The sequence below is a fragment of the Pinus tabuliformis genome, chromosome 7 (genome assembly GCF_031772625.1).
Source record: "Pinus tabuliformis cultivar Carrire ecotype Pingquan chromosome 7, CPIR1, whole genome shotgun sequence".
In the NCBI taxonomy this organism is placed as follows: domain Eukaryota; kingdom Viridiplantae; phylum Streptophyta; class Pinopsida; order Pinales; family Pinaceae; genus Pinus; species Pinus tabuliformis.
In genome coordinates this window covers 927,442,877-927,514,965 of record NC_142293.1, presented here as the reverse complement: position 1 = coordinate 927,514,965, position 72,089 = coordinate 927,442,877, and the positions used below count along the sequence as shown (strand labels likewise).

General features: G+C 40.0%; 1 pseudogene; it reads right to left on the bottom strand.

Annotated features, from left to right (window-relative positions):
- Positions 1–23,136: 23,136 nt before the first annotated feature.
- On the bottom strand, positions 23,137–52,370 carry LOC149250687 (polygalacturonase pseudogene; annotated as a pseudogene).
- Between the last annotated feature and the right edge of the window lie 19,719 nt (positions 52,371–72,089).

Here is a 72,089-nt window from a genome sequence, read left to right as displayed (position 1 = left end):
TGTGACTTTCCAAAAATTAAAGAGAACGTTGCAACTCATATTCAAAACTGGAGATGTTCCACTAATACTATTGTACGAAAATTCATTCACTTCCACTGTTGATGTATGGTTTTCACATGTGGTTGGAGGATCAAAGTAATACTGGTGTTGGAGGATCACAATAATACTGGGCTACAACTATAAGATATAAAACATTTTCCATATACACATTTTGGTGTCTGATCCCTTGACAATAGCCAGAGCCACCCTGCCAAGTCTTAAACCAAAGACCATTTGTGGTGTCATGAAGAAAAACCTCATCTACCAAGAAATCAACAACGTGAGCTTCAGAGTTTCCCTTACCCAAGCCTCCAATGTTGATTTCATGGCCCGGTCCACAGTTGACATTCCGAATTACAATGTCAAAGGAATCATTGATTATGGAGATGTAATCATCCCTGGCTCCAACGAGGTTGTTGGTAACCACAACATATGTGGAAGATGCAATGTGAATTCCTTTAGTGTTATGACTATGTTTAGGTGTTGTCACCTGCAGATTGCTTGCTTCTACCACAACACAGTTCTTGAAATTAATGTGTGCTTGTTGGCTGTTCTTCACAATCAAGTTCCTCACCACTAGGTAGTTGTTTGAATCTAATGTAATTGTTGTTGGAGCCGATCGACGTGGATTTGTTGTGTTGATATTGTAGGATGCTTCCCTCCATTTCTCCCGGCTTCCATAAATCAACCCTTCGCCCCCAATTGTAAGTTTTTTTATTCCATGGAAGAGTAGTCAGTGATTAGATTTCAAGTCTGCCCAAACGCTTGGATCCTCAGAGGTGATGATTGTTCCAGAAATCTTGACTATGAGTAGATACTAACAGGGACAAGAGAAGTTGAGGGGATTGAGAGGTAAGAATTTCTTCTTGGAACTAACAAGATTGAAGGGCCGGATGAACATGTTTCATTTCACACTGTCATGAAAGCCTGGGTATCATCGGTGTATCCATCTCCTACAACACCAAACTCATCCACATTCACTACTAGATGATTAGCAGTGAATATGTCTGAACCAGTTTCCTTCCTGGATCCTCGAGTCCAAGCCTGTAAATTCCATTGTGACTGCTCCTTCTTCATTAAATATGTACCCAATGTAGCTCTATTTGAATCACTGCACAAAAAATGGGATAAATTATTCAAACCATGAAAATAATTTCGTCTGGAGGTGATAGTAAAATTGCGACTAAAGTAAAGAAAGCACTACTCGGATTCGAAAATTAGAACAATATTTAGGCATTTGAATGGACTTATGAATTTCAAGCAATTTATGTGATGCCAAAAGCAATGGTGCAGTTAACAATTTAAGGGTGCAGAGTAACATGGCAATTTGAGGAATCTTAATGCACTCGAGGGGACAAGGGCCAAGACAAAGTAGGGTTATTATCATGATGTGTTATCACAAACCATTATGCATATGTTTGATCATGCTTAAAGGTGAGTGAAGAAGAGCTTAACACAACATGAGTACTTTGATCACATATGTCTAGAGTTACATGGATGAAAGGGTTGTACATAATCTTTGCAAGCCCTAATGCTCATGTGGAGGTGTAGGGCCAACCAAAAACCTAGGGGAATATGACATGCAACCATCTCTCCTATGATGCTCGACAATGTCGATGGAAACACACTCTTAGCGAGACGTGAGTTAGGTCAAAACACGAGAGGGATCACCTTTTCCTATTTAGGGTTTTGCCCAAAACTCAATACTTCCAACCGTAAGGAAAGCCAAATTGCATGTACGCCTTCTCAAATATAAGACATCTACTGATCATGATGTGGATAATGTGAAGATGAGTTTTAAAAACATGAGAGACTCTTAACGCATTAATGAAGCCATTGACCTTCGAAACACTAATGCGATTTTGAGGCCTACATCTGAGATAAAACATGATGCATGAAAACTATGCATGAAACACGACTGGGTGCACCAAAGGGGGTGGATAGGCAAGGTTGCTAAGAGAGAAACCAGTTGGGGTCCTCTAAAAAAAACCATAGAAGCTCGAGGTGAATGGTGGGGTACCCAAAATTTTGAATATGCCCAAAAATTTGGGTGGTGTTGTAGCGGCTACAACAATTGGCGAACCACTGGTAGAATCCAATTTTTCTGTCAACACCCCTGTAGTAGTCCGAATGTGAATAATGATGCAAGGGAATATTGAATTGATGCTATGGGAACCTCTTGCGTTGCCACGACCTTTGTGGATATGCCTTCCCTCGTGCCTCGACTAGGTATTTCTAGTTAGTAAACACCTAGTTAACAGTTCACACATGTCGATAGTTGATGATGATTCAAAAAATAGGGCAAAGGGCTTATTATATTCAGAATTTTAGAAGTAAATTTCTAGTGTTGCTCCACTGTCAGTGGCCCTGGAGAGTACCCTGGTGGAGTGACTTCAATAAATCACAAATGTTGCTCTGCTGCCAATGAGCCTGGTGAGTACCCCGGCAGAGTCATTGCATTACCTCTCTACATAAGAAGCCTTTCTCGATCCTTTACCCTTTATTTGGTTTCATTTTCATTTAAGTGTGCATTTGCACTTATTTCTGGGTGTTCATTGCGCTAGGGTGGATGAGGGATCCCAACTTATTTTACGAGCAAGAGAGGTTGTTTCTTGTTTGACAGAAACTAAGAGATATCCTGATTTAGGTTTTCCCTCATGCTAAGCTTCCACATCTCATTTCCAGATAGAAAGTTAACAAGAACACAAGTCATTGAAACAATCAAGACCACGTTGAGCACTAGGTTCATGTTATGTGTACAGGTCATTGAAATAGATTAGGGTTCCCCATGAACAATTTTTTCGTATCTTCCTTGTTAATAAATTAGACTCATAGGAGAGATCTTGAGGATGTGACTTTGATGACTGGTTCCAAGAGAGGCTACTCATCGGCGTAACCGTCACAACTTCACACTATCATTAAGGCTAGGGCTTCGGTCCTAGGGCTAGGTGACCAGGAAACTCTCCTAGGGTTTACAAACAGGTGTGAATAGGTCGAAGAAATGCACTTTGAGGCTGAAGCAAGAGAAAAAGGTGTGAGAAGGTTATTCATGGCACCACAAGTCTGAAAACTTCAGGTTCATGAAGGATCATGTAGCGGCATGCAACATAGCTGAAATTTCTAGGCTAGGTCAAAGGTGAGTGTGTGCCAAGCAAGAAAGGAAAGTGTATGATGCAATGCAGCTGACATGTTTAATGTCACAACGTAATGCTATGTACTAATTGCAATTAAAGGACCAATGCAATGCATATGCATAGATTTCATGAATGCCATTCAACAACAAAAAAATGCAAGGACATGAGTGCACAAAGAAACAAGTAGGGAACTAACTACCTACAGTAAAGAAAATGACAAATTTAAATCATAAAGCAAACTCTAATTAGCGAACTAATAAGAAAAAATAAAACCTAACTAATCTAAAACCCTAAATCCTAATTTAACCAAAGCATAGGTTGGGTTATGTGAAATCAAACTTCCAATGTAGCCACTACAACAGTTTCCAACCTGAAAAAATAAAAATGATAACAATTAGAATTTGTCGAAAGGGTTGTGCAAAACATAACATGTTTACATGTAAAGCATGCATAAAAACAAGCACATCTCGTCCACCTACAAGGAAATGTGTCAGAGAAGACCTTTCAAGGCGAACTGCAACCAAATCCTGGTAAACCAAACCACAAGCATGAAATTTATAATCATCCAGGCATAACGTATGTTCGTTTATGCTTAACCCTAAATCTAATGCACGTAAGGCAAGATGTTGCTAGCAAGTAAAGGAATATGCCATATTAATCCAATAAGCAACCCTATCATGATGTAGAGGATGATCAACTTGATAACCCTAAAAAGAGGGGCCCCTGTCAGGTGTAACTGAGATCCTTGAGGATTAAAACAAAAAAACCCTAATTTCAATAAACCTAGTTTGAAATTGTTCATGGATTTCGTCAAGGACGTGAGGACTTGACATAACCATTAGTGGATCATGAAGTGCCTCATTGTCTTGGCCAACCTCTAAGCCTTCAACCGACATGCCATTCAATATTGGTAGCTTCGCAAGATTTGTAGATGGTTGTATATAGTTACTGTTGGTTGTGACCGGACAACTATCAGTGAAAATATTATGGATTGGATTCATCGTCTGAATATTGATAGATCGGCAGCTTAACAGATCAGATTCTATAGATTCCCAAAAATGAACTGAATCAACCGAAAGAGTCTCAGGTAGAGGGCAGGTCAGGAGATTTTCCCCTTCCCCTATAGGAGATTGTAATACATCATTTGATTGTGTATGTTGACAAATTGTATTTGTTGGGAGACAATAAAAAGTTTCGAGACAATGGCCATGACACTCCCTTCAACGGACAAATTAGGGTATAGAGGTTGATGTGCATCAATCGAAAGGTGATGGAAGTATTTTCTTAGAGAGACATTGCTTGAATCAGATGGTTTCCAAGATGAGCTTGCATCCGGTGAGATGATGTTGAGAGGCGCGTGATGTGCAGAAAACCTAATTTGACTTGGTTCAGGGGTCTCATCAGGAATGTGAGAACTTGGCATAACCATCATCGAAAGCTGAAATGCCTCAACTTCTTGATGAGTCCCTAAACATTCGAAAGGTGGGTAAGAAAATTTTGGTGGCTTCGTAGGACCAACAGATCGATACGCAGGATAATCACTAGAGGCATGAGCGAATATATTTCGGGTAAAATGAGAATCACTTAAACCACCAATTTGATCAAGTTAGGTATCTGATACATAAGGCTCCTCTTGGCTTAGGGGTGAAGAGGGATTAATGAGTGAACCAACTTGAGCTGGACGAGACACATGGCCCTCTTCTTCACCTGTTAAAGACTATGAGTGGCAAATATTAGGCATAAGGGATTTAGACTCTACATCCCGTGATTGTGAAACCTCACGCCCATGCACATGATTGCAATAAATGCGAGCAAGATAAAGATATGAATGATCTGAAGGAATTGTCGGTGTAGTAGAACCATGGAATAATTACGGTAGAATGGATGCATAGGGTCAGATGAAGGAGCATCAATCGAACCCATACTCACATCCTTCCCATTTATGTTCGCCAAAGGGAAGGACGGACTTACAGGCCTGATGTGTTCTATGGATTTGATAAGGCAGTCAATTTTACCTGAGTCAAGACTGTAGTCATCATGCACAGGTGAATGAGATACCGGAACATAGTGAGACGTATGTTGAAAAGACTCAATTGGGATTCCATTAGTAGGAAGAGATGTTATGTCATTTTCAGATTCAAGAACAAAAGAATGAATGGGGGATTTAGAGGTGAGACCATCAGATAAGTTTCCCAGAAAGCATTTTTCATTGTTTGAACCATTTACAACCATAAACTTATTATGTAACAATTCAAGAGGAGGATGAGAAATCCCACAAATAGTAATCTCTTCCTCAAGGGGTTGAGGTTGTTCCAGATTCAAAGAGATAGGAAAAACAAAATTACGGGTAGAATCTGGACACTTTGTAATCTGCAAATTATGATGATACTCATGCGAAACAGGGCTTGTTTCTAATTGAAAATGTTGTAAAGAAACGAGAACCAATCGTTGAAAATTTATATTCAAATACACCCAGTTGACATCACTTTCAAGAAATTCAAAACAAAGATGCACATATCTAAAATAAAAATCCTCTAAAGATTCCTCAGGTTTCATCCCAAGCTCATTTATCCTCTTTAACACATCTTGAAAATTGTACCTCTCATATGCTTGTTGGAGCTTACTGACAAGTTACTCGAAGGAATGGACGCCGCCGGCAACATGTGGAACCATTGCTTGGCGTGACCTTCAAGGGTGAGGAAGAAAAACACACAAGCAAACTCTTCATTGTCGATCTCAAAAGATTCAGAAAACTCAAGGAAATAAAAAATCTGCTCGATTAAAGGTGTTCCATCCTCACCATCAAACTTTAACTGAGACAAGTGATGGAGTTGTGCCTGGGGGAGGGAAAATAAAAAAATAGACAAACAAAATAAACACCCCGGGAGTAAGATTCTGGTCAGAGCCATTAGCAGATATGAGACTAAACTGCAGGCTCCAAGGTTCAGCTTGTCTTCTGGCAGTCCTTCTAGTGCCAATTTGTTGACGGCCAAAATGTACCGCCAACGACTAAGGGGTCTCCCCGGTGTATAGTCCCAATCAGGCCTTGTTGTACATGTTTCCCATAGGTAGTCCTTGGCTACAAAAGCTATGCCAGTAAACCAACTCAACCAGCCTTTAGTTTCAAGTTTTCCCTTGAACTAGAGGGGGCTCCCTCAGTGGTTACGAGGCTTTGTTTAACGTTGTTCACCTATCACTGAACAACAGCCTTTGAAGCACAATGGCTAGATTTATGGTTTTAATTGGGTATGGTTGGCGATCAATGATAATCCCTATTCATGATTAAATGCCTCTCTCACAAGGTCCCTTCTGAAAGTGTCATCTTCCAGCCTGATAGAACAACTTAGTTTTTTCACGAATTATGGTAGAAGAATGTAAGGGGATTCCTAATAATTGAGCTATCAAACTGACTACTTAATAACTAGAGAAATTTGGATGTGTGTAGAAGATTTCTACATCCCAACAAAAAATATTCAGAGTATTCAAGAAGGACAAACTGAAACTAATTGTAAGAGGAGCTATTTCAGACAGATAGTTTAATAAGTTAATCTCTTTTAATGGCTATTAGAAGGCATAAAGCAAAAACCAATCAAAGAGGAGTTATCTTGGACAAACAGTCCAATAAACTAATCTATTTCTAAAGGTTATGATTTTATAGGGGATTTAAGAATAAATTGATACTCAATCTACACTTACCCAGACCTTCCTATAAATGCTTTGAACGTGTGTAGAAATAAGATATTAAACACAAGAAAGACATACTAGAAAACACAAAATTCTATGAAACTGGAGCCAAAAGGCTTTCATTAGAAATCCTATAATAGAAGCTATTACAAATTGAAGAGCATTGGCATAATAATCCCACACATATTACTTCAATTGATGAAGTATTTATACAATTTCCTCACAAAATATCTTGATCAAGAGCTATTACAGATATCTGAAAACTGTATGACAAAAATAGAACACAAATAAAGGTAACTAAAACTATTTGAAGAGTTCTTGTACTATCCTTGAGGATTTCTATTGATAAACAATAGAAATTCGAATTTGATTGCAACTCATATTTGATGGGGTGGCCTCCAAGTCAATAACTGTCTTTGAGCTTTTTCCTCTCAAATTTTTGAAAAAGAGGGTCCTATAATACCTTTATTTCTTCCAAACCATAATAGATGTTAGAAAACGAAGAGATATTTTTGTAAGTGATGATGTTGGAAACAAAAACCTCTTTTATGTTTTGAAAATTCATTTCCACCTGCTCGGAAACTGCATTTTAAAATACTGACTAAAAACAGGAAAATCCGTGAAAACATGCCTGCAAAGAGTCATCCGAACCTCCAAAATCATAACCTCTGTTACAAAACTGAGAGAGGTTTTTGTATATTAGAATATGAGGAAGAAAAATCTCCTCCTATTTACCATAATTCATTTTTTATTATCCACAATATGCTCTGCAAAAAGGTCGCTGAAACAGGAAATTTATGGAAAATATGCCTTTAAAGAGGCATTTGTATCTCCCAAACCATAACAACTGTTAGAAAAAGGGGAGAGGTTTTTGTACATGAGGATGTTAGCAACAAAAACCTCTTTCCGGTTTGGAAAATTAGTTCTCCTCTGTTTGTAAACCATGTTTGCATTTACTTTATTACATCATTTAATCATGTTTAAATGCATCATTAACTAAATCAACCAACTAATGAAACTTAAATGTACATTTTGAGGGTGAATTTACTCTTGCAATCTCATTTATTATTTCTAAACTATTAAAACATATTATATCAGAAAATTTAAATTATCAAAACTAATCATGTTACAACATCAGCTCCAATGGGGACTACTTCCCCCTGTGGGATGCAGAGAACTAGTAGACCAGTTTTCTTTAGTGTTGGGCATGGAGTCATACCATAAAACCATCAATAAGTGATCTTCCATCATGTAATTTATAAATAATTCCCATCATCCAGCTACTGCATATTAAACCTGCAACTATGAATGGAAACCATATGCCTGCACTAATTCGGATACTCTTTCATATTGAAATCTGAAAACTGAAAATTTCTAAAGACTAAAAATATAAGTTGATCTATCATACACTCTTCAAATATCACCACTCATAAACAACGAACAAACTGATCTATTGCATACTAAAACTTAGAATATCTATTCCATCCCCACACCTCTATCTAACTGAACTGAAAAACTTTACACTATTAAGTGTAATCTTCTTTCCAATGTAACCAAGTGCAGAGTGGATTTATTGACAAACCATGTTGCCAGCAGCTGAAAATATGAAGAATATATACAATATGAACATAAAATCCCATGGAAAACTTATATTCACAAGTGTACTTTAAAAGTTGCTTCCTCTGTAGACATCTTAGATTTCTAACCATGGCTGAGAGGGAGAGGCATATACTGTTGATTGCAAGTATCAATGAACCTTGCATAGTAGTAAAGGCAGTTGAAATTTCGAAACAGTGGGATCGGTTACCTAGTGGAATTGCCATATGACAAAGTGGAGTCGTCAGGTGAAAGAAATGCAACCAATAATAAATGCCTACTCCTTGTTCACCAGCAAGGAATATATCTAATCTTTATCGTTCCCCAAAGAAAGATATCATTGTTACTTCACTCCCCGACAACGACGCCAGATGTGTCGTTTTGTCGCTTCCGCCAATACAACAAAAGTATATGATATGACTTATTTTATAAGGTCATCAAGATTTATTACAATAATTAAATCATAATTAAAGAACTTAAGTATGATTAATCAAAAGAAAAGTTTCAAAGGTGCATTTTGAGCTAGCAACCTTAATTTTATTTTCTAAAGAAAATAATTTTCTTCTATTGCTTATCTAACATTTTCATTTGCCTTCCTTTTTTAGAGCAACTATCCTATCATTTTATTTGATATGGACCTGTAATAATAATAATTCCTAACATTTTTATTTGCCAAGTTGTTTTTTGTCCATATCCTAACTTATCATTTTTTGTATGGGATTTTGGTTTTTTCATCTAATAGCTAACTTATCAAAAACAAGAATGTTACAACATCGGCTCCAATTGGGGACTACTTTCTATTGTAGAATGCAGAGAACTTGCAGATCCATGTGCCTTCTCCTCGGGCTCTAGAGTCTTTGCTTTAAAAGATCAAACTGACAGTTGAAAAAGTAAAATAACAACAAACTTTTTACAATGATGGTGTAAAATCTACTCCAACTTCTCAGTATTGAATGTAATGCTTTAGAAATCTTCCATTAACAGGATATGTGGAATATTGTCCCTCTAGATTTTGCAACACAAAAGTGTTGTTTCCTTTTACTTCAGCAATAGCTAGAGTTCCAAACCAAAGCTTGTCAAACTTTCCATGTTTTCCTTTGTCTTATCTTCTGGAATCCCATCGTAGAAATAGATCACCCTCCTTGAAGTCCCTTTCCCGGGCTAAGTTGGTAGGGCTTTCCCATAAACTAATTGGAAAGGAGACTTTCCAGTAGATCTCTTTGGAGTAATCCTGTTTGCCTAGACTGCATAAATTAGATGAGTGTCCCCTTTTTATGAAATGCTAAAGTTTTTTTGATAACCTTTACCAGAATTTTATTAGATGATTCTGCAAGACCATTACCTTTAGGATAATATGGAGTTGAATGGTGTAATAGAATTTGATATTTCTAGAAAAATTCAATCATTTTAAAACTGGAAAATGTTGTGGCATTGTCAGTAACAATCTGGGTTGGGCAACCAAACCTAGATAAAATGTTTTCTTCAATGAACTTGATCACTACTGAATCAATAACATTTTTTACTGGAATTGCTTCCACCCATTTAGTAAAGTAATCTGTTGCAGTGAGGATCCATCTATGCTGATTGCTTGAAGTAGGATGAATCTCTTCAATAAAATCTAATCCCCATTGGAGAAAAGGTGCTGAGACTATTGTTGGGATCAGTGGAAGAGCTACTAGGTTTTTCTTTCCAATAAACATCTGACAAGGGACACAACTTATGACTTTTGCTCCTACTTATAAGAACAATGTTGGCTAATAAAATCCTACCCTTAATATCTTATATGATGTTGCTCTCCAAGAAAATGTCCTCCACAAAATCCTGTATGAAACTGATCAATGATCCCTTCAGTATTTGATTTTGTTAAACATAATAACAAGATATTAAGTGGGTCCTTCTAGTATAGATTTTCATTTATGATACTGTACTTGACTTCTTTCAATTTGAGAGTTTTACATTGAATTTTGGAGAGTGATGCAGGACACTCAAAATGAATCAAGAAATTTACAATATCTTGATACCAATTTGATAAAAGATATTTCTCATCAATATGTACATAAATAGTCTGATCTGAAGGTAAAGGTTCTTGTGGATTATTTTCTTTAGGATGCTGGGAAGGTTCTTGTGGATTCTCCTCATTCAAAGTTTGGGAAGGTTCTTGTGGATTCTCACCTTCTACATAGATAGAAGGTTCTTGTGGATTCTTATTATTTGAATTTTGGGAAGGTTCTTGTCTATTCTCCCATTTTGAATTTTGGGAGGGTTCTTGTGGATTCTCCCCTTTTGCATTTTGGGAAGGTTCTTGTGGATTCTCCCCTAATATTTACAAAATAGAGTTGATGCCTAGCACTTTACAGTTGGATTCAGCTAGAATCTTAGCTAATCCTTGACCCTTTACCAGCTTTGTGGTTTTGATAGTTAGATCATACTCCAAAATTTGGGTGATCCATCTACCTCTCCTCCCATCAGTATCCGACTGAGTGAGAACAATTTTAATAGCACTGTTGGGGACATATAATATAATGGTTGAATGTATAACATACATCCTAAAAGATTTCAAGGATTGAACTAGGGCATAAACCTGCTTCTCAATTATGTCATATTTGAGCTCAACATCTCTCATGACTTTGCTAAAAAAGGCTATAGTTTGGTCATGGGAATCTTCATTATTTTGTAGTAAATCAACAACAAGGGTTGTTTCAAAGGCAAAGGAAAATATACTAAATGGTTTGGTATAATTAGGATTGGCCAAAGGTTGGAGCTTCAGAGATAACTTTCTTGATTTGATCAAACGCATGTCTGGAAGAGACAATCCATTTAACTTCATGACCCTTCTTAAGCATATCAGTTATATCTTTGAAAATTTCAACATAATTAGGTATGAATCTTCTTAAAAAGTTGATTTTACCAAGAAGATCCTGAACTTCCTTTTTATATCTTGGTAGTGATAATTTCTGAATGGTTGATAATCTATTTGGATCAATAACTACTCCATATTTAGAAATTATATGGCTAAGAAATTTCCCTTCAGTGATAGCAAATAGATACTTCTTTGGATTCAATGATATTCCAAATTTCATGCATCTTTCAAAAACCTTCATCAAGTGCTTTAAATGTTTTTGGTCATAATTAGAAAAGCCTCTAAGTTCATCAAGATAAATAACAAAAAATTTGTTTACTTGGCCTACAAGAGCTATATCCATAACTCTCTGGAATGTATCTCCTGCATTTGTCAAACCGAAACGCATCCTTGCATACATGAAAGTACCCCAAGGTGTTGTGAAGACCATCTTTTCCCTATCCTCTTTGTCAACCATAATCTGATTATAACCAGAAAAACCATCTAACATAGAAATCTTGTTAGCCCCAGAAACTTGTTGAAGTAACTTATCCATCTTAGGTAATGGGTAGTGTTCCTATAGTGATTCTTTATTTAAGTTTCTAAAATCAACACAGAGCCTGATTTCACAATTATTTTTCCTGATAGGTACTAGGTTGGCAATCCAATTAGAATGTCTTAGTGGAAGAATAATCTGTGCATCTAACATTTTCTTAAGCTCTTTCTCAATAGTTGGTAGAAGAACTGGATTGATTCTTTTGAGTTTTTGTTGGTAGGGTTTAGCTTCATTTTTCAGTGGGATCTTATGTTCAATGAGGGATGTGTCATAAGTTTTAAGATCAGCATAAGACCAAGCAAAAACATATTTGTATTTTTTAAGTAACTTAAGATATTCATCTTTAACTTCTGGGGCTAAAGATGTAGAAATTTTTATATTTTGCACTTGTTCTTGGGTTCCAATATTGATTTCTTCAATGTCATCTTCAGGAGAAATGGATAGAGGGTTTCGAGGGACATCATTATAATCGAATAATTTTTCTAAAGGAATTATCCCTTTAGGAATGAAGTTGTTTGATAATTGTATGATGTCATGATCTGCAATCTTGGAGTTAAATTATGGATCATCAACACCTTTGAGGATTGACAATATCAAGATTGTCTTCATCAATTTGTAGAAGAGAGAATTTACCTACAAGTTAAAGGAAAGATTTTAGTTGTTCATCATCCTCAAACACCTGCCAATGATTTTGGTTATCTGGTATAGATGGCCTGTATTTGACCTAGATTTGGTATAACACTTGTGTTTGATCAGGAATCTTAAATGAGGTTGCAGAGACAGCTAAAGAGTCTGCATGTATGTTTTCATTTCTAGGGACCTAACATATGGTGAAGGAATAAAATAAATTTTCAATGGAATCCTAAACCTCATTTCGATAAGATCTAAGCCTAGGTTGTTTTTTTTGGAAAATATTTATAACTTGTTTTACAATGAGCTCTGAGTCAGTGAAAACACTTAGGTTGTGTACCTGTAAACTCTTGGCTAACTATAGTCCTAGAAGGAAAGCCTCATATTATGCTACATTATTTGTAACTTCAAAGTACTACCTCAGCCCCTGCTCCATCCTTTGTACAAGAACCATCAAAGAACAAATTCCATACATTAGTTCGATTTGATATAGGGTTTTCAATTACATCTTTAGTTTTTACTTGAGATTCATGTATTTGATTTGAATAGAGTTGAAAACAAACAAAATCTCGATCAATAGCATAGACGAGGTGGTTCTTTGGTTGATCTGTTTTGCATACAGTGTGCACAAATCTAACCTCTCTATACAACCTAAGTTGTTCCCCCCCATAAACTGGAATAGTGGCATAAGACATGTGCATCTGAAGAGTTCCCCCCAATTTGGCATAGAAAGACCTTGAAAGGAGTATTCCAAATTTGGGAGGGATATAAGTGACAACTATATCTAACACTATGCTTTTTACTAAGATTTGGACAAGAGTGACTACTAAATCCTTAATCAGTCCTAGACAAGGCACTCTTTTGGAATCAAAGGTGTATAAATCATGATAGGATCTAGTTATGTCAAGATTTAAATGATCCATGATGGTTTTTGGCATGAGATTTTGTGATGCTCCATAATCAAGCATACAGTTGTATAGCATGGAGTCATTTGTCTTTGGTGTCACATAGAAAGGGAGTACTATTTCATCTATCATATTTGAGCTAGGACCAAAGACAACAACTAGTTTTTCATATTGAAGGCAATAACATCACTTTCAGCATCAACATAGGTGTTTTGTATCCATTTGGAAACTTGATTTTTATATCCAGAGTTTTTTGAAAGTTCTGAAAGTGGTATAGGGATCTTAACTCTTTCTAACTCCTTTTCAACATTAAATGCAGTTAAGACAATTTTTTCAATTTGAGCTATATATGTTGACTGATTTAATGGTCGAATAGTAGTTGTCTGAGTTTCAACAGTTTTGGTATAAGTTCAATTGTTGGAGGTTCCTTAGGAGGTCTTCCAGCGCCAGGTCTATGTCTAAGATCATATCTTTTGTTCAACTCTGCAATTAGGAGTTCAGAGAAGGCATGGTATTTGGAAACCTATGAGGATTCTTGATCTTCTTGAACTTGCTTATGTTATGAAAGAGGAATAATAATGGTCTGACCAGAAGAGGTATCCATATTGTTAATGTATTCAGTGATAGTCATGGTATTGTCATCAGGTTGTTCATCATCTATCAATAAAGGAGTTGCAACCTACTGATCATTACTAGGTCTTTGAAGAATTTGTAATTGTAGAGTTCTTTTGTATTGACCTTGATTTTGATTTTGAGGTCGAGTGACCATCTATTGAAATTTTCTGGGTTGAGTCTTAATCTTGGAAATTCTATTGGATAGATTTCTAAGAAGTGAAGTGATCTAATTTATTTTTATAATCTTCAGTTTTATTCTTTGAAGAAGTAGGGGCCTATTGACTAGATTTAAACTTTCTTTGGGCCTTTTCCTCTTTAGCTTTTAAAGTGGTTAAGGCAACCCTATTTGCTTCCACCTCTATAGCATTAGTTTGCATGTCTTCAAGAGTCCTAGAAGTTCTTTCTCTTACCATTACAACAAAATCATCTTCAAAGGCTTTTGAAAACCTAGATTTCGCTGCTGCTACAAGGGGTTTGCAATCAGGGGGCATCTTATGATAAAGTTTGTTGAATATTTTAATAAAATCAGATACAAGTTCACCAAGTTTCTTTTAAGTTCTTCAAACTCGGTCAAAAAGTAAAGAAGATATTTCTTCACAACCCATTGGTTTTTGAATATATTTGTTAACTCTTCCCAAGACCTAATGGAATTTGCAGGTAACTGCCTAAACCAGGTTCTCAAATTTCCCTCAAGACATTGAAAAAACAACCTCATATAAACATTTTCTTGCTCAATGTTCATATTATCTGTAAAATATAGAAATGCTTGAAGATGGTCCTCAACTAAGGAACTAGTTTCTCCATTATACCTAGGAAGATGTTTTAAATATCTTAGAGGGAATGCCTCGGGGTTTTGAGGTAAAAATAAAGCTGCATATCTAGCCTGTATAATAGGTTGGAATGCCATAGTAGAAGATGGTGTATGAGATGTTTGTGTAGATGTTGAAGAAGAAGAAGAGGAGGAAGGTGGTATAGAAGGTGTATATCTATGTGGAGGTGAGGAAGGAGGAGATGAAGGAGGAGATATCTTATATGACTTTAAGGGAGTCTTAATAAATAACTTCTAGACCTGTGACTGAGTACCCTCTTTAGTTTCAAAGAGTGGATTTGAGTATATGGAAAAGGTCCCTTCAGGTTGTTTAGAAGTAGAAGGGAATGAATAAGTGGTAAGGGATATGAAGTTTGTAGGTTTGTATTCAGGTAAATGAACACCCAAGTCAGACTTAAATTTAGGTGATCCTAATGGTAGTGGGGGTTTTAGACATGTTTCAAGTGAGTGAATGAGGAAAGCTGATTTGAAATCAACTCCCCTATCTAAAAGTTCAAAAACCCTAGTTGATAATTATGTCCAATCTGGATTGGATGGAATGTTGCTATAGGGATCAAATGGTAATGTATATTGAGACTGCAAGGCTAAAGAAGAAGAAGATGGTTGAAGTCTTCTTTTCGAATTATCCCTTCTCACAAGTTTTTCTGGATCTGATAGAGGACTAACTGTGTCAGGTTCAGAATGAGATCTAGTGTGCTTAAAAGGTGCCAGTTTGGCACAGTGGAGTTGCCAGGTGAAGAATTTTGACCTATCTAGACCTTTAGTCACCTTTAAAGGAATAATATTTATATCATTGTCCCAGGAGAACTAATCAAATTCGAATCCACGAAAATGACGCCAGATGTTGTTCCTGTTTCTTGTAGGCAGTCCTTGGCTACAAAAACTACCCCAAGAAACCAAATCAACCAACCTTTAGGTTCAAGTTGGCCCTTGAACCAGAGGGGGATCCCTTTGTGGTTACGAGGCTTTATTTAACGTTGTTCACCTGTCACTGAACAATAGCCTTTGAAGCATAATAGCTAGATTTATGGTTTTAATTTGAGATGGTTGGCAATCAATGATAATACCTAATCATGATTAAAGGCCTCTCTCACAGGGTCCCTTCTGAAAGTGTCAGCTTCCAGCCTGACAGAATGACTTAGCTTTTTCAAGAATTATGGTAGAAGAATGTAAGGGGATTCCTAATAATTGAGCAGTTAGACGGACTACTTAACAAGTAGAGAAATTTGGATGCATGTAGAATATTTCTATAGCCCAACAAAGCATATTCAGAGTATCCAAGAAGGCCAAACTGAAACCAATTCTAAGAGGAGTTATTTTGGACAGATAGTCCAATAAGCTAATCTCTATTAATGGCTATCAGAAGGCATAAAGCAAAAACCAGTCAAAGAGGAGTTATCTTAGACAAACAATCCAATAAGCTAATCTATTTCTAACGGTTATGATTTTGTATGGGATTTAAGAATAAATTGATACTCAAACTACACTTACCCAGACCTTCCTATAAATGCTTTGAACATGTGTAGAAATAAGATATGAAACACTAGAAAGACATACTAGAAAACACAATATTACGTCAAATTGGAGCTGGAAGGCTTTCATTGGAAATCCTATAATAGAAGCTATTACAAATTGAAGAGCCTTGGCATCAAAATCCCACACATATTACTTCAATTGATGAAGTATTTATACAATTTCCTCACAAATATCTTGATCAAGAGCTATTACAAATATCTTAAAGTTGTATTACAAAAATAGAACACAAATAAAGGTGACTAAAACTATTTGAAGAGTTCTTGTACTATCCTTGAGTATTTCTGTTGATAAATAAGAGAAATTTGAATTTGATTGCAACTCATATTTGATGAGGTGGCCTCCAAGTCATTAACTGTCTTTGAGCTTTTTCCTCCTGAATTTCTGAAAAATACGATCTTGTAATTCCTTTATTTCTTTCAAACCATAATAACTGTTAGAAAAATAAGAGAGGTTTTTGTAAGTGATGATGTTGGAAAAAAACAACTCTTTTAGGTTTTGAAAATTCATTTCCACCTACTCGGAAACCGCATTTTAAAATACTGACTAAAAATAGGAAAATACAGGAAAACATGCCTGCAAAGAGTCATCCTAATCTCCCACATCATAACCTTTGTTACAAAACGGAGAGAGGTTTTTATATAATAGATTCGGAGGAACAAAAACCTCCTCTAGTTTACTATAATTCATTTTTGATTATCCACAATAGCCTCTGAAAAAGGTGGCTGAAACACGAAATTTCTAGAAAAGATGCATTTGTATCTCCCAAACCATAACAACTATTAGAAATTGGAGAGAGGTGTTTGTACATGAATAGGTTATCAACAAAAACCTCTTTCATTTTTTGAAAATTCCTTTTCAGCCGTTTGTAAACCATGTTTTAATTTACTTTAGTACATCATTTAATCATGTTTAAATGCATGATTAAGTAAATCAACCAGCTAATGAGACTTAAATTTACATTTTTAGGGCGCATTTACTCTTGTAGACCCATTTATTGTTTCTAAACTACTAAAACATATTGTATCAGCAAATTTAAATTATCAAAACTAACCATGTTACAACATACCTCACATCGTTTGGGATAGCAGCCCCATCCACTATGTGGGCTCGGCTGCCGCCATGAATGTTTTCTGCTCTTAGTTATCAAATGAGAAGGTGCCAGAGTGGGGCAAGAATGAAGTGCTCAGGTAACGAAACAAAATTAGCCCAAGATTGACAAATTTAATAAAGAGGTTTAAACAAGTCACAACAACGATAAGAAGAGATAAATAATGAGGGTGATTAGTGAGCTAAAACTCCATTGGACATAATAAATAGGAACATGCCATAGGTCAATTGCGAAGTAGTTCATAATAGGTCACCGACATGGCAAGGAACAAGTAAACATAGATTCTAAAGTGAAACATACATGCAAACATTATGTATCAGAACATAACATCTTGCGTATATGAAAGCACACATATAAATATGGTGAGGTACTAGACAACTAATACAATGACCATGAGTGAGCATGGGAATCAGTGCCAAAGATAAAAGAAAACATCTTATTAATATGCTGCAACTTCAAATACATATCATGCAATTGGTCAATACCCAATAGTGGAACATGGGCTGTTCATACCATTGCTCAATGTCAAAACCCTAGCCCTACTACAAACCCACTCTCCTATCTACCAAGAGTTGAGTGGCCTTAGCTCTCAAGCATCAATCAAATATCTATATTGGCCTCAAATCAAGTGCTAAAGTCCTATGGTATGAGGCATGAGAATACATTTATAAAGGTCAGGTGACTGTTCACCTACCATGACTCTTGACGTTTCCCCATGCCCTTTCGATTACCCTCCTGACTCGAGCTTCCCCACTTATTTCTCAAGGCGGGAATGCTTGATACGTGCTCACATCAGTCCGGACATAATGGATGATATAACGGTGGGTGAAATTTACATTATGATTAAAGAGAGAGAGGGGAGGGACATACAAGGTTATTGGAAACCCTATAATGCTTGTTTCCCATATCTCACAATGATGTAGATGCTTGGTCCTGAAACCGACTTGTTTTCCTGCCACTATGCCTCACTTACATTGATTAATCCTCTCATGACACACCTTCAAGTTTACTAAAAGGTTCTTGGAACTTGGAAGGGCCCATCTGGCTTGCTGAAGGAAAGCCTAGTTATGCGAGGTCCGCAAGAAACCCTAATCCCTTTGTGTAGACCAACGTTTGTTCCGTTCCCTCTACCCACAAGTAAATAAAATTAGTCAGACATAATTTCAAACAAAACATGACAATGGAATTACAATAAACTAATTTGAAAGAATGACATTAATAAACAATTAATCCAGACCCCTATGTGGTCAATTGTTATGCCCCAACACTGTCAATGCATGTGGCCTTGGGGTGTCCTCTTGGGATTCCTCAGATGTAGTCTCATTTACTCTCATTATCGTTTCACTGCACATACTATCTTGGTATCACTGTCTAATAAATTTCACTACTGTACACCAAGGTTAGATACTGTCACGTTGGTCAGTTGTGCAAATTCTCATTTGACAAGCAAACTTTGTCCAAGCCCTTAACTCACAATGTTGTTCCTTTTGAATAGGTATTGGTTTTCTGCCTAGTATATCTCAGTTCTTAGAGGCTTGATGCTATTGAAAACTCTTCAATTGAAATAGAGATGGGCCACCCTTTGAATCTATTCCTCCAATACTGCATCAAAACTCAACACCGCAATATGCAACAGATGAGTTTCCTTAGTTACTAATGACCAGGAATCAATATCTGCTTAGAGAACACAACACTACCTTTTGTCAACATTCCTTCAAATTGTCAACCTAAAAATTATGTCATGGTTAATTCTAAGGAAGTTCCAAGAGTCTGCTATTGACAATAGGCCACTATCTACTTGAAACGTCATCCTCCACTACAGAACAATCCTTCTCTTTGATTAATTCTCTAGATTCTAATGCACAAGTCTTTGTTGTTGTAGATGAGGGCTCTTAGTTGGGTTCTGAACCTGATCAGTGCTCTCGTAGCCCAACACTTTTAATTCTGAAATATAACTCCAATGCATCGAGCCTTACTTCTGCTACTTCACAACTTAATTTAACAATGTATTAAGGGGGGCATAGTAACTTTCAGAACAGGCTCTTCTTGACACCATATTAGTTTTATGTCCTCACATCACAAAGAGATACCTTCGATGAGTGAAGAGCTAAATAAATGTTATCCTTAGGTCGCAGTTCTGGTTGAGAATTCGCATAGTCACATTTTATTGGAAGTCGCGATTCTGATGACCTATCACGCCTACGATTCTGCGACTTATTGTAAGGGACATTTAAAATTGATCTCATATTCGTAGCATAAGAGGATTCGCATCAACCTTTATTTTCTTCAAGAGTGATTTTGTGACCTGACAACTTGGGTGATCCAAATGGAAAATGGCATCAACCCATGGCATTCATCCACCCGTGGTATCCATCCAACCATGGTATTCATCCACCCATGTTATTCATCCACCCATGGAATTTAACCATGGTATTGTAAGTGGCATCCACCCATGGTATTGTAAGTGACATCCACCCATGGTATTTTCCCATGGTATTGTGACATTCACCCATGGTATTCATTCACCCATGGAATTGAACCATGGTATTGTGACATCCACCCATGGTATTCATTCACCCATGGAATTGTAACTGAAAAATACTATAAGTAATAAGTCACATTTTGTAAAAGGACAGTTTGTCCACCACAATGTAGCTTTTATAGTTATTCTCAATTTTAATAAAAATTTTCTTTGTGGTTTAATTTACAGTTTGTTCTCTCATTTTCTTTTTGGCATTGCAATTTTTCAGATCTTAGGCACCTCCCCCCAAGGTCCATTTCAATTTTTTAGATCTTGGGGGCCTCCCCACAAGATCCGGATCAATGGTATCAGAGCAGGTTACAATTCCATGGGAATGAGGGTTTCATGCATACTTCAATTTCAAATGTTTGCAAAAATATTCAACAAAATTTAGGCATGCACTGCGACCTCCACATAGCACTTTCTTGGGCCAAGCAGGAAGAATTTTTCTTTTTTCATTTTTTTGCAGGAATTCCTTTTGGGCGGTGAGTTTTTAGATCAGATATGAAACATTTGGTGCAATATTTACAAAAACAAATAATATATCTGGATTTCTTGCGAAAAATAACAAAATAAAAAAAAAAATAAATAAATAAATAAATAAATAAAAAATCGGTCGAATCAAAGTCTGGATGAGTGAGATATCGTTGATTTAAAATCAGCTATGATGTAGTTTTTTTTTTTTTTTGACGACAACTAGTGGACGGAGAATATCCTATCATTTTTGAAGTTTTTGTATAGAATTTAAGAAAAAGGATTGTAAATCTAAGCTCCTCTTGAAAAATAACCCAATTTCAAAAAAAAAAAAATGGATCGAATCAGTGTTAGGATGTCGGAGATATCACTGATTTAAAATCAACTACTTTTTTCAGAGCTTTTGTGACAGCGGAAAAATTGTTGTGCGAAAATGAGATTCTAGAGTGTCCAAATAAGGATTTCCAACACATGGGAAGATGAAAAATGGTCCTTATGCTTCCAAAAACAGGTTATAATAAATATTCTGAGTTATATTGACTGAGTTATGTCCATTTTAATTCTGGAGTGGCATTTAGAGTGGGTTCCCATTGGATACGTGCTCTCCCACCCCACTTTAGTAGGCACCTGCTTCACATTCATCAGTTTCAGCATAGCAACATTCAACTTGGGTTATTTCGAGATGTTCCCTCCCACCTCAGGCTATGTAGGCACATGCTACTTCATCAACAACCAACATCACAGTTATGGGTCAATCGCACAAAATCCTTGTCATCGAAGTCCATTTGCTAGGCCACACACTGTTAGTATCACAGATGGTCACAAGAATTACAGGGTATCTCTATCCTCGGATCTTCATTTGTCATGGTTATGGGTCATCCACAAACCCACACTTCATCGAAGTCCATTTGCTAGGCCGCACACTATCAGTATCACAGTTGGTCACAAGCATTGCAAGTATATCTATCCTCAGATATTCATTCATCATGGTTATGGATCATCCACAAACCCACACTTCATCAAAGTCCATTTGCTAGGCCGCACACTGTCAGTATCACAGTTGGTCACAAACATTACAGGGTATCTCTATCTTCAGATCTTCGTTCATCATGGTTATGGGTTAACCACATAAAACCCTTCTCTTTAGTGGCTCTTCATATTCAACAAAGGCTTTGCAGGAGGGAACTTCACGCAATGGGGACCGTTGCTTCTTAAGGAGGGAGGAATGATCCAAATGGAAAATGGCATCAACCCATGGCATTCATCCACCCATGGTATTCATCCACCCATGGAATTTACCCATGTTATTGTAAGTGGCATCCACCCATGGTATTGTAAGTGACATCCACCCATGGTATTTGCCCATGGTATTGTGACATCCACCCATGGTATTCATTCACCCATGGAATTGACCCGTGGTATTGTGACATACATCCATGGTATTCATTCACCCATGGAATTGACCCATGGTATTGTAAATGAAAAATACTATAAGTAACAAGTCACATTTTGTAAAGGGACAGTTTGTCCACCACAATGTAGCTTTTACAGTTGTTCTCCATTTTAATAAAAAGTTTCTTTGTGGTTTTATTTACGATGTGTTCTCTCAATTTTTTTCTGGCATTTCAATTTTTTAAACCTTGGGGGCCTCCCCCCAAGGTCCATTTAAATTTTTTAGATCTTGGGAGCCTCCCCCCAAGATCCAGATCATTGGGAGAGGTCGCAGAGTCGCTTTTGAGGGGAATCACATTTTATAGCTGCTTTCACTGAGGCCTAAAATGCGACTTCGTGACTTGTGCAGGAGTGCAACTTACTGGAGGTTGCATAGTTGGATGGCAGGGTTGGTATCATTCTCAACAATCTGGCCTCCGTGCAACAAAATAGTGGTATTCGCCTCTCAATTTCCACTTCTATGAGAGAGCACCAAAACTGCCTAGCATCTGTAGTTTCATGTCATTGGTCGATTCTATAAATGGATGAAGCATGACTTTTTAATTCCTCAAGGAACCATGAAGAAGGCTTCCTTTCATATTGGCATCGTGTAATTCACTTCTAAGATCATTTCCTATATACATATCTTTAACGGTTGCATGGTCATGAAAGAGGACAAGTCACATGAATTGTTGGATGCTCCAAGTGCAATTTTGCAACTTGTTAGTTGACAGAGCGATCTAGTCGAAAATCAGGTGAGGAGTGATGATGTGACTCTGTCCAAGTCACAAATGGAAGGTCATGGTGCTACCCAGCTGAATTTTAACTGTGGATTGTCTCACGCGAGTGGATTTCCAAGGTATCCCAAGCTGGCTCCCTCAGTAAAGCGGTTTCGTCTATAGAGTAATTTTGAATGATACCTGGAAAACATTTGTATTCTGGAAAGATGTAAAGGAGTTCAAACTTGTAGATTCTGGAATGTGTGTACGAAACTCCAGAAAGGTGAGACCTCCATGTAAGTAGCAATTTAGAAGGTTTGATCTCGATTTTTCATTCACAAATGAGCATATGACTGTGACTTTCCAAAAATGAAAGCGAACACCATGACTCATATTCAAACCTGGAGATGTTCCACTAATACTATTGTACCAAACTTCACTCACTTCCACTGTTGATGTCTACTTTGCACATGTCGTTGGAGGATCACAATAATAATGGCATTGGAGGATCACAGTAATACTAGTCTATAATTATAGGATATAAAACATTTTCCATATACACATTTTGGTATCTGATCCCTTGACAATAGCCAGAGCCACCTTGCTAGGTCTTGACCCGGAGCCCATTTATGGTTTCATGAAGAAAAACCTCATCTACCAAGACATCAGCAATGTGAGCTTCAGAGTTTCCCTTACCCAATACTACAATGTTGATTGCATGGCCTGGTCCACAGTTGACATTATGAATTACAATGTCAAAGGAATCACTGACTATGGAGATGCAATCATCCCCGACTCCAATGAGGCTGTTGGTAACCACAACATATGTGGAAGCTGCAATGTGAATGCCTTCAATGTTAGGACTATGTTTAGGTGTTGTCACCTCCAGATTGCTTGCTTCTACCACAACACAGTTCTTGAAATTAATGTGTGCTTGTTATCACCCCAAGAAACTCTCCTAGGTTGTATCCCATAGATGCTCGGGAACATTACAAACTCAACTAAAATGTTGGAAATAGGTGGATGAATGGAAGGAACGATGCATATTCAAGCCAGATAACCACTTCTACTATGCTTAACCCCAGACATGGATGAACACCCCCAGACTACAAGGCTTTAGACCACCAATTACTCACAGTTTGAGGATTAACTGGACATGGAGAATACTGACCACACTAGTAGATACACAAGACCATGTGATGGCCGGCTACAACCAGTAAAAAGGTCTGCAAATCTATTTCCTAATGAACAGACAGGATGACAGCTCTCTGGCACTAAGTAAACAGAAACCTGTATAGCACATTCAATGATACATACTAGATTCTAACACAGAGGTGGGATGACAGCCCCTCTAATGCTAAACATCAAGAGCACATGAAAAATTCATAACAGACACAACCTGGAACAAAGAAGAAGTGGAAAGTGAGCAATTAACAGCAAAAGAAGCTTGTATTAGCTGAAAATGAAGACTAGACGCTGCAAGTATCACAGTAGTTACAGTCTCCAAAAGTTGAACCTTACATCAAAATAACATTCATCAACCTTATTACATTTTGTGTTCTAGATATATATAGAGTTTGTTTACAAAAATATTCTGTTGTTCTATGCGTGGAGGGGTCATAATGGACCACCAACCACCTTAACTCTCTGATGGAGCCTCTGCTACAATCTGAATGTGTTCTGCAAATGAATTTAACCTTCTTGAATGCTCTGCTGTCCTTCTCGACAGGTGGAGCGTTTACTGAAAGAAACTCCATAACTGGTAAGTGCTGTGATCTGCTCGAGGCTGTCCTTTTTCCTTCTTGGCCATGCTTTCTTGTTAAATGCAGTTGTTGAGGATTTAATGCGCCAGGTAGTGGATTCTGGCCTCCTTCCTCCTTCGGGTACACTGGACAGGCTATGGACATGGGCATCATAGCGGAGGCATGGCTATGATGGGGACAAAGCTCAGTCGTTGGATCACGTGGATCGACGGTGGGGATCACTTTGCAATGGCTATCGGGAGACGTGAGATCGGGACAAACAAGGGCTGTCAGATCGTGGTCAGGTAGATCCGACGATGATCGAGAGGCGAAATCACGTGGGAGATAATGCATGGGGACGGGCGGGACAGCGGTAAGCGATATTCCCTGCACTGCCTATGGAGCTATGGCGGTTTCCGTATAAACCCACGCAATCCCACTCAACGCACGACACGTGGCAGAGGAAAACCGCTTTCCCCGCGGGTTAAATAGTGGACAACTCACGCGATCGGGAGGAGCGACTACCGTCCAATCGCTCGACAAACGGTCGGATAGTGGGGAATGCGCACGAGGTTTAACATGTGGGAAAAAGGGTTGTGGTGGCAGGGACCGTTGGATCAAGACAATCAACGGTCAGGATTAAGGCGAAGGGTTATATGGGCGCGGGTTTGTGTGTTAAGCACTCGGGGCTAAAGAAATATGGGTTATGGGGAGTTTAGAAGAATAAAACAGAGGCAGCGGGGTAAAAGGAATTAAGAGGGGAAATAGGGAAAGGTGAGGAATGAAGAGGTTTTAGGAGAAAAAATAGAGATAGGAAGGGCTAAGAAAGTATGAGGAAGTTGAAGAAGAAGATGGCAAATGACTGCTGCAAGCTCCCTTTTCTACATAAACACATGGCCAAGCTGATATTCGGTCCTCAAAATGTTGAAGTTTGTAGAAAAGCTAACACTAGCTCCTTCTGGGGATGAGATCCTCCCTGTGAGGTCTCAAGAACTGCAGACCAATGCCTTCATACAAAACAAGCTTAAAAACAATGCCTAGTATCCATTGGGCATGGAGTCAAACTAAGTCTACACTAAAACTTGTAAAAAAAAAAATGCTTACAATGATTAAGGCCTAAGGACCTTAAACAACATAAATATTCAAAAACTGGCCAACTGATGGGCCATCAAAATTGTTTCTCCTCCTCTCGGCCGGTTCATCATAGAGCTGCAAAACTGGATTTATTTGATCATCTACCTCAAAAAGTTTAGGACATTTGAGCTTAATAGGTAGATATGGATCAAATTTCATCTCCCTTCTGTGTGCTCTCCTCCTTGGATGTTCTTCATGGGAGCTTTTGTACACCTGCTGAATAACCACGGTTGCTGTGTACTTGTCTTTGTCATCTGTGGCCTGCACAACTAATATAAATGGTGTACCAATATGTTCATGTGTAGGGGACACAAAGACATCATCTGCTCCTTCATTTTTCTCAGAACAGTCCACATCCAAGGAGGAGCCCCAAGACTGTGCACCCTCTTCCTCTGTCATCTGATAAGCTGCCTTTTCAGTCTGTGTGGAGGCTACCTGAGCAAGTTTCAGAATATCAAAATTGAGGTGATCAGTCTCAGCCTTGAGCATTGAGATATGGCATGCCTCAGTGCCTAATGGGCAACTGTGAGGGATTGTCACTTGGACAGATAGACAAGCAAAAGATGATGGGGAGCTTTCCTCTCCCTTTTCGATCACTAGACTGGGGACAAAAACAGGTTGGATAATTTGCAGATCTACATAGCCATTAGAAGATGGGCTGGCTTCGGGCTCAGATTCTTGGAGGATGGGAGGACCTACTGCTGACTGCCTCTACTGATCAGCTTGTTGTTCTGTAGCTACAACAAACTGGTGAGCAGTGCCTCTGGATAATGCTTCTTCATAGGTAGCTCTGGTTAGGAAAGGGGCACTGCCCATATCTTCCAAACCATGGACCTCCTCCTCTTCTTCATATTTCTCCTCTTCCATGACTATACTATGAAAAGGGTCTTCACCCTTTGGTCTTCATTTGAATCTTTGTTTCTCTGCAAAAACTGCACTTGCTCCTATGCTCCTCTATATGGATTTGGCTTTGAAAGATTAAAGGAACAAGGTGCTCCTGCTTCCTCAGAATACTGCTCAGATTTTAGTTTGGAAACTTCAGAGGCTAATAACTCTATCATCCTGGCTAATTTATCGATCTTAGGATGATGAGGACTCACCCCCCTGTCTTCTCCTCTTAGCATCACCTTCGAGTCTTTCTGCAGCCAAAATGTTCGATTATACTTCAAGGCTTCATCTTGCATATCAGCCAAAGAAGCACATCTTCTTTCTTTTAACAGCAGGCAGAATTGAGAATAGAAAGCACTGGCATAAGTAAACATAGCAGAAGTAGGGGTGGGTTTGACTTCAGCTGGTATTCTGCTATAAATATGGTTAAATCTGATGTTGAAATTAGATAGCAGCTCACCATTCTCCCTCTGCAAGTTCCCAAATTCAGTATAATAAAAGAGCAGATCTTTCTTATCCCCCCAATGCTTTAAAAACACATCATCTAAGGCATCAATGTCCGCAATAGACCTAAGGGGTAATTCTCTGAACCATTTTCTAGCTTCCCCATTTAGGCTTTGGACAAAAACCCTCATCCACACATCCTCTTCATTGATATCCAGGTTATCAGCATAGCTATAAAAGGCTTCAAGGTGCTCTTCAGCTGTTACTCCTTCTATACCAGTAAAATTAGGCATATATTCTTGATAATCTCCTGCAAGCATGGCATTCAAAGGGACAGGCAAGACCAAGGGTCCATACCTAGCAGCAACGATTCTTTCTATCTTTGTGAGAGCTTGCTGACCTGCCATGACTGGGGTATATGAAATGATACTGGTAGACTGAGTGCTAAGGATCAATGAAAAGGATGACAGAGACAGAGGAATATGATGGAAAGCATGGATGCTTCTTTAGACTGAGATCCGAAAGGGAAATGAATGAATAGGAGCTTTGTGAATCTCTGAAAGTGACTTCCTCACTAGCAGAAATACATGGGAATTTTAAGGCTCACCTGATCCTGATGCTCCTTTCTGCAAAATTTTCTTCTGCTTAACGATCTTCTCAGGGTTAGGCACTAGTTCAGCTGGTGGTTTCTGAGGATTTCTCCGATCATGCCTCACCAACTGTGCCAAAACTGCAACGTGGAGTCGCCAAAGGTTGGTCTTCCTCTAGTGGAGTCGCCAGATAGAAGATTACAACCAGAAATGTGCCCAGACCTTGTCTATCATCAAAATCTAGAACTGTGTCATTCTCCCAGGGAAGCTGAGCTTCAATCTCCTCTCCCCAGCAACGACGCCAATTAATGTTATTGATGAGCCCCAAAAATGGATAATTATATGGTCTCATTCAGCCTCCTAATTCTACTTAATCCACCATTCTCATTAGTTTATTGTCATGTTTTTTATTATATTTATGCTAATAGAGTGAATTGGGTTAGTCATTATGCCAACAAGTCTAATGTGTGCTTTATGCAGTCTTTTTGGTCAATTTGGAGACAAAATCAAAGGTTTAAATGAGCACTTGGCAGCCAAATTCATGGAGAGGATTTTTAGGAAGGTGTCCCCTTCATTTATGGGCCCTTACCTCGAATTCTCCACCATCAGTTCGGAGTTCAAGGGCCACCAAATCGATTATCACAAAGGCAGCCGAGCAAATGCTAGTAAAAGTGTTGTTAACTACAAGTTTTGGCAGCCGAGTTCCTAAAGTTTAGGAGGGCTGTTGGGGTCCTCAATTTGTATAAATAAGAAGGCTTAGGAACTCATTTCAGTTAGTCACTTTGTAGGCAGAAGTTAGCTAGTTTGTAGTTCGATTTTAGTCATTCTTTTAGTCATTTTTTAGGCAGTAGATTAGCTCTGCATTTCAACACACTTTCAAGCTTTTCCTTGTGGACAGTTTTTGATGTAACTATTATTTCTTGAGCAATAAAGATGAATCCAGCTTTGCACCAGCTCTAATCTCTCTTAGGAGGCTGTAGCTCTTGGGGTTGGGCCCAACCCAAGTGCCCAGTACCTCCTTTGTTTACCTTTATGTGTTTTTGTTGCATTCTTAGAATAAAATCTGTTATTTAGATTTAAATCTTATTTTGTTATTTAGGTTGATTTTTATGATTAAAAAGGATTTTCATGTTCAGATTGATTTGATAGGTTAATAATAGAGAAGATCTTTAGAAAAATGCCATCAAGCACCTCTGATTTCACCTCTCCCTCAGTGGGATTAGGAGCTGGGATCAAGGTGACCTTGCTGCCACCAAAAACACTATCTTTGCTTCGCCATGCAATCATTAGTGTTCGACTTTTATTTGCAGAAGTTGGTTACATGTTCAGATTCTTGATTGCTTCGTTGCATAGTTATTATACATGGTTTCCTTGCAAATAAACTTTTGTTCATTCTCTTTACTGTTAGCTAGATCAGATTAGGTTAACGTAACTAGGACTCTGATTTTCCAAGTCTTCGTTGGTTCAGTTGGAGAAACAACTTGCAGAGCACCCGTACCGCTTCTCTATCTACCCATACTCCATCAATCCCATCTGCTCCATCCCTTAACGCAGATTCTTACCTCACGTTTGCCACATTTTCTCACATAACCCTAATTTTTGTGCAACATTACTTCACTCTTCCTTGAACAAATACAACCATCTTCATCTCTCCTCAACTCCATCCACCAAGTCTTGGACCTCCTCACACCCTTATCCTACCTCCATACTTACTTCTCCACCTTTCTCTCTCCATCCACCCTCCAAAATCCCATCTCTGAACATCCTGTAGAACCCCTGCAGACTTCCTATAGAAGCTCACAAACGCAGTTTCTTGATAACCAAACTTTGTGAAACTCTCTGGAAGGGTGCTAGGGACCCCTTAGGCCCTCTTTGAACCTTCCCAACCATCTACAAGAATTTCCTCTCACCAATCCACCTCTGCACAGTCAAAAACAGTTAAAGCACATGCACAATAATTCTGCCAACTTACTCAAAAATACAAAAAGATGTTTCTTTTTAGATTTCACTTCAGAAGTAGCTTAGGCACATGCATTTTACCTTCCTAGAAGTCAATGGCATCTCTTTCAGTAGCTTGCATCCTCTTTCTTGCATCAGTAGGGCTAGCTGGTAAAATTAGGGTTTGCCAGGGTTTGCGTTTCCTTTCAGCTTTCCAGTTTCTTTTTGCAAGTAGATTAGCCTCCTTTGAGTTAGCTTTCATCCATCAATTAAAAAGCTTCTTCTAAGAGCTCATAGAAGTTGGCTTAAGATCCTAGCGGACTTGTGCCAGTTGATCAAGTGACAGTCGCGGCAAGAGCTAGTACTTCTGCATACAGCACCGTCGCTTCCAAGTTTGTTACAAACTACCGGGTTGATAAAAGTAAATAAGGGAGTCCCAGGAGTTGCAGCATTATTGCTGCAATACTGGGGCCCACTAGTTATCACCCCAAGAAACTCTCCTAGGTTGTATCTCATAGATGCTCAGGAACATTACAAACTCAACTAAAATGTTGGAAATAGGTGGATGAATGGAAGGAATGATGCATATTCAAGCCAGATAACCACTTCTATTATGCTTAAACCCAGACATGGGTGAACACCCCCAGACTACAAGGCTTTAGACCACCAATTACTCACAGTTTGAGGATTAACTAGACATGGAGAACACTGACCACACCAGCAGATACACAAGACCATGTGATGGCCGGCTGCAACCAGTAAAAAGTTCTGCAAATCTATTTCCTAATGCACAGACAGGATGACAGCTCTCTGGCACTAAGTAAATAGAAACCTGCATAGCACATTCAATGATACATACTAGATTCTAACACAGAGGTGGGATGGCAGCCCCTCTAATGCTAAACATCAAGAGCACATGAAAAATTCATAACAGACACAGCCTGGAACAAAGAAGAAGTGGAAAGTGAGCAATTAACAGCAAAAGAAGCTTGTATTAGCTGAAAATGAAGACCAGACGCTGCAGGTATCACAGTAGTTACAGTCTCCAGAAGTTGATTCTTACATCAAAATAACATTCATCAACCTTATTACATTCTGTGTTCTGGATATATATAGATTTTGTTTACAAAGATATTCTACGGTTCTATGCATGGAGGGGTCATAATGGACCACCAACCACCCTAACTCTCTGATGGAGTCTCTGCTACAATCTGACTATGCTCTACAAATGAATTTAACCTTCTTGAATGCTCTGTTGTCCTTCTCGAGAAGGTGGAGTGTTGACTAAAAGAAACTCCATAACTGGTAAGTGCTGTGATCTGCTCAAGGTTGTCCTTTTTCCTTCTCAGCCATGCTTTCTTGTTAAATGCAATTGCTAAGGATTTAATGCACCAAGTACTGGATTCTGGCCTCCTTCCTCCTTTGGGTACACTGGACAAGCTATGGACATGGGCATCATGACAGAAGCATGGCTTTGACGGGGACAAAGCTCAGCCATTGGATCACGTGGATCGATGGCGGGTATCACTTTACGGTGGCTATCGGGAGACGTGAGATTGGGACAAACAAGGGTCGTCGGATCGTGGTCAGGAAAATCCGATGGTGATCGAGAGGCAAAAGCACGCAAGAGATAACGTGCGGGGACTGGCAAGATGGCGGTAAGCGGTATTCCCCACACCACCTTTGGAGCTATGGTGGTTTCCGTATAAACCCGCACGATCCCACTCAACGCGCGACACGTGGCAGAGGAAAACCGCTTTCCCCGTGGGTTAAAGAGTGGAGAACTCACATGATCGGGAGGAGTGACTATCGTCTGATTGCAAGACGGACGGTCGGATGGCGGGGAATGCACACGAGGTTTAACATGTGGGAAAAATGGCTGTGGTGGCGGGGACCGTTGGATCAAGACAATCAGCGGTGGGGATTAAGGCGAAGGGTTATATGGGCACGGGTTCGTGTGTTAAGCACCCGGGGCTAAATAAATATGGGTTATGCAGAGTTTAGAAGAATAAAACAGAGGTAGCGGGTAAAAGGAATTAAGCAGGGAAATAGGGAAAGGTGAGGAATGAAGAGGTTTTAGGAGAAAAACAGAGATACAGAGGGCTAAGAGAGTATGAGGAAGTTGAAGAAGAAGATGGCAAATGACTGCTGCGAGCTCCTTTTTCTGCATAAACACATGGCCGAGCTGATATTTGGTCCTCCAAATGCTGAAGTTAGTAGTAGAGCTAATAGTGCTTGTTGGCTGTTCTTCACAATCAAGTTCCTCACCACCAGGTAGTTGTTTGAATCTAATGTAACTATTGTTGGAGCTGATCGATGTGGATTTGTTTTGTTTATCTTGCAGGATGATGCCCACTATTTCTCCCTGCTTCCATAAATAAACCCTTCACCCCAAATTGTTAGATTGTTTATTCCATGGAAGAGTAGCCAGTGATTAGATTTCAAGTCTGCCCAAACACTTTGATCCTCAGAGACGATGATTGTTCCAAAAATCTTGACTGTGAGTGGATACTGACAGGGACTAGAGAAGTTGGGGGGCTTGACCAGGTAAGCATTTCCTCTTGGAACTAACAAGATTGAAGGGCCAGATGAACATGCTTCATTTCACACTGTCATGAAAGCCTGGGTATCATCGGTGTATCCATCTCCTACAGCACAAAACTCATCCACATTCACTACTAGATGATTAGCAGTGAATATGTCTGAACCAATTTCCATCCCTAGCTCCTCGAGACCAGGCCTATAAATGCCATTTTGACTGCTCCTTCTTCATTAAATATGTGCGCAATGCAAGTCTATTTAAATCCATGCACAGAAAATGGGATAAATGATTCAAACCACAAAAATAATTTCGTCTGGAGGTGATAGTAAAATTGCAACTAAAGTAAAAAAAGAGCAACTCGGATTTGAAAATTAGCACAACATTTAGGCACCTGAATGGACTTATGAATTGAAAGCAATTTATGTGATGCCAAAACCAATGGTGCAGTTAAAAATTTAAGGGCACAGAGTAACATGGCCATTTTATGAATCTTAATGCACTCGAGGGGATGAGGGCCAAGACAAAGTAGGGTTACTGTCATGATGTGTTATCACAAACCCTTATGCATATGTGTGATCATGCTTCAAGGTGAGTCAAGAAGAGCTTAAAATGACATGAGTACTTCGATCACATATGTCTAGAGCTACAAGGATGCAAAGGTAGTATATAATCTTTGCAAGCCCTAATGCTCATGTGGAGGTGTAGGGCCTGTTAGCCTTGTTGGAAAATGGCCCAAAAATGGATCCAAATATGCTCTTTAACACTCTCGAAGTCTTCAAAATTTTCCTAAGGATCATTTAAAAATCACAACAATCGCATGCTAAGAGCCCTTGGAAGGGAAAAAAAGCACTATCGAGAGGCTAAAACACATAAAAACCATGAAAAAATAGAGTATTGGAGGCATACATAGTCCAACGCGTAGCAGCCGTCAGATCTGGCCGATCAACGACACAGATCTAAGTAACAAATCGCAATCGGCCAACACAGAAGACTTAAGGTTGGGTGGAAGACACCCCCAATCAATGATCTTCGATGATCGGATCAGCGGGTCGCAATCGATGGAGACAAGCCGGCGGAGTAAGCGCGGACCGAGTGGAACTTGCGATTGCGATCAGCGATGCAATGTGGACCGTCGATCAAGTGCGTAGATCAACGGCCCACATCACGTCCTAGGATCGCTATCAGGAAAAACAAAGCGCATTAGCAATGGCCCTGGGCATGAACGATATGCAATTTTGATCAGATTGTATCGCTATATCGCAGTGGAGCAGCACCATAGGGCGGGGCCTATGCACAGGTTTGTGTGCGACCTGATGAACCAGACCTGACGTTTATATATATGATATTTCATAAGGTTTCAAGTCCACCGAAAGGCATTTTCATATGTATTTTGTGTATTTTCATTATTTAGTGAAATACAAAGGGGCAACGATGATGCGATAAAACCCGAACCCAAAAGGGTTCGAGAATGAAAATATATAATATTTTCAGGTCCGCCAAAGCCAATTTTACATGTATTTTTAGTGTTTTTCAACATATTCCAAAAATACAAAGGGAAGATTGTAACAGGCCATAGAAACTTGCGATAGCGACCCAAAGGGTGAACCCAATAGAGGAATAACCCATATTTAAGGACTTTTGAAGTCTGGAAGAACAGAGATGGGCGGGATTTTACAGTGTGCAACATTTTATGTGTAAAAACAGGAAAACAGTCATTATAAACATTTAAAAGGAAAACAGAGGCCCAAAGACCCATTCCATCACAAAACAGAGGTTGGGAAACAATTACCGGGAGACAGAGGCCGAGAAGCGATCATGGGGCATCGACAACGCAGCATGATGCAACCCGAAACAAAATTGGTCATGGAGCATCAATAACACAGCTCAGCCAAAAACAACAGAATCGATTGTGGGCATCTCTGGCACGAGAGAGCTCCCTACCATTGCAAAAAAATACCATAATGCGGTTACTCTTCCGTTGGAAGAAGAAACCTCCAAGCCCATGCTTGCATAGTCAGGGCATCAAATAGTTAAAAACGACAGAGAGGATAGATTAAGACACTCCGAGCCTTTGAGAGCTCAGGACCATTGTAAAAGGCCTATAAATGGCTAAAAGCTAAATGTATCAAGGGTTCAAATTTTGGAGACTGTGGAGACTCTACTCCTCTAGCTTCTCATCTTCATTCCAACAATATAAGCTTCTTTTGTTGTTACATGTTCAATTCCTATTTTCTCTGTTGTTCTATGCTTGCACTTGAATAGTTTATTCATGTTTTCTATTGTGTCTAATGCCAGATAATTGTCATCTTATCTCTGCATTGATAATTTAGATTTGCAAGCTTCATTTTCTTCCTGTAGCTAGCCATTCATATGTGTTTATGTATGCATTTGCTGGTACAGTCAGTATTCTCCATCTACTCATTGAATCTATAAACTATTGAGCATTAGTGGTCTAAAGCCTTGTATTGTTGAGGGTGTTCATGCATGTCTTGAGTGAGAATAGAGTTGAAATGGTTATCTGACTTGATCCCAACCATCATCCATTCCAATAGTTTAGAGAACAATATTGAAGTTTATATGTTACCAGGAATCTCCAAGCTACAACCTAGGAGAGCTTCCTGGAGTGATAACATAATTGGCGTCGTTTCCGGGGAAAGGAGGCTGAAGCTCAGCTTCCCTGGGGACGACACAGATCCAACTTTGGTGATAGACAAAGTCTGGGCACTTTTTTGGTTGTAATCATCTATCTGGCAACTCTACTGAAGGACGAACCTCTTGGCGACTCCACTTCATAGTTCTAGCTTAGTTTGTGAGGTATACTCGGAGAAATCCTTAGAAGCCACAAGCTGACCCAGTCTCTGATCCTGAAAAAATCATCAAAGAAAGAAAGGTATTGTAGAAAGGAGCATCATTTTCAAGTAAACCTAAACAATATTCAATATTTTTTTAACAAAATCCTGTAACAGAACAAATACATGTTGAGAGTATCGCATCTAATACTAGCAGTGAAGAAAAACTCTTAGAGATTCATAAAGCTTCTTATTATTTAGGTTCTTCTTTTGTTGTAAGCCCAAAGGAAACATCACCTCCTATCCATCAGACTCCTCTAGTCCTATCAGTCACCCCTCAACCCTCTGTCATTTAGACTTCCAGTACCCTTATAGCCACCACAGCTATGGCAGGTCCACAAGCACCTACCAAAATGGAAAGAATCATAGCTGCTAGGTATGGACCTCTAGTACTGCCCACTCCTTTGAATGCCATGCCTACTGGCGAATATCAGAAATGTGGGCCTAAGTTCACTGGGATTGAAGTGTTACAGTTGAGGAACATCTTGAGTCATTCTATAGCTATGCTGATAACCTGGACATTAGTGAAGATGATGTTTGGATGAGAGTCTTTGTCCAAAGCCTAGATGGAGAGGCTAGAAAATGGTTCAGAGAACTGACCCCAAGATCTATAGCAGATATTGAGGCTTTAGATGATGCATTCCTAAAGCATTGGGGGATAAGAAGGATCTCCTCTACTACCACACTGAGTTTGGGAAATTAAAGAGGGAAAATGGTGAGTTGCTGTCTGATTTTAATAAGAGGTTTAACCGCATGTATAGAAAGATACCAGCTAAAGTAAAACCCACCACTACCTTTGCTAAACTCACCTATGCTAGTGCTTTTGATTCTAACTTCTGCCTACTGTTGAGGGAGAGGTGATGTGCTACTTTGGCTGATATATAGGATGCAGCCTTGGAAGTAGAATCAAACATCATGGTTGCAGAGAAGCTCAAGGGAAATGTTGATAGAAGAAGACAGAGGGGTGAGTCTTCATCATCTTCAGATCCCAGATAAATAAAATGACCAAAATGATAGAGTCATTAGCCTCTGAAGTCTCCAAATTAAAGGTTGAGCAGCACCCTAGGAAAGGAAGAGTCCCTGATACCTTTTCTCCTAGAAATCCAAATCCAAATCCATATAGAAGAGCTAATGAGAAGTTGTAGATTTTGCAAAGAAGCAAAGATGCCAATGAAGACCGAAGGGTGAAGACCCCTTTCCAGAATGTAGTCATGGAAGAAGAACAGTTTGAAGAAGATGATGAGATCCATTGTCTGGAAGACAAAGGAAATGCCTCCTTTTTTACCTCAGCTGCCTATGAAAATTCATTATTCAATGACCAGATTAACCGAGAATGGGATGGCGAAGCTGCTCTGCAAACTGAAGATCAACATAGATATAATCTGAGGTTGAAGAAGAATAATGCCAAGGAAACTCCTGTTCAAAAAGTTGATGTCCCTGCAGTACAACAAGTTAATAAGAAAAATCAACCGACAGTTGATCCCATCATCCTCAAAGCTCCAGCTCGCGAGGTTAGAGACCTTGACATGTCTCCTTCTCCTTTCAGTTTTCAATCAGAAATTCAGAAGCTAAGAATACCTATGCCTCTGATTGAACTAGTGAAGAATGAGTCCTTCAAAAGATCCATCCTCGAGGCCCTTGAGCCTAAAGCTATCCAAGCCTCCACTGACTATGTAAATCTGCAAGATGACAAACCAACTATCATTCTCAACCCAATGATTGAAAATTGTGAAGATAGCTCCCCATCATTCTATGTCTCTCTGACTATTCATGATAAAATCGTTCACAACTGCCTTCTGGACACTGGAGCCAGCCATAACCTAATGCCCAAGGCTATCATGGATGAGCTGGTCTTGACATTACCAAGCCTTATCATGACCCGTTTTCTTTTGACTATAGAAAAATGAAATGCCTAGGATTAATCAAGGGCCTAACCATCACTTTGTCTCAGTTGCCCATGAAGAGCATGATGATGGATATTGTGGTAGCAGATGTACCCCCCAAGTTTGGCATGTTACTTTCCAAAGGTTGGATCAAAAGAATAGGTGGATCATTACAAAATGATCTGTCCTATGCCACTGTCCCAGTTTTTGGAGGTGGGAGCAGGAGATTATACAGAGAATCTCAATTGTCTTATATCATCAGCGATGAAAGGAATCCCACTAATCATCCCATCTATGCTATTGACACTGATTTTGGAGCCTGTATTCTTCATATTGAAGAATCCCAATTGGCCTCCACGCAGCTTAAGAAACTAGTTTGCCAGATAACAGTGGAAGAAGGCCCACAAATTTGGGACATGTTCTTTGATGGAGCTTGCTCTAAGGAAGTTGCAAGGGCAGGTGTAGTCCTTGTGTCCCCCATATAGAAATGCATTCATTTATCTTTCAAATTAACTTTTCAGGTCACAAATAGCATAGCAGAGTATGAAGCCTTGATATTGGGCTTAAACGCTGCTAAAGAAATGGACATCAAAGGCATGGAAGTGTTTGGAGACGCAGATCTCATCATTCAATAGGTAAATAAAACTTTCCAAGCAAAGAATCCAAGGCTGAAAGCATATAGAGATGAGGTATGGAAGCTCAAGGATTCTTTTAATAATTTCAACATTTCTTACATCCTGAGAATGAAGAGCCAACTTGTTGATTCCCTTGCTGTGTCTGCTAGCACGTTTATTCCTCCTTTGCCTCCTAAATTGACGTATGAAGTTCAGGTGAAATATAGACCATCTCTGCCTAACAATGTCAAATACTAGAAATTTTTTGAAGATGATGATGAAATTAATAGGTTTTTACAAGTTGTTGAGGAATTTTCTGAAACACACATCGACCAAGAAAATGAAACCATGGAAGAATGCGGCTAGTCCAAGCTAAAGGACGAGATTGGCCAAGGAAGCATTGTCCAACTGCCTAGTAACCATATACCCAAGGGATTGGTGCCTCTAGAGAAGCTGTTCGATCATAACTATGTGCCTTATAAGTTTGCCAAAAAAGAAAATGAGTCTGTTGTTCGTAAACACAATATAGGGAGCCCAGCCCATCCGAAATACATAAATCTGTCCACTCATTTGTCTTCTTCCCAGAATTCTGAGTATTGCACCCTCATGAAGCAATTTGCTGATATTTTTTCCTGGGAATACAATGATCTTAAAACCTATGACACAAACATCATTCAGCATAAGATTCCACTGGAAAAGAACACCATCCCTTTTAAGCAAAAATTAAGACCTATTATCCCTCTCTTATTGCCTTTGATTGAGAAAGAAATCAAGAAGCTGTTCGATGCCAAAATCATAGTTCCCCTAAGGTATTCAAAGTGGATAGCTAACTTTGTGGTAGTAAGAAAGAAAAATGGGGAAATCAGGCTTTGTGTTGACTTCAGAAATCTGAACAAATTCTCCAAAAAAAGATAAATACCCCCTGCCCAAGATGGAGCACTTGCTACAAAAAGTTTCAAGGGATAGAGTCATGTCTTTCATAGATGGATTTTTAGGTTACAATCAGATTGTTGTACATCCAGAAGATCAGGAAAAGACTTCTTTCACTACTCCTTGGGGCACTTTCATGTACTCCAAGATGCCTTTCGGACTGATGAATGCTGGGGCTACTTTTCAGAGGGCCATGGACATAGCCTTTGTGGAAGAGAAGAAAAAGTTTGACCTTATTTACCTTGATGACATAACAGTCTTCTCCAGCAGTCACAAGGACCATTTGTAGCATTTGAAGAAGGTCTTTCTAAAGTGCACACAGTTTGGAATTTCAGTGAACCCAAAGAAGTCACAGTTTGCTATAGAAGCAGGCAAACTTCTACAACATATCGTTTCTGTTGAAGGTGTGAAGATTGATCTAGAAAAAGTTCAAGTAATTCAGACATTGTCCATCCCAAGGTCAAAAAAGTACATCCAATCCTTCCTGGGTAGATTAACTTTGTAAGGAGGTTCATTCCAAACTTTGCAGAGCTAGTGAAGCACATCACTTCCATGCTGAAGAAAGGATCAAAAATAAAATGGACAGATGCTGCAAGAAGCTCTTTTGAAGACATCAAGAAAGCTATCATGGAAGCTCCCACTCTAATCAGCCAAGATTACACTAAGGAGTTTTGTATCTTCTTTTTTGCCTCTTATGATACACTTGCAGCAATTCTGTTGCAGAAAAATGATGAAGGCATAGAGCACCCCATGGCATTTTTTAGCAAAACTCTAAGGGATGTTGAACTAAGGTATGACCTTATTGAAAAACAAGCTTATGCTCTCATAAAATCTTTAAAGGCATTCAGAATTTATATTCTACATTCCAAAGTGGTTGCATATGTACCTTTAGCCTCAGTAAAATATGTCTTAACTCAACCAGATATTGATGGAAAGAAAGCTAAATGGATTGAAAAGTTCATAGAGTTTAACATAGAGGTGAAGCCCACTAAGCTTGTCAAAGGCTAGGGCTTGGCTAAACTTATGGCTGAGGAAAATTGCAGTTTGTTAGACATAAATTGCATGGGTCCAAATTCAGATGATGAGCAGACAGAGGAAGCAGTAGAAGAGCAAAAGCAGAATCAGTCTTTGGCTGAAAATCTATCCACCTGTGGGTGGTATTCCAGCATAGTTCAATTTTTGCAGAAGCTAGAAGTGCCTCCAGGGCTTAGCTCAAGTCAAGCACGGGCCATTAAACTCACATCAGCCAAATTCTGCATTAATAAAAATATGCTTTATTGGAAAGACCCATCAGGAATCCTCTTGAGATGTCTAGATAAAGGACAATATGTGGAAGTCATGCACCAGTTCCATTCTAGCATCTGTGGAGGGCATCATTATTGGAAAACCCCATCCACAAAATCCTGAGGGTTGGGTATTATTGGCCCACTCTATTCTCTGATGTGTTTTCTTTTGTGAAATCTTGTGAAAAATGTTAGAGGTTTACATGAAGACAACAACTAAAATCTCTGCCCTTGAAGCATGTACATGTCAATGGTCCCTTCCAGTAGTGGGGCTTGGAATTTATAGGTGAGATCAACCCACATTCCAGTGGCCAACACAAATGGACCTTGGTAGTCGCTGATTATTTCACCAAGTGGATTGAGGCTATACCCACTAACAATGCCAATCATCAAGTTTTCATAAAGTTCTTGAATGAGAATGTTTTCACTAGATTTGGTTGCCCAACCAAACTAGTCACTGATAATGCAATAGCTTTCAAGGTAAAATAATTGGTGGACATGACTGAATCCATGGGCATTTGATTGGTGCATTCTACCTCCTATTATCCTCAAGGCAATGGCCTGGCAGAATCATCTAACAAGAGTCTGATAAGGGTAATCAAAAAACTGTCAGAGAACAACAAAAAGAGCTGGGATTCCAAGTTGAAGTTTGCACTGTGGGATGATAGGATTACCATCAAAAAGTCTATAGGAAATTCTCCATTTAAGCTGGTTTATGGCACTGATGTTGTTTTCCCTATCCAATTGATTCTCCCTGTGGCCAAATTTTTGCAAGAAGAACAAGATGAAGAGAATGACATGGTAAGGAGAATGAATAACCTGGTTGAACTACAGCAGATCATAGAGCAGCTGGTTGAGAACTCAAAAGCTCATTAGAGGAAGATCAAAGAAACCTTTGAAAAGAAGGCAAAAGTGGACAATTTCCAAGTTGATGACTGGGTTCTCAAATGGGATGCAGTTAAGGAAAAGAAAAGTAATTATGGTAAGTTTGACTCCTTATGGACAGGTCTGTTTGTCATCGCTCAAATTCAACAGAAAAATAACTTTATTCTACACAGTCTGGAAGGAAGAGATGTTTTTGGTAGCCCAATCAATGGGCAATTCTTGAAACTTTATTTCATTTAAGGCTTTAAAGCCTTGGTATGGTAAATATGTTTTTTCCAGTTTTTATTTCATTGAAAAATAGACTCCATGCCCAATGAAACACTAGGAGGAAGATTTGATTTTGTTTTTACAGGAAAGGAATTGTTCTGCAGTTCTTGAAACCTCACAGGGAGGCTTTCATCCCAAAAAGGAGCCAGTGTTAGCCTTGTTGGAAAATCGCCCAAAAATGGATCCAAATATGCTCTTTAACACTCCCGAAGTCTTCAAAATTTTCCTAAGGATCATTTAAAAATCACAACAATCGCATGCTAAGAGCCCTTGGAAGGGCAGAAAAGCACTATCGAGAGGCTAAACACATAAAAACCATGAAAAAAGCAGAGTATTGGAGGCATACACAGTCCAATGGACAGCAGCAGTTAGATCTAGCCAATCAACAGCCCAGATCTAAGCGGCAAATCGCAATCGTCCAACACAGAGGACTTAAGGTTGGGCGGAAGACACTCCCGATCAGCAATCTCTGATTACCAGATCAGCGGGTCGCAATCAGTGGAGGCAAGTCGGCGGAGTAAGCACGAACCAAGTGGAACTTGTGATTGCGATCAGCGATGAAATGTGGACCATCGATCAAATGCGCAGATCAATGGCCCACATCGCATCGTAGGATTGCTATCGGGAAAAAAAATCACACTAGTAATGGCCCTGGGCATGAGTGATATACGATTGCAATTAGATCACATCGCTATATCACAGAGGAGCAGCACCATGGGGTGAGGCCTATGCACAGGTATATGTGTGACCCAATGAACCGGACCCAATGGTTATATATATAATATTTCATAAGGTTTCAAATCCACCAATAGGAATTTTCATATATATTTTGTGTATCTTTGTTATTTAATGAAATACAAAGGGGCAACAATGATGTGATAAAACCCGGACCTGAAAGGGTTCGGGAATGAAAATATATAATATTTTCAAGTCCGCCAAAGCCAATTTTTCATGTATTTTTAGTGTTTTTCAACATATTCCAAAAATACAAAGGGAAGATTGTAACAGACTATAACAACTTGTGATAGCGACCCAGAGGTTGGACCCGATAGAGGAATAAACCATATTTAAGGACATCTGAAGTCTGGAAGAATAGAGATGGGTATAATTTTACAGTGTGCAACATTTTCTGTGTAAAAATAGGAAAAAAACCATTATAAACATTTAAAAGGAAAACGGAGGCACGAAGACCCATTCCATCACAAAACAGAGGCCGGGAAACAATTGCCAGGAGACAGAGGCTGAGAAGCGATCATGGGACATCGACAGCGTAGCAAGATGCAACCCGAAATAGAATCGGTCATGGAGCATCAACAAAATAACTCAGCCAAAAACAACAGAATCAATTGTGGGGAATCTCTAGCACAAGAGAGCTCCTTGCCAGTGTAGCAAAATACCAAAATGCGGTTACTCTTTCGTTGGAGAAGAAACCTCCAAGCCCATGCTTACCTAGTCAGGGCATCAAACAGTTAAAAAAGGCAGAGAGGATAGATTAAGACACTTCGAGCCTTTGAGAGCTCAGGAGCACTGTAAAAGGCCTATAAATGGTTGAAAGCTAAATGTATCGAGGGTTCAACTTTTGGATACTTTGGAGACTCTACTACTCTAGCTTCTCATCTTCATTCCAGCAATATAAGCTTATTTTGTTGTTACATGTTCAATTCCCATTTTCTCTGTTGTTCTATGCTTGCATTTGAATAGTTTATTCATGTTTTCTGTTGTGTCTAATGCCAGATAACTGTCATCTTATCTCTGCATTAACAAATTAGATTTGCAAGCTTCATTTGCTTCCTATAGCTAGCCATTCATATGTGTTTATGTATGCATCTGCTGGTAGAGTAAGTATTCTCCATCTACCCATTGAATCTATAAACTATTGAGCATTAGTGGTCTAAAGCCTTGTATTGTTGAGGGTTTTCATGGATGTCTTGAGTGAGAATAGAGCTGAAATGGTTATTTGACTTGATCCAAACCATCATCCATTCCAATAGTTCAGAGAACAATATTGAAGATTATATGTTACTAGCATCTCCAAGCTGCAACCTAAGAGAGCTTCCTGGAGTGATAACATAATACCAAGAACCTAGGGGAATATGACATGCAACCATCTCTCCCATGATGCCTGACAATGTCGATGGAAACACACTCTTAGCGAGAGGCGAGTTAGGTCAAAACAGGAGAGGTGTCACCTTTTACTATTTAGGGTTTTTCCCAAACCTCAATACTTCCAACCGTAAGGAAAGCCAAATTGCATGTATGCCTACTCAAATATAGGACATCTACTGATCGTGATGCGAATCATGTGAAGATGAGTTTTAAAAACATGAGAGACTCTTAACTCATTAATGAAGCCATTTACCTTCGAAAACCTAATGAAATTTTGAGGCCTACATATGAGATAAAACATGATGCATGAATGCTATGTATGAAACGCGAGTGGGCGCACCAAAGGGGGTGGATAGGAAAGGTTGCTAGGAGAGCAATTGGTTGGGGTCCTATAAAAAAACCATAGAAGCTCAAGGTGAGTGGTGGGGTACCCAAAATTTTGAATATGCCCAAAAATTTGGGTGGTGTTGTAGCGGCTACAACAGAGCTCTGACATCCCACAACACATCCGGCTAAGCTATTCACGGGTAAGTGGTCTCAACTTGTGTTTTTCAACATTTCTATCACTTTTTAGTTTTCTCTTGTGTGAGTGTTGTTTGCTTGATTTATTTGAATGATTGTTGTCATTTACATGCATATTAGCTTGTCCTAGCACCATTTCAGTTTTCGTTTCTATCTCACTGCTGTCGCACGCATGAAACTATTTTGCACGAACGGTCCCCGATTCGGCGACTTGCTTCACCCACATGCATGTTGATATTTTTACTAAATCTTTCATTCAATATTTGCATGCACGATCAATCACTTATGCTTTCACTTAGTGTCGTCATGCATTCACTTTCAAATTTGCTTTCAGTTTCCCATCGGCGGGTCTGGGCAACCTTGGCCCGGACTCTCCCTCACTTAGACAACATTGCACAATCTGGAGAAGGAAGGCTCTATCTTCCTCTCTAAAAATGTGCATTTTTTCCTAGACACTGTCCTCCAAGACTATTTTGCGCATTTATGAGGGACATTGACTGCTGGCCTAGAAAATTGCGCAATGCAGTCCCTGAGCATGCAGTCATTGCCAATTGGAATTGTGCATTGAGCAATCCCAATAGTCAGTAGTCAGCCCGGATTGCGCATTGCGCAAATCCAGCAACCAGTCTTGCCTGCCAGACAATCCAGACTGCCTCTTTCATAGTTTTGGTAGCCAATCACCCAGCCTCCCAAAGAAAATTGCGTAATCTTTGCCTATCGTTCCCTAGGTATGTGTTAAGTCATTCCCCAAATTTGCTTTGGTTTTCACTGACAGATTTCTTGCCATGCATGTTGCTTTGTCTTGAGATCTTTCAGGTGTTCATCTACCTCTTAGAGCATAGAATCAATGGCCTCCAAGAAAGCAAGATCAAAGGACACTGACATAAGTGCAATTGGAGCAGCAGTTGAGCAAGTGTTCTGCATGTCTACCGATCTATGAAGATACCAAGTTGTTTCTAGACAAGAACATCAAGATGAAATGGAAAGAGGTAAATGAAGCATTTGCAGGCACTTTTGTAGAAGACCTTGAAGACAGTCAGATGTATGTGAACATTCACAAGTCCATCTTGTACCGTATTTCATGCAGATACCCAACGTTCCCATGTGCGGACATGATACATAGGATCATCTCACATACTAATCCCAAGACGATGACTTTGAGCAGTGTCAGTGGGATGAAGCTTGTCACCTTTTGGGCACAGGATTCTGATGAGATGTATTAGATGTCGAAGCTTGTTACTATCATGGAGACTCCTTTCAGCTTACCTAGTAGTAGTGCCAACTCTAGAGACATTCTGAAGAACTGGGTAAAGGAGCCAGCTAGATTCAGGATGACACCCAACCAGATCTATAAGACAAAGATACTATGAAAGGTGTATAAATACTTCTTCATATTTTCATGTCAGTTATGTGGCCAGGAAAGCATGGAAACCTTCCCACAGAGTTGGGTGATCACGTTGGACCAACTAGCCAAAGAGGGTAAAGCATGTAATTGGTCCAGCATGTTGGCTTATCAGCTGAAGGAACATGTAACGAAGGCTCGAAAGTCACCCGAAGGTATGCAAGCAGAGATCTACATGTCCACCTACATCTTAGATGCAATCTGTGACTGACAGGAGGCCCTAGGCTTAGAGTGGGCATGGTCACCAACGGAGACAATTGTGAATGCATATTGCAAGTTGTTGTTCGAATGCAACTTTAGAGGAGTAATCACATGGCTATCCAATCATTTTGTCACCCCAGTCTACAAGATGATATTCGAACATGATCCACACTACATGTGAAAGGAAGCAATGGAGGCACTGATAGACATTACTGATTGGTATGCCTCACTGTCCAGCACCTTCATAGAAATGTTCAACGTAGAGAAGCCTCTGCATGTTCTAACGAAGTTTTCCTTGGACATACTCATCATGCAGGAAGTAGCATATCACATCTCGACATGATTGATAGCTAGACTGCACCAGAAGAAGAAGGCACCTTGGCTCGCTCTTCCATTGCGGATTGGGTTATATGAGATTCGGAGTTTCAAGAAAGCAGATGTCGAGGCAGAATTGATGAAGAAGTATCCATTCGACCTCCGAGGTTACAATCTGTATGACCAACATTGAATTTTAAAAGATCACTGCACAAGATTATAGTTCAACTAGATCCACGGGGCATGTCATTGGGTGGAGGAGGACCCATGGATATACTATTACAACTCCTCTAGACTCTATGAACCAGTCGACTTCGATGTGGAGTGGTTAGCGAAGCAACGAGAAGTAGCATCCCAAAGGCACCAGCACCAGCACCAGTAGCAGTAGAGGCAAGCATACCAGTGCGCGACAAGGGCAAGAGGAAAATTTTCAATCACATGGAGGAAGAGAAAAGTTGCAAGTTCCGAGCAGATCCATTGGTAGAGAAAGCAGATATAGCTATAGAGAAAAAGAGACAACATCGCGACAAGAAAATCACGCAAAGGCAGAGGGAGAAGAGAAGAATGGAGGAAGCAGAGCAGGAGTTGCATGAGATGAAGGAGCAACTCTAGAAGGAAAAAGAGTTGCGCAAACAGGAGAGGGAAGTGCAACAGCTACAGGTACAGCAGGGGGCACAACATGTGAAAATAGATGAAACAATGCCAGTGCAAGTAGTGGATTCATCAGAACAGCTGGCATCAGGAAAACAACGTGGACAATTGCAGGAGCAGGACATCGCTCAGGAGATAGAAGAAGCACTTCCATAGTTGGACATAGATATTGACCAATGGGAATTGGAACAGAACATCGACCTTATGCCTCACCACCAAGAGGTCGACTTGCTTCACCACATCAAGATGATGAGAAAGTCTCAAGTGACCGAGGAGGCACTGAGATCCTCGGAGATCAGCCGGAAGAAGAGATGCACAACATCTCATTTGACGAGTCTTAACATAGAGTTGTGCAGTCTCGTAGAGTGTTGAATCCAGATGATCATACATCTCCTACGCAAGTTGAGGAACGAATGATCATGTCTGACGTGCACAAACATCTAGTAGTCTTGGTCGATGCAACTACAGTGTATTTCGAAGCCACTAGCTCAAGTGTTTGCTTTCTGATAGCTGAGAATGAGCAAATGGCTAAGGAACTACAGACAGCCAAGCAAGGAGGAGATTTGGTGGCAGCGTCTGCCTGAGCTGAACTAAAGAAGGCAATACTAGATGAAGTATTGTCCCTTGACACAGTCATGCAAGTGTTGTACTCCAAGTTGGCACCATGCATAAGGCAGTCGTCAATCTAAATGGATGGCAGGAGCGATGTGCTAGAAGAGCACGTATCTTAATGAACTTACATGCTATTGTTGATTACATTCAAGCATGGACGATGAGATACAAGGGAGCCCCACTTCACTTGCCTAAGATGATGAAGGCCAGTGCGGTCGAGCTGAAGGCATGTATCCGAAGTCAGATCCAGAACTATGAAGAGCTCCCGCAACTCATCACTAGTATACAAGCTTCCCATGCACGTGTGTTCAAGAGTATGGATGTTTTGGTGCGCGCACATGCGATCCCATCTATTGGGACTCTCACCCAAGCAAAGACAAAGGCACAATGCTGATTAGAGCTTGACTCGTACTTTGACGAGTTGATGCGCATTGCTACCAGCCCAGACTTTCCCATCAGTGCAGACATCATGCACAAGTATGTTGTTGGTCCAGCCGCATTGAAGACAATGATGCACATGTTGTTGGGCCAGATTACAAGCTGTGTCCTCTCATCTTGTTTTGAACCTTTTCATATCTATCATGAATTTTTGCACTCTTCTCCCTCGACGTTGTTTTTTGAATCATGAAGATGTCACCATCACAAGGGAGTTCTTTGATCTCTTGTCCACTTACACGTATTATGGTGAAGGCGAAGTTGCCTAGCTTGAGTTCCTACATGAGTTTATTTCCATGTTGCATGAGGAAGATGGATGTTCTCATGAACAGGCCAGTTTGTTGCTTGCATACACACTTCGCGAATCTCCACTTCGATGGCTGTACAGCCTACTGGTTGATAGTGTGCATTCACTTGAGCACTTTTGTTATCTCATTGAAGACACTTTCCATCATTTTGATCTAGACCATCTTGACCAAAAAATGTTACAACAAAGGAAGGCTCCGCCTGAATCGATTATGGATTTTTGGTAGCACTTCCGTGATTTGCAGTTTCAAGCTCCGAAGAGCCAGATGAAATTTTTCTATATTTGGGGTCGGTTCAGGTATTGTGTTAAGAAATCTGCTCGTCCCAAGAAGAAGTTTGAAATCAAGCCTCACTCAACATTCTTCAGTGATGGAGCTGCACAATCCCAGATGGATGCGGTCACTGTCACAAGTGACTATCCGCCATCCCCTCATCAAACAGCTCCACCACTGCAGAGTGATGTTAAGGATCATGTTCACACACATGTTCAGCTGTCACATCCTCCCAACATCACTTCGCTTAATTTTCACGCAGATTTGGTTGTGAGTCCATCGAGTTGTCATATGCATTTTGTTCCACAACCTCCATCTTCGCACTCGGTTGTTCCTCCGGATGATACTGTCTTGTGTTCTTCCATTACAGACTCTACACTTGTTGTGAACGAGGAATAAGCCACTAACAGAGTTGGTGTTGCACAACCAACATGCACTGTCATTCATGAAAAGTATGAGTGGGAGCTTGAGCATCAACACTCAATGAAGGATGACTTCCTTCCGTCCGAGCCCCCTCTATTCCTTCCTGACATCTTTGGTGAACCTGCCACCCATGATTTCGTATGTGTATCTTCATCCACGGATGCACCCATTTTTGATCATTTGCAGGAACATGGGATGTTAGTCCATCATCTGACAATGGAGAGGATAAGTTATTCATTGAAAATCCACTTGATATTTCATCTGCCTTTTCTGGAAACGCAGAGGATGAACTTGTTCACTTCTCATCTACCCCTCTGTTTGATTCATCTAATCATGAGGATGCTGATGAAATCAATGATTTTTCTGATCATGGCTATCGTGATCTATTTACTCCCATATTCAATCACGATCACGTTTCTATTGGAGTTGATTTTTCAAAGCCATTGGTTTATGATGATCTATCTGACGATGAAGTTGAAACACCCAAGACTGTCGAGGAACTTCAGCCCGAGATGATGGTTATATCAGGCCTTCGTTCTCCAGATGTTAGTCTCACTTCCAATCAGGAAATTGTTCAATTACCCAAGGCTCCTCATCGCTCATCTGTATGTATTGAAGATCAATCTCACACACAGACCATGCTTCCTCCACTCGAACTGCATGATCCTATCGCTCATGCATTGGAGGAGTCTTACGTTGAAAGAACATGTGCATGACGCAATTTGTCTTTGTTTCTTTTGTTTTCTTGCATGTCATAGAAGAGTGTGCATATGCTTCAAAGCTTCACGCAATGTCGCACAACATTGTGGTAAGTCCACGAATTGCTCTTCATAGACTTTCACTCACTTATGTCCCACAGGCATCTTGGAGCATGAAGTGTGGTTGTCTTCATTGTTATATTTTTCTTGCTTGCTGAATCATGTAACTGGGCTGCTCACGGACCAAGCCTTCACCAACATGGGTTAACTAATGCGTCGGTGGCTGCATTGGAAATATCACTTCACGTGATGAGGCCCATGCACTGTTAGTTTAGGAGTAGGTGTAGTGTTTGATTTCAATTGGTTTTCTTGCATGCTTGTTTGCTTACTTGCTTTGTTTGTTTGTTTGTTTGCTTGCTTGTTTGCTTACTAGCTTTGCTTTCACTTTGTCTTCTGCTCTTTCTTTGCTTTGTTGTTCATTTGTTTGCTTGTTTTGTACGTAGGTTAGTTTCGCATGAAACCACATATGACTCTTAAAACAGCCTGGGTAAAGTACAAGAGGCCTTGTGCAGCCATCACTACTTGGTTATCTGTCATCTTACCTCTGTATGAAGGTCTTGTTACTATTAGTCCATGATACGTTGAAGGAAAATAGTATTCTTCGAAGTGAACCTTGGTGAAAACATGACGCTTGCATGCTAACTAGTGTCACCTACTCCAGTCAGTTGTTTTTGGCTTAACCCTTGTCAGCTCAGTCAAGTAGAGTAAGGTGAGGCGGAAAACCTTAACAGGCACGTTAGAGGTATAATAAACTACTTATCAGCTAGAACAACCTCTTCTACTCTTAATAAGGCGGGATCCCTCCTTCGCCTATGAAATGAATAAGTGCTATGCATAGTTATGAAAAAATGAAAATCAAAAAATTCAAAATGAAAATGAATAAGGTGAAAGATCCTACGCAAAAAGGTGATGCAAGTAACTCCGCCAGGGTACTGACCAGGCTCGCTGGCAGCAGAGCCATGCTTTTGTTCCTATGTGACTCCGTCGGGGTACTGTCCAGGCCTGCTGGTAGTGGAGCAACACTAGAGATGAAACTAAGACTCTTACGACTATACTGCTTGTGGACCAATATACCCCTCAAGCCCAATCGAAACAATTGTGTTGCCTTGGCTTGGAATGTGTGTCAACTGACTAGGAGCTTGGCAGATGCTACATCTTACAATCAAGCTAGTGTTAAACCAAGATTATCGGAGAACTGAACAATACTTCTGAAGGTGTTAGACTTTCTTTTCAAGAACAAGGTCCATTCAGAGAGCTAGAGTTCTACCAGTGTGTCGCCAAGTGTTGTAGTGGCTACAACCACCCTCCAAAATTTTGCCTTAGCTTCATTTTGGAGCCTCCCTACCAACCTTTCATAGAACCTTGTCTTGCTTCATCAAGTACACAGGCTGTTCACTCAGACTCAATCCCGCTGCAAGCTGAGCAACTGCCCCAAGAAATTGCACAATTATGGAGGGTAACCAGCCTTCCCTCTAGAAATTGCGCAATTCTGTCTAGCAGCCTGCTGGGCTCCAGAATTGCACAATCCAAATCAGACTTCACCCAGAAGATTGCGCAATCCTTCCCAGTAGGCTTGCTCAGCATAGGAATTGCGCAATCCTAGGCAACAGTCAGTTGCTCTGCCAAAAAATTGTGCAAATCTCCTGGGAAACCATCCCAGCACCCATCCAGAAATGCGCATTCCCTCTCAACAGTTGAGCAGCCTCATGCATGAGCAGTTGGGTTAACCAGTTCCACCTGAGACCAAAGGAACTTGACTTGCATGCATGGCTTTCTTTTTCCTGAAATAGAAAAAGGCAACATGAAAAAGCATCCCATGATTCAAGGATCTATTTTTAGCAACCGGATTTTACATGAAAAGTTTGTTTTAGAAACTTTCCTCCAAGTGTCACTTTTTCCTAGATTTGTGGCATGCACATCATGAGCTCAAACTTATTTATTTGACACATCAGAGCTCATTCTTTCACATGGATCTTGGAGCTCTGACATCCCACAACACATCTAGGACTCTTCAACACATCTGACTCAACTATTCACGAGTAATTGGTCTTAACTTGTCTTTTTTGGCATTTCTGTCGCTTTTTGTGTTTTCACTTATGCGAGTGTTGTTTGCTTGATTTCTTTGAACGTTTGCTGCCGTTTACATGCATACTAGCTTGTACTAGCACCATTTCAGTTTTTGTTGCTATCTCACTACTGTCACATGCATGAAACTGTTTTGCATGAACGGTTGTCGATTCGGCGACTTGCTTCACCCACATGCACGTTGATATTTTTACTTAATCTTTCATTCAATGTTTGCATGCACGATCAATCAATTCTGCTTTCACTTAGTGTCGCCATGCATTCACTTTCAGATTTTCTTTCAGTTGCCTGTCGGCGGGTCTGGGCAGCCTTGGCCCGAACTTTGCCTCACCTAGACAACATTGTGCATTCTTGAGATGGAAGGCTCTATCTTCCTCTCCAAAAATGCGCCTTTTTGCCCAAAAACTATCCTCCAGGATTGTTTTGCACATCTATGAAGGATAGTGACTGCAGGCCCAGAAAATTGCGCAATGTAGTCCCTGAGTCTGCAGTCATTGCCAGCTGGAATTGTGCATTGCGCAATCCCAATAGTCAGCAACCATCCTATATTGCACATTGCACAAATATAGCAGCCAGTCTTGCCTCCCAAACAGCCCAGACTGCCTTTTGCGCAGTTTTGCCAGCCAGTCACCCAGCCTCCGAGAGAAAAATGCGTAAACATTGCCTATCATTCCTAGGTATTTGTTAAGTCATTCCACGAATTTGTTTTGGTTTTCGCTAACATATTTCTTTCCATGCATGTTGCTTTGTCTCCATATCTTCCAAGTGTTCATCTTCTCTTAGTAGTACAAGATCAATGGCCTCCAAGAGAGAAGGATCAAAGGACACTGATGAAAGTGCAACTGGAGCAGCAGTTGAACAAGTGTCTGCATGTCTACCGATCTATGAAGATACCAAGTTGTTTCTAGACAATTACATTAAGATGAAATGGAAAGAGGTCGATGAAGCATTGGTAGACACTTTTTCAGAAGACCTCGAAGACCATCAGGTGTATGTGAAAATTCACAAGTCCAGCTTGTACCAAATTTCATGCAAATACCCCACGTTCCCATGCACGAACATGATAAACTGGATCGTCTCGCACACTTATCCCGAGACGATGACTTTAACCAATGTCAATGAGATGAAGCTTGCCACCTTCTGGGCAAAGGATTACCGTGAGATGTATCGAATGTTGAAGTTGTGACTATCATGGAGAATCCTTTCAGCTTACCCAGGAGTAGTGCCAACTCTAGAGACATTCTGAAGAACTGGGTAAAGGAGCCAGCTAGATTCAGGATGACACCCAACCATATCTATAAGACAAAGATACTGCGGAAGGCGTATCAATACTTGGTCATATTTTCATGTCAACTATGTGGCCAAGAAAGCATGGAAACCTTCCCACAGATTTAAGTGATCATGATGAACCTACTGGCTAGAGAGGGTAAACCATGTAACTGGTCTGGCATGTTGGCTCATCAGCTGAAGGAATAGGTAACGAAGGCTCGACAGTCACCCAGAGGTATGCAAGAAAAGATCTACATGTCTTCCTACATATTAGATGCAATATGTGCTCGATAAGAGCTCTTGAGCTTGGAGTGGGCATGGTCACCAACGGAGGCTGTTGTGAACGCATATTGCAAGTTGTTGTCTGAATGCAGCTTCAGAGGAGTAATCAAATGGTTGTTCGATCATTTTGTCACACCAATCTACAAGATGATATTCGAACATGATCCACCTTGCATGTTGAAGGAATAAATGGAGGTACTGATAGACATTGCTGATTGGTATGCCTCACCGTCTAGCACCTTCATACGAATGTTTAGCCCGGAGAAGCCTCCACATTTTCTACCGAAGCTTGCCTTGGACATACTCGTCATGTAGGAAGTAGCATATTAAATCTCAGCAAGATTGACAGCTAGACTTCACCGGAAGAAGAAGGCATCTTGGCCTGCTCTTCTGTTATGGATTGGGGTATATGAGATCCAAAGTTTCAAGCAAGTGGATGTCGAGGCAGAACTAATGAAGAAGTATCCATTCGATCTCTGACGTTACAATCCGTATGACCCACATTGCATTGTGAAAGATCATTGCATGAGATTACAGTGCAACTAGATCCACGGGGCATGTCATTGGGTGGAGAATGACCCATGGAGATACTATTACAACTCCTTTAGACTCAATGAACCGGTCGACTTTGTTGTGGAGTGGTTAGCGAAGCAATGGGATGCAGCATCCTAGAGAGCACCAGTACCAGCACGAGTAGCAGCAGAGGCAAGCATACCAGTGTGTGGCAAGGGCAAGAGGAAGATTTTTTATTACATGGAGGAAGAGAAAAGCTGCAAGTTCCGAGCATATCCATTGGTAGAGAAAGAAGCTATGGCTATAGAGGCGAAGAAGCAACAGCATGACAAGTGAATCATGCAAAGGCAGAGGGAGAATAGAAGAATGTAGGAAGAAAAGAAGGAGTTGCATGAGCTAAAGGAGAAACTCCAGAAGGAATAGGATCTGCACAAACAGGAGAGGGAAGCATAATAGTTCAAGGTATAGCAAGTAACGAAACATGTGAAAACAGATGAAACAATGCCCGTACATGTAGTGGATTCATCATAATAGCTTGCATCAGGTAAACAGGGTGAACCATCACAGAAGCAGGACTTCATTCATGCGATAGAAGAAGCACTTCAATAGTTGGATACGGATATGGAGAAACGTGAATTGGAAGAGGACATCGATCTTATGCCTCAACACCAAGAGGTCGACTTACCTGCTTCGCCGCATCCAGATGATGAGAAAGTCTCAAGTGACCGAGGAGGCATTGAGATCCTCGGAGTCCAGTCGGAAGAAGAGATGCACAACATTTCATTTGATGAGTTTCAACATAGAGTTGTGCAGTCTCGTAGAGTGTCGACTCCAGATAATAATACATCTTCTATCAAGTTGAGGAACGAGTGATCGTGTTTGACATGCATAAACATCCAACAGCCTTGGCCAATGCAACTAGACTGTATGCTGAAGCCACTAGCTCAAGTGTTCGGTTTCTAATAGATGAGAATGATCAAATGACTAAGGAATTACAAATGGCCAAGCAAGGAGGAGAGTTGGTGATAGCGTTCACCCAAGCTGAACTAAAGAAGCCAATACTACATGAAGTATTGTCCCTTGACACAGTTATGCGAGCGTTTTACTCCAAGTTTGGCACCGTGCATAAGGCAGTCGTCCATCTCAACGGATGGCAGCAACGATGTGCTAGAAGAGCACGTATCTTGACGAACTTGCATGCTGTTGTTGATTACATGAAAGAATGGATGATGAGATATAAGGGAGTCCTGCTTCACTTGCTAAGATGATGAAGGCCAGTGTGGTCAAGCTAAAGGCATGTATCTAGAGTCAGATCTGGAAATATGAAGATCTATCGCATCTCATCACTAGTATACAGGCTTCCCATGTATGTGTGTTCAATAGTATGGATGTTGTGGTGCGCGCACATGCGATCCCATCTATTGGGACTCTCACCCAGGTGAAGACAAAGGCACAGGTCCGACTATAGCTTGACTCTTACTTTGACGAGTTGTTGCGCATTGCTACCAGCCCAAAGTTTCCCATCAGAGTAGACATCATGCACAAGTATGTTTCTAGTTCGGCCGCATTGAAGACAATGATGCACATGCTTACATACGAGTTGGACAGAGGATCCCGAGCAGTGTACCCGGATGCTATGGAGGGAAGAGTCAGGTTCCAAAAAGATGTCACCTTGGTGCACACAAACCCCATCAAGGACCACTAATCTTGGCATCAGTATGTTACTGTTGATCATTGTGAGGATGTTGAGGAGTTGGAATTCCATGATTGTCTAAGTCAGAGTGATGTCTAGCATGGATTTCTCAAGCCATTTTGTCTCACATGGGTACATGTGCATTGTAATGTAACATCATGTCAAGTGTCGATAGTTGGATGTAACAGTCATAGAGTAGATGAAGAGTCATGAGGGTAGTTGAACTGTCACAAAGGGGAATGTCAAGGGTCACCCCACCCTTTTCTATAAATAGTCCCTCATAACTCATTGTAGAGGTTTTCAGTCAGCCAAGCTTCTGAATATCAAACTATCTTGGAGAGAGCTTGGACAATATTGTAACGATCCTTTGATTCTCCACTACGTAGAGCTAGTAAATCTCTTTGGAGGAGTAGGCGGTCGTGGATGTAACATTCTACTATTGGAACTAGTGGTTGGAAATGGATGTATTGTATGGGTGGAACTTACACTTCTTAATATAACAAGATCCAGCACGTTTCATGCATATGTTGTATTGTATTCTATGCTATCTGGTTTATTCTAAATGATATATGTATTTGTTTGCTTACGCATGCATGTATAGCGGTCTATGTATGTATGAATCTTTCTTAAATGTGTTGTTGGTTTAACCATCACTTTGGATTGCTTGCTAACTTGCCTTCCATGATGTGATGTATCTTTGCTTGTGTGTTCCCTTCTTAACTGCATACTATCATAGGTTTCCAAGGCACACACTTATCTCAACCCCTGTGTGTTAGAACCTCTCATGCACCTTCCTTGGCTTGCTGCAGCTATCACACCCTTGCTACCAACAGAGTTATCTTACTTTCCTCTGTGTGAAATCACGGCCAAGGCATTACCATACGACCCATTGTTGGGACTCCTACACCAAACATTCTGAGGTCTAATTGGGACTTATTACCGGGGAGATCCCTCGACATGTTGGCGGGTCCAATACCGTCAACATTTCTAGCACTAGAAGGAGGGCCATATGACAAGATGTGTCCTCTCATCTTGTTTTGAACCTTTTCATATCTATCATGGATTCTTGCACTCTTCTCCCTCCATGTTTTTCTTCGAATCATGAAAATGTCACCATCACAAGGGAGTTCTTTGATCTCTTGTCCACTTACACGTATGATGGTGAAGGTGATGTGGCCTAGCCTGAGTTCTTACATTAGTTTCTTTCCATGCTACATAAGGAAGATGGATGTTCTGATAAATAGGCCAGTTTGTTGCTGCATACACACTTCACAAATCTCCACTTCGACGGTTGTGCTGTCTACCAGTTGACAGCATGAATTCACTTGAGCATTTTTGTGATATCATTGAAGACACTTTCCATCATTTTTATCCAAACCATCTTGACCAAAAAATGTTACAACAACGGAAGGCTTTGCATGAATCGATTATGGATTTTTGGTAGCGCTTCCATGATTGCAATTTCAAGCTCTAAAGAGCCAGATGAATTTTTTCTATCTTTGGGACCGATTCAAGTATTGTGTTAAGAAATCTACTCGTCCCAAGAATAAGTTTGAAATCAAGCCTCGCTCAACATTCTTTAGTGATGGAGCTGCCCAATCCTAGACGGATGTGGTCACTGTCGCAAGTGACTATCCGCCATCCCCTCATCAAACAGCTCCACCACTCCAGAGTGATTTTAAGGATCATGTTCAAACACTTGTTCAATTGTCACATCCTCCCAACATCATTTCGCTTAATTTTCATGCAGATTTGTTTGTGAGTCCATCAAGTTGTCATATGCATTTTGTTCCACAAACTTTGTCTTTGCACTTGGCTATTCCTCCGGATGACACTGTCTTGTGTTCTTCTATTCTAGACTCTACACTTGTTGTGAATGAGGAACAAGCCACTGACGGAGTTGGTGTTGCACAACCAACATGCACTGTCATTCATGAAGAGTATGAGTGGGAGCTTGAGCATCAACACTCGGTGAAGGATGACTCCCTTCCATCCAAGCCCCCTTCGTTCCTTCCTAACATCTTTGGTGAACCTTCCACCAATGATTTCACATGTGTATCTTTATCCACAGATGCACCCATTGTTGATCATTCGCAGGACACACCAAATGTCAGTCCATCATCCGACAATGGAGAGGATAAGTTATTAATTGAAAATCCACTTGATTTTTCATCTGCCTTTTCTGGAAACACAGAGGATGAACTTTTTCGCTTCTCATCTACCCCTCTGTTTGATTCATCTGATCATGAGGATGCCGACAAAATCAATGATTTTTCTGATCGTGTCTATCGTGATCCATTTTCTCCCATATTTGATCACAATCATGTTTCTATCGCAGTTGATTTTTCAAAACCACCAGTTTATGATGATCTATCTAACGATGAAGTTGAAACACCCAAGACTGTGGAGGCACTTCAGCCCGAGTTGATGGTTATGTCAGGCCCTCGCTATCCGGAGGTTAGTCTCACTTCCAATCAGGAAATTGTTCAATCACCCAAGGCTCCTCATCACTCATCTATATGCATTGAAGATCAATCTCACACATAGATCATGCTTCCTCCACTCGAACTGCACGATCCTATTGCTCATGCATTGGAGGATTCTTACATTGCAAGCACACGTGCACAACGCAATTTGTCTTTGTTTCTTTCATTTGCTTGCATGTCATAGTCAAGAGTGTGCATATGCTTCAAAGCTACATGCAGTGTCGCACAACACCGTGGTAAGTCCACGGACTACTCTTCATACACTTGCACTCACTTATGTCCCATGGGCATCTTGGAGCACGAAGTGTGGTTGTCTTCATTGTTATATCTTTCTTTCTTGCTGGTTCACGTAACTGGGTTGCTCGCAGACCAAGCCTTCACCAACATGGGTCAACCAATGTGTCGGTGGCTGCATTGGAAATATCACTTCACGTGATGAGGCCCATGCACCATTAGTTTAGGAGTAGGTGTAGTGTTTGCTTTCAATTGGTTTTATTGCATGCTTGTTTGATTACATTGTTTGTTTGTTTGTTTGTTTGCTTACTAGCTTTTCTTTCACTTTTGCTTTGCTTTGTTGTTTGTTTGTTTGCTTGTTTTGTTTGTAGGTTAGTTTCCATGAGACCACGTATGACTCTCAAAACAAGCTGGGTAAAGAACAAGAGGCCTTGTGCAACCATGACTACTTGGTTATATGTCATCTTGCCTCTGTATGAAGGTCTTTTTACTCTTAGTCCATGATACGTAGAAGGAAAATACGTATTGTTCGAAGTGAACCTTGGTGAAAACACAACGCTTGCGTGCTAACTAGTGTCACCTACTCTAGTCGGTTGTTTTTGGGTTAACCCTTGTCAGCTCAATCAAGTAGAGTAAGGTGAGGGGAAAAACCCTAACAGGCACGTCAGAGGTATAATAAACTACTTCTCTACTGGAACAACCTCTTCTACTCTCAATAAATCAGGATCCCTCTTTAGCCTTTGAAATGAATACGTGCTATGCACAGTTATGAAAAAATGAAAATGAAAAAATTCAAAATGAAAATGAATAAGGTGAAAGAAGAGAAAGGCTTCCTGTGCAAAGAGGTGATGCAAGTAACTCCGCTGGGGTATTGACCAGGCTCGCTAGCAGCGGAGCCATGCTTGTGTTCCTATGTGACTCTGCCAGGGTACTGTCCAAGCCTGCTGGTAGTGGAGCAACACCAGAGATGAAACTAAGACTCTGATGACTACACTGCTTGTGCACCAATATACCCTCAAACCCAATTGAAACAACTATGTTGCCTTGGCTTGGAATGTGTGTCAACTGACCAGGAGCTTGGCATATGCTACATATTACAATCAAGCTAGTGTGAAACCAAGACGAACTGAGAATTGAACAATACTTCCAGAGGTGTAAGACTTGCTTTTCAAGAACAAGGTCCATTCAGAGCGCTGGAGTTCTACCAATGTGTTTCCAGGTGTTGTAGCAACTACAACCACCCTCCAAAATTTTTCCTTAGCTTCGTTTTGAAGCCTCCCTACCAACCTTTCACAAAACCTTGTCTTGCTTCGTCAAGTAAACAAGATTCAGTGTTTTTCTTGCACAAAGGCAGCCTGTCGATCAGAGCTTGATGCATTCACCTCACAGGTTGTTCACTCGGACTAGGTCCAGCTGCAAGCTGAGCAACTGCCCCAAGAAATTGCGCAATTCTGGAGGGCAACCAACCTTCCCTCCAGAAATTGCACAATTCTGTCTGGAAGCTTGTTGGGCTCCAGAATTACAAAATCCTGCCAGTCAGGCTTCACCCAGAAAACTGCGCAATCCTTCCCGGCAGGCCTGCTCAGCCCAGGAATTGCGAAACCTTGGGTAGCTATCAGCTTCTTTGCCCAGATATTATGTAAATATCTTGGGAATCCAACCCAGCTCCCATCCAGAAATGTGCATTTCCTCGCAGCAATTAAGTAGCCTCATGCACGAGAAGTTAGGTTAACTAGTTCCACCCAAGACCAATGGAACTTGAATTGCATGCATGGCTTGCTTTTTCCTGAAATAGCAAAAGGAAACATGAAAAATCATCCCATGATTCAAGGATCTATTTTTAGCGGCCAGAGGTTACATGCAAAGTTCGTTTTAGAAACTTTCCTCCAAGTGTCGCTTTTTCCTATATTTGTTGCATGTGCGTCATGAGATAAAAATTATTTATTTGACACATTAGAGCTCATTCTTTCACATCGATCTTGGAGCTCTGACATCCCAAAGCACATCCAGGACTCTTCGACACATCCGACTCAGCTATTCATGGGTAAGTGGTCTCAACTTGTCTTTTTTAGCATTTCTGTCACTTTTTGTGTTTTTACTTATGTGAGTGTTGTCTGCTTGATTTCTTTGAACACTTGCTATCATTTACATGTATACTAGCTTGTACTAGCACCATTTTAGTTTTTGTTGTTATCTCACTGATGCTGCATGCATGAAACTGTTTTGCATGAATGGTCGCCGATTCGGTGACTTGCTTCACCCACATGCATGTTAATCTTTTTACTAAATATTTCATTCAATGTTTTCATGCATGATCAATCACTTCTGCTTTCACTTAGTGTCACCATACATTCACTTTCAGATTTGCTTTTAGTTTCCCATCAGTAGGTCTGTGCAGCCTTGGTCGGGACTCTACCTCACGTAGACAACATTGCACAATCTTAAGAAGGAAGGCTCTATCTTCCTCTCGAGAAATGAGCATTTTTTCCCAAACACTATCCACTAGAACTATTTTGCTCATTTCTGAGGGACAGTGACTCCTGGCCCAGAAAATTGCGCAATGTAGTCCCTAAGCCTATAATCATTGCCAGCTGAAATTGTGCATTACACAATCCCAACAGTCAACAATCAACCTGGATTGCGCATTGCACAAATCCAGCAGCCAGTCTTACCTCCCAGAGAACCCAGACTGCGTTTTGCGCAATTCTGGCAACTAGTCACCCAGCCTCCCAAAGAAAATTGTGCAATCTTTGCCTATCATTCCCCAAGTATTTGTTAAATCATTCCCCAAATTTGATTTGGTTTTCGCTGATAGATTTCTTGCCATGCATGTTGCTTTGTCTCCAGATCTTTCAGGTGTTCATCTGCCTCTTAGTAGTATAAAATCAATGACCTCCAAGAGAGCAGGATCAAAGGACACTAACAGAAGCACAATTAGAGTAGCAGTTGGACATATGTTTGCATGTCTACCGATCTATGAAGATACCAAGTTGTTTCTAGACAAGGACATCAAGCTAAAATGACAAGAGGTCAATGAAGCATTTGCAAACACTTTTGTGGAAGACCTCAAAGACCATCAGGTGTATGTGAACATTCACAAGTCCGGTTTGTACTGGATTTCATGCAGATACATCGCGTTCCCATGCACGGACATGATACACTGGATCGTCTTGCACACTGATCCCGAGACGATGACTTTGAGTAGTGTCAACGGGATGAAGCTTGCCACCTTCTGGGCACAGGATTATGATGAGATGTATCAGATGTCGAAGTCATGACTATCATGGAGACTCCTTTCAGCTTACCTAGGAGCAGTGCCAACTCCAGAGACATTCTAAAGAACTAGGTAAAGGAGTCGGCTAGATTTAGGATGAAACCCAACCAAATCCATAAGACGAAGATACTGCATAAGGTGTATCAATACTTGGTCATATTTTCATGTTGACTATGTGGCAAGAAAGCACGGAAACCATCCCACAGAGTTGGGTGATCGCGCTGGACTAACTGGCTAGAGAAGGTAAACCATGTAACTAGTCTGACATGTTGGCTCATCAGCTGAAGGAACATGTAACGAAGGCTCGATAGTCACCCGGAAGTATGCAAGAAAAGATATACATGTCTACCTACATCTTAGATGCAATTTGTGCCCGACAAGAATTCCCGGGCTTGGAGTGGGCATGGTCACCGACGTAGGTTGCTGTGAACGCATATTGCAAGTTATTGTCTGAATGCAACTTTAGAGGAGTAATTACACGACTGTCCGATCATTTTGTCACCCCAGTATACAAGATGAAATTCGAATAGGATCCACCCTGCATGTCGAAGGAAGCAATGGAGGCACTGATAGACATTGCTGATTGGTATGCCTCACTGTCCGACGCCTTCATACGAATGTTCAGTGTGGAGAAGCCTCTGCATGTTCTACCAAAGTTTTCCTTGGACATATTATTCATGCAGGAAGTAGCATATCACATCTCAATAGGATTGACAGCTAGTCTGCACCAGAAGGAGAAGGAACCTTGGCCCGCTCTTCTGTTGCAGATTGGGTTACAATCCGTATGACCCACATTTCATTGTGAAAGATCTCTGCACGAGAGTACAGTTCAACTAGATCCACGAGGCATGTCATTGGGTGGAGAAGGACCCATGGAGATATTGTTATAACTCCTCCAAACTCAATGAACCGGCTGGCTTCGTTGTGCAATGGTTAGCGAAGAAATGGGAAGTAGCATCCTAGAGAGTACTAGCACCAGCAACAGTAGCAGCAAAGGTAATCATACCAATGCACGACAAGGGCAAGAGGAAGATTTTCGATCGCATGGAGGAAGATAAAAGCTGCAAGTTCCGAGCAGATCCATTGGGAGAGAAAGAGGCTATGACAATAGAGGCGAAGAGGCAACAACGCAACAAGCAAATCGTGCAAAGGAAGATGGAAAATAGAAGAATGGAGGAAGCAAAGAAGGAGTTTCATGAGCTGAAGGAGCAACTCCAGAAGGAACAAGAGCTGCACAAATAGGAGAGGGAAGTGAAATAGCTACAGGTATAGTAATGAGCACAACATGTGCAAACATATGAAACAGTGCCCGTATAGGTAGTGGATTCATTAGAACAGTTGGCGTCAGGAAAACATGGTGAACCATCGTAGGATCGAAACTTCACTCATGAGATAGAAGAAGCACTTCAATAGTTGGATACGAATATGGACCAACGGGAATTGGAACAGGACATCGAATTTATGCCTCACCACCAAGAGGTCAACTTACCTACTTCAATGCATCCAAATGATGAGAAAGTCTCAAGTGACCGAGGAGGCACTAAGATCCTCTAAGATCAGCCAAAAGAAGAGATGCACAACATCTCATTCGACAAGTCTCAACATAGAGTTGTGCAATCTCGTAGAGTGTCGACTCCAAATGATCATACATCTCCTGCATAAGTTGAAGAACGAGTGATTGTGTCTGACGTGCACAAACATCCAGTAGCCTTTGCCAATGCAACTAGACTATATGCTGAAGCCACTAGCTTGAGTGTTCACATTCTGATCGCTGAGAATAAGTGAATGGTTAAGGAACTACAAACGACCAAGCAAGGAAGAGAGTTGGTGACAGCATCCGACCGAGCTGAACTAAAGAAGGCAATACTAGATGAATTATTGTCCCTTGACATGGTTATGCAAGCGTTGTACTCCAAGTTTGGCACGATGCATAAGGCAGTCGTCCATCTCAACGGATGGCAGTAGCGATGTGCTAGAAGAGCGCGTATCTTGACGAACTTGCATGTTGTTGTTGATTACATGCAAGCATGGATGATGAGATACAAGGGAGTGCCGCTTCACTTGCCTAAGATGATGAAGGCCAGTGTGGTTGACCTGAAGGCACGTATCTGGAGTCAGATTCGGAACTATGAAGAGATCTCGTAGCTCATCACTAGTATACAGGCTTCCTATGCACGTGTGTTCAAGAGTATGGATGTTGTGGTGCACACACATGTGATCCATCTATTGGGGCTCTCACCCAGGTGAAGACAAAGGCACAGGTCCAACTAGAGCTTGGCTCGTATTTCGACGAGTTGATGCGCATTGCTACCAGCCCACAGTTTCCCATCAGTGCAGAGATCATGCACAAGTATGTTTTTGGTTCGGTCGCATTGAAGACAATGATGCAATGCTTACAAAAAAGTTGGATAGAGTAGCCCAAGCATTGTACCCGGATGTTATGGAGGCAAGAGTCAAGTTCTAGAAAGATATTACCTTGGAGCACACAAACACCATCAAGGACTATCGATCTTGGCATCAGTATGTTACTGTTGATCATCATGAGGATGTTGAGGATTTGGAATTCCATGGTTGTCTAAGTTAGAGTGATGTCTAGCATGGCTTGCTCAAGCCATTTTGTCTCACATGGGTACATGTGCATTGTAATGTAACGTCATGTCAAGTGTCGATAGTTGGATGTAATAGCCATAGAGTAGATGAAGAGTCATGAGGGTAGCTAAACTATCACAAAGGGGAATGCCAAGGGTCACCCCACTATTTGTTATAAATATTCCCTCATAACTCATTGTAGAGGTTTTCGGACAGCCAAGCATCCAATAAGACTATCTTGGAGAGAGATTGGACAATATTGTAACGAGCCTTGGCTTCTCCACTACATAGAGCTAGTACATCTCTTTGGAGGAGTAGGAGGTTGTGGCTGTAATGTTACGTGGTTGGACATGGATGTATTGTATGACTAGAACTTACACTTCTTAATATAACAAGAGACAACACGTTTCATGCATATGTTGTATTGTATTCTATGCTATCTGGTTTAATCTAAATGATATGTGTATTGGTTTGCTTACGCATGCATGTATAGCTATCTGTGTATGTATGTATGAATCTTTCTGAAATGTGATGTTGGTTTAACCATCACTTTTGATGGCTTTCTAACTTTCCTTCCATGTTGTGATGTATCTTTGCTCGTGTGTTCCCTTCTTAACTGCGTGCTATCACAGGTTTCCAAGGGGCGCACTCATCTCAACCCTTGTGTTTTAGAACCTCTCATGCACCTTCCTTGGCTCGCTGCATCTGTCACACATTTGCTACCAACAAATTTATCTTACCTCTATGCAAAATCATGGTCAAGGCATTACCATACGACCCACTGCTGGTACTCCTACACCAAACGGTCTAAGGTCTAATTGGGACTTCTTACCGAGGAGATCCCCTGACATGTTAGCGAGTCCAGCACCATCAACAACTTCCTACCATTTCCCTTATTCTCCTCCTCAGGCTAAAATCCATGTCCTCTATTAACTGTGTTGAACTTCTTGTACGACACTACGTTCTCCTTATCACCTACATCCTGAGGTATCCCTTGCTTCTTCGCCCACTTTCCTTTAGTCTTCTCATTACTTTTCCAATCCTTCTCAGTCTTAGACTTATGGTTAAACTGCTAATAAAAATGCTTCAACTTCCCAATGACTTCCTCCAATGACTGTGGCTCATCATACTCAATTCGATCTTTAAATGCTAAAGGAAACCCACTAGAGAACCTTTGGACCTTTGTGTTCTCAACCTTGAGGTAGGGCACATACCTCAACAACTCCAGAAACATAGTTTTGTACATTTCATCAGTCATGGAACCCATCTTCAATTCATAGAACTCCTTAGCCTTTTTAGCATAATGTCTCTCTGAAAAATACTTCTTCCTGGAGAATCTTTTAAATTCATGCCAACTCAACTCTTCCACCTTGATGCCTCTGGCATGCTTCACATCTTCCCACCAAATGTCTGCTTTTCCCTTGAGACTAAAGATTCCTATCTTACCTTTCATATTCTATGAATAATCATGCAATTTGAAGAACTTCTTCATCCCAAGTAGCCATTCTTCTACATCTTCTAGTTTCTTCATATCCCCATCAAAAGTAGGAGGCTTGGATTTCTTGAAATCCTCTAGAAAATATTGTTTCTCATTCCTCCTATAAGGATGTTGGTAGTAATGATGATGATGGTAGTAAGGAGTGTTAGTGCACCTATTAGGTGTTTCCAAATATCTACCACCTCTAATTGTGTCATCGTTGTCCAACCTGTGTCTTGATCGAGACCTGCTACCATATGCCCCATTAGTATTTGTTGAAGAAAGTGTAACTAGGTTTGGTCTTCACAATGATGCGAGCCAATGTAAATGATGTAATTTATATCTAGCAAATTTTTGTGTATTTGAATCATGGGTTTCATGATCAAAATATTTGTTTTAGTAACTCTCATTATGAGCTCTAGGCTAGGTGATAGGTTGTGTCATTTATGTAAATGTTTACACTTGAAATGTACAAGTATGACTCCAAGATCAAGGTTAGAATCATGTGGCAAAACTCCTTCAAAGGCAAGATCAAAAGAGCTACAAAATGATCCCTCTAAACGAATGCAAAAGAAATACCATATTTTTGGCATATATATTATACTTATAATAGATGATCATGTAGCTTCAAGTCGGCTAAGGATCAAATCATGTCAGCTTGATAAGAAGGCCTCATACACTATAAATAGGCCTCCTCTCATACCAATTCCGATACAAAAGACTTGATGTGGGTTCATCTCCTATATCATGAAGTCTATTAGGTCTCATTTTGAGTGAAGAATTTTGTCCAAGGGAGTGAGGAAACATAGCTGCAGTAGAAGTCTGTTCATGACCGCAGAGGAGCCTTTCCATAGACGCAGAAGTTTGTTCCCTCATATGAATATATCAATGAGTCTGCTCTCCCTCACGACATACAGATCCAGATTAGGGCTTGACATTTTGTAACTGTATGGTTGATTTGAAAGGTTGTTCTAGCTGCAAATTCAAGGAGAAGATTGTCGTTGAAAAGAGCAAAGGTATCATAGGGCTAGAAGAGCCCTAACACTATTATCATATATGATCGCGTTCTGAAATCAAAGGGTTCTGCTTTCGCTATTTTTGAACAGTCAATGTTGTTGCCTTTCGAAGCCTGCTAATCAAGTCTAATCATCAATCTATCAATGTATGGAGAATCTACATAATGTGCAAGGGTAGAACGAGGCTAGAAGAGCCTATCTAAAATTGTTGGTGCGAAGGCGTTGTGCATAATTAGGACTTTGTTGCAGTCCATGAAAACCTCATGATTAAGGCTAACTTGAAGTCTAAATAATTTTCTTGGATACCTAGAAGAAGAATACTAGCCTAGCCAGATCATCCATGTGTAGTAGCAGATCTGATCTGTATTGCAGCAAGTAAAGAGAACAACAGTAAGAAGGGATTCTAGCCTTGATCTTGGAGTCACTTGGTCTCAAGGGTCTTTTTATTGGTCTTGGAAATTTTGTCAAGAGAAGAAAATATAAGAAAAATTACTGTGGGTTTTCCTCTCAGGTTTGGAGAGATTTTTCCCTAGCTACTGCCTATATCTTGTGTTACTATTCTTTTGTTTTTTATGCATGGTAGTTGGTTGATGAAATTAATAATCACTAACATATAAAAGTTCATGGTTTTGAATTATTTAAAGCTTGAAATCACTTCACAAATAGTTATCATAATAGAGAAATCATTAACATCTCAAGCCCTTAGATTTCTCAACATGGTATCAGAGGGTTGGTAGCAGATCAAGCAAGGGCTGATATAGAGAACATTCAAGAAGAGGTAAGGTAGCTGAAGTTGAAGGTAAAGCAAGATTCAGAATTCAGATCCACATTTTGAAACTCCAAGATCTATCAAAGTGAGGGATCTATAATTAAACAACAGATCCTCATGGATAATGCAAGCAGATCTCAAGTTCCCTAGCAGTCAAGTGTAATCAAGCTTCCTCAAGATCCTTCAAGGCAACCATCTATAATCAAACTTCAAGGATCACTACATCAAGTAAGTATCTTATTGATTTAAGCAAATCTAATCTTGAAAAAGGATGTCTTCTTGCAAGAAAAGAAATAAGTTATTTGGGGTTGTTAACTTCCTTGCTTGGAATAAGAGGACTAATCTCACTTTGAAAGAACAAGAAGTTATTGACTATGTACAAAAGAAAATTGTTGCTCCTTTTGACAATCAAGAATGAGCCAAGCATTACAAGAATGAAGTGAGACCTTAAAATATTCTCGCATAATCTATCAAGGACTCTCTGATTCCTTATGTAGCCAAATTTGAAACAACCAAAGAGATCTATGACAAACTGATAGATTTATTCTCTATTAGCAACATAGGAGAAGAGTTCTCTATAAGGAACGAATTATACAAAATGAAGATCAACAAAGAAGAAGGTATAACTTCATATTTTATGAGGGTCTCTAAAATAAGAGATCATTTGCAAGAACGAGGAGAAATCATGTCTGATCAAGAGATGACTACGATAGTGCTGAATTCATTACCTGAGGAATGGGGAAACTCTACATCAATCATATGGGCCAAGAAGGAGGCATCCTCACTCAATGATCTGTGGGAAATATGCAAAGTGGAAGAAGCACAATTAAAGGCCAAGGAAGATATTGCATTTGGATCCAAAGAGCAATCATTCGCTGCGAAGTTTAAAAGAAAAGGGAAGTTCATAAAGTTTGAAAGATCTAGCCACCAGCAACATCCCAAGAAAGACATGTCAAAGATCCAATGCTTTGAATGTCATGAATATGGACACTACCGAAGATATTGTCCCAAGTGAAAGAAGAATGGCAAGAGGAAGTGTGAAGTAGCTCATGTCGCCTAGGAAACAAAAGACAATGAAAAGAAGTTAAAGAAAGAGGAGCCTGAGGATCTTTACTATGATTAAAAGATCACCTCCTATTTTTATTTCATAGGTCTTAGTTAGTGTAGCATGTTGTGAATCATGAAAATCCTTATGTATTGTTTAAATAACTCTTTTAGAGAAAGAACTGATTATGGATTTGGTAACATTCATGGATGAACTATTGATGAATGAGGATATGTTGAATCCTCTGGAAATATTGTTAATGGTTATGATTAATGTACACTGTATTTATTTATGTAAGGATTCTAGGTAGAAATGAAACTGTTATGTGTAGGAAATTCTAAGATGAAAACATCTTGGTTCTCCGAATATTTGAAGAATTTCTACAAGAAAATATCATCTGTAAAGAATCCAGGTCCATGGTACTCTTTCAACTACATTTGCAGGTCAAAGATCCCTCAAGAAGTCCACTACAAGAAGCATGATATGATTCGAGACAAATGAGGTATGTATATTTTGTTTGATATTATAATATCATGTCACATGGTTGCACGTAGCATGGATCAAGCATGATCAAGATCTCCTCCTATGAAAGGTTTAAAGATGAAATCAACATAATATGTCCTCATAATATGGTATGAGGTATTTGGTGACCATTGAAGAACTACGTGAGTTCCTGGGAAAGAAAGGCATGAGGATGAAAGAGATCATGAGACATGCAACCATGACGAAGGCAGTGAACATCCATAGGATCAGAAAGACTTGACCAAGAAACCTCCCAGAATGATGCGAAGACTTTGATGGAAGTCTGAAAAGATAAGGACTCTTGACGAGAGATATCATCGGGAGATGTGTCAACATGAATGCAAGATGATTGATGCTTACTAGAAGATGTCACTGGAAGAAGGCCATCACCAAAAGGTAATATGTGATTTATTTTTGGTGTCTCACCTCTTGGAAAATTCTAGGTATGTGAGCAGGAACAAGGAAATGAGAGTTGTGAAGAATGTCACAACTATGTACCTTGTGATCCAGAGCAATCATTGTCAAAGAAAAGCGAAGACAGATGAGCTTATGAAGGAAGCCCCATATGTAAATCCAAGGAGGATACTTTCTGGGATACGAAGGAATGACATGACGAAGGAAAGTGATTGATGGTTGAGCCCTACATATGAAGGAATTGATGACATCGAAGTCTTAAATCGCTAGTCAACTAGAAGACCCTATAAAGCATTGATGTTAGAGTACCTGGGTAAGAGGGAGCTCTAGGAAGTTCCTATGAGAAAAGGAACTTGTTACTCGAGCAAGTTTCTAAGTAAAGAGAAACTTGGAATTCGTCCCTGATTAAGAGGGAGAGTTAGACATGACATTCTTGTCTTCAGTCTAGAAGAAGGAATGGAGTGTTGTGTAATCATCTAGCATCTGACACTCTTTGAGGATGTGGTAGGTAATCTAAGACAAGAGTGGGCAATAAGACCGATATTCTTGAGGGCTGGGAACCCAAGATGAGAATAGCCCTAGTAGGGCATACTCGAAGAAAACCTGGGTGGGTATGACCCTAAGAGAGACAATGATGATATGTGTCTATCAGTAACTGGTCTCGCCAAAATTGTATGCTCTAATCTAAGTGAGAGATATAGCTATTAGTCAAGGCCTTGCTAAATGGAAACAATGTTGGTTGAAATGATGCTATAACAAATGGATTGCAAATCTGATTCTTCTTATGAGAAATTCTTCAAATTGAGAATGACCAAGTACCATTATGAATACCTCCCTAGTTAAGAGGGAGTGTTGAAGAAAGTGTAACTAGGTTTGGTCTTCATGATGACGCGATCTTTGTATTTGATGTAATAAAAGGAAATAAATAATTTTTGTAATCTTGCTACATAGGTTCATGAGCAAGAAGTGTCTCTAGGTAAAATACTTCTTCTTGATGTCTTTAGGATTTATTTCTACGTCAAAAAATCATGTCATGAGTCCATGTAAATGTATACAAGTCTTTCTTTAACAAGTGTAGCAACCCTCCAAGACCAAGATGAATGCCTCAAGAACCAGCACAAGAAGTCTGCAAGCAAAGATGATCATGTCGGCTTAAAAAAAATATATGAAATAGATAAATAAATTAAAAGTATTAATCTAAAGTCTGCAAGCGAAGATGATCATGTCGGTTACAAAAAAAATATGAAATAAATTAATTAATTAAAATTATTAATATATATGTCATGTCGACTTGGAAAAATAGACGCGCCAGTTCATAAGTATACATCGGCTTGCAGATATGACCCTAACCACTATAAATACCCTGTTGGGGTTATCCGCAAAGGGTATGACAGAACTTCTATCTTCAAATTGAGAATGACCAAGTACCATTATGAATACCTCCCTAGTTAAGAGGGAGTGTTGAAGAAAGTGTAACTAGGTTTGGTCTTCATGATGACGCGATCTTTGTATTTGATGTAATAAAAGGAAATAAATAATTTTTGTAATCTTGCTACATGGGTTCATGAGCAAGAAGTGTCTCTAGGTAAAATACTTCTTCTTGATGTCTTTAGGATTTATTTCTACATCAAAAAATCATGTCTTGAGTCCATGTAAATGTATACAAGTCTTTCTTTAACAAGTGTAGCAACCCTCCAAGACCAAGATGAATGCCTCAAGAACCAGCACAAGAAGTCTGCAAGCAAAGATGATCATGTCGGCTTAAAAAAAAAATATGAAATAGATAAATAAATTAAAAGTATTAATCTAAAGTCTGCAAGCGAAGATGATCATGTCGGTTACAAAAAAAATATGAAATAAATTAATTAATTAAAATTATTAATATATATGTCATGTCGACTTGGAAAAATAGACGCGCCAGTTCATAAGTATACATCGGCTTGCAGATATGACCCTAACCACTATAAATACCCTGTTGGGGTTATCCGCAAAGGGTATGACAGAACTTCTATGGAGCCGCAATAGCCGCAGTGAGGGTAACGAAGCCGCAATCATGGTAATGGAGCCGCAGTAAGGGTAACGAAGCCGTAGTAATGGTAACGGAGCCGCAGTAAGGGTAACGAAGCCGCAGTCATGGTAACGAAGCCGCAGTCATGGTAACAAAGCCGTAGTGAGGGTAATGAAGCCGTAGTCATGGTAATGGAGCCGCAGTGAGGGTAACGAAGCCGCAGTCATGGTAATGGAGCCACAGTCAAGGGAATGAAGTTGCAGTCAAGGTAATGGAGCCGCAGTCAAGGTTGCTAGAGCGGCAGTCATAAAGAAAATGAATCTGCATTTTTCTATGGGATAGATCTAGCGTTCAGTTGCGTCCTCAGATGGGTGTAAGGAGTAGCAAAACTTAGATCAGCCTCCTCCCGGCATACCTGTGATAAAGATGATGCCCTCGGATGGATAGAGAAGATAAGTCAGTGTGTGATCTACTATTTTCTTCATTATGACATACCTGTAGCCACCTCAATGTGATGTATCGCAGAACCATGGAAGAAGTTTCCATAATAACAGAGATACTCAGCATACAGTAGCTCTCGGATTTATTATGATGCAAACTTGACGTGCTACAAGGGACAGGGACAGGGACAATGATCACAGTCTTGATCTTGATATAACCATAATCACAGTAGCTATAGATGATGATTTTGTATATCAGTGATCTCATTGTCTCAATGATCTCAGTGCAGCAAGAGATGCATTATCAACTGATCTCAGTAATACTGTTGTGAAGGCTTCCATGTTGCAGCAATGGTGACTCAATGAATACATAGCAACTATGGTCATGGTGAATAAAGCAACAAAGATGATCTCAGTTAAAAGGGCAGCAATAGTCATCTATGATGACATCAATGTAAGCAGCAGTGATGATGATGATCTCAGTAATGGCTAGAAACAAGGCTGATGTCTTGGTCTTGGAGAGGCAGATTGAGTCTTGGGTCTTGGTCTATAAGAAGAATTTATGAATGGGTTTTTCCTCCAAGAGGGAGAGATTTTGGCCCTGGCAAAAAGCCAATCACTTGTGTTCTTGTCTCATTTGTACGCTTGTATAAATGCTTCACAAATTGTTATCATGTATAAGAAGAATCATCTTAATTTTGTCAAGCCCTAGATTCTTCAACACCACAAGCGTACTTGGGATAAGGAGCTAGGAAGAAAGAAAGTACTATAGTGAAGTGTTTAATCCCACTCATAACCATCAACCAAAAGCATACATAAAGGCCAATATCTATTGGAGAGCCAAACTTCTTATTGTGTGCATGTTTATGCATGTTTGTGTATGTTTGGGTGATGTGTCTTATATGTCATAACTCAAAGATTTTTTAGTTCATTTTCAACCAACATTACCTCTTGAAATAGATTAACCATAAAAGTAACTTGTATAAATTACTCTAGTTGTTATTATCACTAATTTAATTATTAAAAGAAGATTATTAGATAGAATCAAAACATGTAAAACATTTATATTTTCTTGCAAACACAATGTAATAGCGTCAATATCATGATATATATACTTTAAATACTCTTTGTATAGGTCCATTTTTTCATGTAACTCTAGAATCTAAGAATAGCCTTCTCATGTTTCACACAACCAATTATACCTTTGGATGTATAAACCAGTTTAGATAAATTTAACTTTAGATCTCTCATATGCCGAGAAGGATCAAATCTCTCGATGTGCAAATATTTCCTCAAATTCTACAGTTAAAAAAAAGGTTTGTAGGTAGAGGGAATTTTAATTGTTTATTTATACAGTTATTTAAA